Source organism: Oratosquilla oratoria, chromosome 39, assembly GCF_046742065.1.
Source record: "Oratosquilla oratoria isolate Oo_2021 chromosome 39, ASM4674206v1, whole genome shotgun sequence".
Classification (NCBI taxonomy): domain Eukaryota; kingdom Metazoa; phylum Arthropoda; class Malacostraca; order Stomatopoda; family Squillidae; genus Oratosquilla; species Oratosquilla oratoria.
This window is the reverse complement of record NC_134815.1, coordinates 9,095,498-9,167,586: the sequence shown is the minus strand read 5'-3', so window position 1 is coordinate 9,167,586 and position 72,089 is coordinate 9,095,498. Positions and strand designations below refer to the sequence as shown.

The following is a 72,089-nucleotide window of genomic DNA, read 5'->3' as shown; positions in this document are numbered from 1 at the left end:
TTCGGTCCCTGGGGACTTTCAGAGGCGCCGATGTCGACGCTGATGGGTATGCATCGCCGGCGAATGCAACTGCCTCACACCTCCCCACCACCCCTTGAAATATCATACCCTTTTTCTTTTCAGAATTGATTCAGTCATTAAGCTGAGCTTTTCATCTTGGCAGCTGGCGAATAAATGTTGTCCCGTGCGGGAATTATTGTAAACGGTGTGATTGAACCAGTACTCACCACACATATGCATTTACATGGAGTGTAGTTTTGTTTTACTGATGTGCTGTTCTATGTTTTGCGTAGTGCATTAACAAACTCCACATAAATCTTAAACTGCAAAATTAGTGTGAGCTGTATAATCAAATAATAAACGAACGGTGAGACACGATGTGGCCACGAGCTACCTGATGATGGTCTGGTATTGTAGTGAATTGTATATATGTACATGTCTCCCAGGTTCGTGAAAGTAATGGCCAGCGAATTAGCTGAGGTAATGTATCCCCTCCGATGATGTTATTCGCACTTATCCATTGTCACGGACTACCGTACTGTATTTTATTTTATGTGTCAAACGTGGCCACGGTTTGATCACTTCCATCAATCCAATTACTAGCGTGCTTAATGCCTTCAATTTGGATTTTCTGTCTTATACTGGAATTGAAATTAAAGGTGAGGGGCAAAATTATATATATTTTAATTACATAATATAACAAATATATAAAACGACCTACACAAATACAGAAGGGTATGAACAAGGGTACGAATGGGCGAGAGAGGGTCCCACGGTCTGCGTCCCTCCTTTTATATGGGGAATACATACAAGTACCAACGGCAGGCACCATTTAGTTACGTCTTTAGACCTAGTCTATATTCTTATTCACCTGGCTCCACACAATCCTTCCACTTCTTTATTTTTGTGTGAAGAAGGTTTACAATTTATCAATCACTATCTATCAAAATTATTTTAAGTATTAATCCATAAATGTGGGTAAAAGATAAATGTGGGTAAAAGTAAGGTGATGAGATGTACAAGGGGTGAAAGTGGCAGTAATCTAGAAGTGAGCATTAAGGGAGAGCAACTGGAGGAAGTGGATAGTTTTAGATATTTGGGTGCAAATGTGGCAGGAAAGGGTGGAGTGAAAGTGGAGGTAGAATGTAGATTGAGAGAAGCGAATGTCACGATATTACCACTAGCCAGGTGACACGGTACCCCATCCGGGTTTCAAAGTACCCATTTACCTAAATGACACCCTTCCTACTACACTGCCATCCTACTCCGAAGAAACAAGCAGTCGGCCTCCTCCTCCACCCCCCACTTCGGTTGTCTGGATAACTATCCTAAGCCAATCACAGGCCCAGACGTCAGCCTGGTTCCCCTATATAAAGCTAGGCCTTCCCCACACTGGACACAGACGTCGGCAGCTCTTAGCAGCAGACAGTCCGTATTTGCACGAGCATAGTTATACTCGCTAGGGCTACTCTCTAGAGTTAACTTGTTCACGCAATCCAACTTTACGTTGGATAGCCTTGTTGGTAGTTAACACTGCCACCCACTGGGCACACAGTGGTCCTACTACGCGGCTGTCACCAGTCGCCAAAGGAAGCTGTGTGACCCCCGTTATATTATATTTTGCTCTGCAGAGCACATTTTTCTGTGTACCAGGGGGCTCGTCCCCCCACCCCAACGCGCAGGATGGAGTCCTCAACTCCATCCCTGCAAACTAGGAAGACTTCCCCTGACGACCCTAATATCGACCCGGACAAGGCTAGACATGTGTTTCTACATTCCGACCAAACCCGATTAGCTGACCTCAATCCATTTATGCTTAAAAAATGTCTGTCTCAATTTACCAATGATATTAGCCAAGTTAAAAAACTTAGAAGCTGAGACCTCCAAGTTACCACCAACTCTGGGAAAGCTACACGCGATCTCCTCAAGGCCAGGAAGTTTCATTCCTTCGATGTTGTTATATCCCTCCCTAGGTCACTCAACTCCTGCAGAGGAGTAATCCACTGCAGAGATTTCATGACCATGGACGAGTGTGACATCCTTGAAGAGATGAAATCTGAAGGCATTCTAGATGTTAAGTTTATCACGCGACTGGACCGGGAAAAGAACATGCGAGTGAACACGCCTCTCATAATCCTCACGTTCAATTCCACAACCCTCCCTGATCATGTCAAAATTGGATATATCCATGTCCCAACACGACCATATGTCCCCAACCCTTTGCGCTGCAACAAATGCTTTAAATATGGTCACTTAGCCAAATTCTGCAGCAAGCAAACAGTCGTATGCGGTAAATGTGCAGGCGAACATCCTATGGATGCTTGCTCTGCCAAGGTGTTTCAATGTGTTAACTGTCCCTCCAATAACAACCATGCATCCACCTCCCGAGACTGTCCCACTTTCAATATAGAGAAACAAATTTGTACCGAGAAAGCAACTTGTGGCATATCCTTTTACGAAGCAAGGAAGCGTGTGATGGAAAGACTAGTTACCCCAACTAGTACCTCCGGAGCAACTTCCTATGCTTCAGCAGTAAAAAAAACCTACAGAACCATTGAAACGCAAACTGAGAGCAAGCACTCCAAGGACAAAGAACACCGCCAAAGTAACAGGCAAACTCACTCGCACCTTCCTTCCCCGGCCATCCCAGAGCCTTCCAAACGTGTGCCCACACGTACTGAAGAGGATGTCAATATGGAGATCTCCGTTTCCCAAAAACGACTTTTAAGTCCTATTACCAGCCCAGACCGTTCATCCGGGGCTAAACACACCTCTCCCACTAAGGCCAAGATAGGAAGAAACCGAAGCAGATAAAATAAAAATAAAAAATAAAAAATAAATAATAAATAAATAAATAAATAAATAAAACAAATAAATAAATAAATAAAACTAAAAAAATGAAAATAATCCAGTGGAATTGCCGAGGTGTTAGAAGTAAATTAAATGACTTAATAATTTTTAACTCACTCAACAACCCCTCAGTTATTTGTCTACAAGAGACTCAGCTTAACCCCAGTGTTGAGTTCAAACTGAAGAACTACACCACCTATGGGAAGGACAGGTTGGAGCCTGGAGGGGGGGTCGCAGTTGCAGTCAGCGACTGCCTTCCCCAAGTGGAACTACCACTGGCCACCACCTTGGAAGCAGTCGCTATAAAAACTAAACTGCACAACAAACTCGTAACCATCTGCTCCCTGTACCTACCTCCCGACCCTCGTTTTCCACTAGAGGAACTAAACGGGTTGATAGAACAACTACCCCACCACAAACTGATAGTGGGAGATTTCAACTCCCACCATCGCATGTGGGGTAGCAACAAAACCTCTCCACGAGGGGAGCAGATGGAAGAAGTGCTCAACACTAACAACCTGGTCCTCCTAAACACTGGCAGTCCCACTCGAGTAGACAATACTAGGGGTTCATTTTCATGTATAGATTTATCCATATCATCTCCTGCGTTGTCAGACATCACACAATGGCACACGCATGACGACACCATGCTCAGCGATCATTTCCCAGTAATATTAAAAATAGGGGGTGACCACGCTACGGCTCCTCCAGCCTACGGAGACAACCCACCCCCTCCCTGTCCCAAATTCAACATCAAAAAAGCCAACTGGGAAATGTATCGCACAACCACCAACGTCAACATCACAGGGGATAATATGGATGACAAAATATTCAATTTATCCAACTCTATTTTGAATTCAGCTATTAAGCATATACCAAAAACCTCGGTATTTCACAAGCATAGAGTTCCTTGGTGGACATCAGACTGCAGAAAAGCACTTTGCAAGCGGAATAGGGCATATCGAACTTTTAAAAATAACCCGATTGCACCAAATTTTATTACTTTTAAAAAGGCGCAAGCAGAGGCCCGTAGAACAATAAAACATGCCAAACGAAAGTCCTGGCATGATTACATCTCCACAATAAACACAAACACTCCTCTATCACAAATCTGGTCAGCCGTCCGAAAAATAGACAGCAAATATACACCAAACATTAAGACCCTAACTATTGGAAACACGTTTGTAGATGCTCCCATGGACATCGCAAACACAATCGCAGACACATTTACGCAAACAAGCAACACAAATAACTATTCACCAACCTTTTTACAACACAAAGACGGGAAGCAGAACCTCTGACCTTCCATACACAGACACACCACGATTATAACACCCCCTTCCAACTACACGAGCTTCAACAAGCCTTAAACTCGTGTAGAGGAACCTCTGCTGGCCCAGATGAGATTAGGTATGAGATGCTGCAACATTTGAATTCAATTTCACTGAAAAAATTATTAGAAATATACAACGCAATTTGGATTAGTCAAGAATTCCCAAAAACATGGAGACATGCCCACGTCATACCTATTCTCAAAAAGGGGAAGGACCCAAAGAGTCCCTCCTCTTATCGCCCTATAGCGCTTACCAACTGCTTATGCAAAGTATTAGAACGTATGGCCAATAACAGATTAAAATTCATCCTAGAGTCTCAAAATTTAATAGTTCCTGCCCAATGTGGTTTCAGGAAAAATAGAAGTAGTCTTGACCATTTGGTCAACTTAGAACAAGATATCCTCTCCTCTTTCGAGAGGAAAGAATATCTTGTTGCTTGCTTTTTAGATTTGGAAAGAGCCTACGACATGTCATGGCGACGTGGTATCCTCGAAAAACTCTATGCACTTGGCCTTAGAGGGAATCTCCCTATTTTCATTCAGAATTTCTTAAAAGAACGAACTTTTTCCGTTAAAAATCAAAATTAATATTCAACAGTACTCATACAAGAAAATGGCGTACCACAGGGAAGTGTGATAAGTCCCACATTATTTATGTTGCTGATAAACGATATTCTACCCGCTCCACCTCGGAACCTTAAATACTCATTATACGCTGACGACGTCGGAATCTGGCATTCCTCACCGAACGCCAAGTTTTCCGGCTCTCGCGTACAACTGGCCCTGGACTCGCTCCAGGACTGGTCTGACAAATGGGGATTTAAGTTTTCGGAATTAAAGTCAACAGTAATTGTATTTTCACGCAGAGCCCAGGCAGAAATAAATCTGCAATTACATGGTAACCCCATTCCAGTACAAAATTCAACCTTTTTCCTTGGCCTGAAACTGGACTCCAGGCTAAACTGGAAGGCCCATGTAAAATATCTAGTTGATGCGTGCAACAAGAGAATTAATTTGCTACGTAAACTAACGGGCACAAATTGGGGAGCAGATAGGAAATCCCTGCTAATTATTTATAAGTCCCTAATTAGATCTAAATTAGACTATGGGTGTCAGATTTACGGTTCGGCAACACCAACCACGTTACAACCCCTGAACATCATCCAAAACAAAGGCCTAAGAATAGCACTTGGAGCATTACGCTGCACAAGAATCGAGAGGCTGGAGGTTGAATCAAACGTACCCCCCCCCCACTACAGGCGCGAGCACCTCACACTACGATACGCCGCCAAAGTGCTTCGCATCCAACAACATCCCTGCCAAGGTCTTAATATACAGGTCAGACCGTTAGCATTCTTCTGCGCAGCTTCTGACGTCATTTGGCTGAGTCCATTTTCTCTTTGTGATACACGGAAGAAAACTGTGAAACGCCAAGGAAGACAGGAACTATAATATTTTATATATATTATATATATATATATATTATATATCATATATATTATATATTCATATATATAGACAGGAACTATAATATTTTATATATATTTATATATATATTTTATATAATATTTGTCAGAATATAACTAATTGCTTGGAGCGGTGCGAGCGAAGGCAACGTCATTTTCCAACGACGGACCAGCTTCAACTGACAGCTATAGGACCCGCTAACCCCACTTTGAACAGCCAGGTGACGTTCACGGGCCCGCTGCGCCAACTCCCTCGAAATTCAGTCGGAAGTGGTTAGACCTTATATTCTTAGATCTTGATCCCTGCAACCAAACGATAAAACAGCACGAACACTTCACCAACTCCAGCCTAAATCCCCTTCCCATCAGGATCCGATTCTTGTGCGAACAGTATTCAGTGCCACTGTGGTCAATAGAAAAGATAGAATATACGTACCCACCGCCGTGGAAAAACATCGCCCTGAATGTCAACACCAACCAGGACCTCAGGAAGAAATCATCTTCAATAGAAGAAACACGACAGAAGACCCTACAAATGATCAACAAGTACAATGACCACAGGGCACTGTACACGGATGGCTCCAAGTGCGGCCACAAAACTGGGACAGGGTTATACAGCAACAAAACCCGGATGATGTTCAGATTGCCGGACCATACGAGCATATATATCGCAGAGCTCTTCGGCATATACAAGCCATAGAAAACGCTCAATCTGACACACATAGTAAGTTCGTCATATTCACAGACTCTCTGAGCGCACTTCAAACAATTAAGATAGGTAACCATATGGAAAATTTCCTCCTGGGCAAAATCATTAGCACATTGTCGACGACTAACAAGTCCATTATTCTCTCTTGGGTTCCCAGCCACATTGGGATCTTCGGGAATGAGAAAGCGGACACCTTAGCCAAATCTGCCTTAGAAAAAGACACTATTACAGACATACCCCTGGACAAAGGTACCTTCAATTCCATACTAAGAAAACAATTACACACCCACTGGCAACTCCAGTGGGACAACCTTCACATCTTGCACAAACAAAAGAAAAACATAACAGATTGGTCGACATCATACAGAAACAACAGACTCGAGGAAATCGCCATAGCAAGACTGAGGATGAACTCGACCCGCCTCACCCACCTAAACCCACACCTAAACGGCGTATTTCCTCCCCAATGCAACACCTGCAACACCATACTATCCATAAGACACATACTCATACACTGCTCAAAGTACAACACACAGCGCAAAGCGCTTATACAATATTGTAAACTTAAAAAAATCCAACTAAGCACTACAAATCTTTTGACCGATGACCGTTTACTTATTGACAAAGTAGTATTTTATTTGCGCACAACAGGACTATTGTGGAAATTATAATGGTAGATTAAAAAGGATCGCAGGTTCACACCAGGCTTAATGACCTCATTATAGGTCGATAGCCTTAAAGATAAAAAAAAAAAAAAAAAAAAAAACACTGGACACAACTGGCCCTGGACTCGCTCCAGGACTGGTCTGACAAATGGGGATTTAAGTTTTCGGAATTAAAGTCAACAGTAATTGTATTTTCACGCAGAGCCCAGGCAGAAATAAATCTGCAATTACATGGTAACCCCATTCCAGTACAAAATTCAACCTTTTTCCTTGGCCTGAAACTGGACTCCAGGCTAAACTGGAAGGCCCATGTAAAATACCTAGTTGATGTGTGCAACAAGAGAATTAATTTGCTACGTAAACTAACGGGCACAAATTGGGGAGCAGATAGGAAATCCCTGCTAATGATTTATAAGTCCCTGATTAGATCTAAACTAGACTATGGGTGTCAGATATATGGTTCGGCAACACCAACCACGTTACAACCCCTGAACATCATCCAAAACAAAGGCCTAAGAATAGCACTTGGAGCATTACGCTGCACAAGGATCGAGAGGCTGGAGGTTGAATCAAACGTACCCCCCCCTCCACTACAGGCGCGAACACCTTGCACTCCGATACGTCGCCAAAGTGCTCCGTATCCCTCGACATCCCTGCAAGGAGACCATCAAACAACACGAGCACTTCACCAACTCCAGCCTAAATCCCCTTTCCATCAGGATCCGATCCTTGTGTGAGCAGTATTCAGTGCCACTGTGGTCAATAGAACAGATGGAAGCCACCCACTTACCACCGTGGAAAAACATCGCCCCGAAGGTCAACATCAATCAAGACCTCAAGAAAAAGACGTCTTCCACAGAAGAACTGAAACAGAAGACCCTGGAGACCATCCATAAGTACAATGACCACAGGGCACTGTACACTGATGGCTCCAAGTGCGGCCCCAAAACTGGGACAGGGTTATACTGCAACAAAACCCGGATGATGTTCAGATTGCCGGACCGTACGAGCATATATATCGCCGAACTCTACGGTATATATCAAGCCTTAGAATATGCTCAATCTGACACACATAGTAATTTCGTCATATTCACAGATTCACTAAGTGCACTTCAGTCAATTAAGTCAGGTAACCATATGGAGAACTTCCTCTTGGGCAAAATCATTAGGACATTGTCGATAACTAACAAGTCCATTACTCTCTCTTGGGTTCCCAGTCACATTGGGATCTTCGGGAATGAGAAACCGGACACCTTAGCCAAAACTGCCTTAGAAAAAGACTCTATTACAGACATACCCCTGGACATAGGAACATTCAATTCTATATTAAGAAAACAATTACACACCCACTGGCAACTCCAGTGGAACAACCTTGACATCTCTCACAAACAAAAGGAACACATAACAGATTGGTCGACATCATACAGAAATAACAGACAGGAGGAAATCGCCATAGCAAGACTGAGGATGAACTCGACCCGCCTCACCCACCTTAACCCATACATTAACGGCGTATTTCCTCCCCAATGCAACACCTGCAACACTATACTATCAATAAGACATACTCATACACTGCTCAAGATACAACACACAGCGCCAAGCGCTTATACAACACTGCAAACTTAAGAAAATTCAGCTAAGCACCACAAATCTTTTGACCGACGACCGTTTACTTATTGACAAAGTAGTATTTTATTTGCGCACTACAGGACTATTGTGGAAATTATAATGGTAGAATAAAAAGGATCGCAGGTTCACACCAGGCTTAATGACCTCATTATAGGTCGATAGCCTTAAAGATAAAAAAGAAAAAAAAAAAGAAAAAAAAAAAATCGGAACCCCATCAGACGTCGGCAGCTCTTAGCAGCAGACAGTCCGTATTTGCACGAGCATAGTTATACTCGCTAGGGCTACTCCCTAGAGTTAACTTGTTCACGCAATCCAACTTTACGTTGGATAGCCTTGTTGGTAGTTAACACTGCCACCCACTTCTGGGCATTTCCCAGCACTTTGACCTTATACCATTTTCTCGTCATTTCGTAGCTCTCCGGGATCCGCACGAGCCCTTGTTGGCTCGTGAGACTTCTTCGTCGTCCGGCCCGGCGAAATCTAGTAAATTCTGTCGTAGTTTAGAAGTAGTGTAGACCCCGTACCCACTGGGCACACAGTGGTCCTACTACGCGGCTGTCACCAGTCGCCAAAGGAAGCTGTGTGACCCCCGTTATATTATATTTTGCTCTGCTGAGCACATTTTTCTGTGTACCAGGGGGCTCGTCCCCCCATCCCAACGCGCAGGATGGAGTCCTCAACTCCATCCCTGCAAACTAGGAAGACTTCCCCTGACGACCCTAATATCGACCCGGACAAGGCTAGACATGTGTTTCTACATTCCGACCAAACCCGATTAGCTGACCTCAATCCTTTTATGCTTAAGAAATGTCTATCTCAATTCACTGACGATATAAATCAAGTTAAAAAAAACTTAGAAGCGGAGACCTCCAAATCACCACCAACTCTGGAAAAGCTACTCGCCAGGAAATTTCATTCCTTCGATGTTGTTGCATCCCTCCCTAGGTCACTCAACTCCTGCAGAGGAGTAATCCACTGCAGAGATTTCATGACCATGGACGAGTGTGACATCCTTGAAGAGATGAAATCTGAAGGCATTCTAGATGTTAAGTTTATCACGCGACTGGACCGGGAAAAGAACATGCGAGTGAACACGCCTCTCATAATCCTCACGTTCAATTCCACAACCCTCCCTGATCATGTCAAAATTGGATATATCCATGTCCCAACACGACCATATGTCCCCAACCCTTTGCGCTGCAATAAATGCTTCAAATATGGTCACTTAGCCAAATTCTGCAGCAAACAAACAGTCGTATGCGGTAAATGTGCAGGCGAACATCCCACGGATGCTTGCTCTGCCAAGGTGTTTCAATGTGTTAACTGCCCCTCCAATAATAACCATGCATCCACCTCCCGAGACTGTCCAACCTTCAATATAGAAAAACAAATTTGTACCGAAAAAGCAACTTGTGGCATATCCTTTTACGAAGCAAGGAAGCGTGTGATGGAAAGACTAGTCACCCCAACTAGTACCTCCGGAGCAACTTCCTATGCTTCGGCAGTAAAGAAAACCTATAGAACCATTGAAACGCAAACAGAGAGCAAGCACTCCAATGACAAAGAACACCGCCAAAGTAACAGGCAAACTCACTCGCACCTTCCTTCCCCGGCCATCCCAGAGAATTCCAAACATGTGCCCACACGTACTGAAGAGGATGTCAATATGGAGATCTCCGTTTCCCAAAAACGACTTTTAAGTCCAATTACTAGCCCAGACCGTTCATCCGGGGCTAAACACACCTCTCCCACTAAGGCCAAGAAAGGAAGAAACCGAAGCAGATAAAAAAAAAAAATAATAAAAAAAAAAAAAAAAAAAAAAAAATGAAAATAATCCAGTGGAATTGCCGAGGTGTTAGAAGTAAATTAAATGACTTAACAATTTTTAACTCGCTCAACAACCCCTCAGTTATATGTCTACAAGAGACTCACCTTGACCCCAGTGTTCAGTTCAGACTTAAGAACTATACCACCTACAGGAAGGACAGGTTGGCGCCTGGAGGGGGGGGGTCGCAGTTGCAGTCAGCGACTGCCTTCCCCAAGTGGAATTACCACTGGCCACCACCTTAGAAGCAGTCGCTATAAAAACAAAGCTACACAACAAACTCGTGACCATCTGCTCCCTTTATCTACCTCCCGACCCTCGTTTCCCACTAGAGGAATTAAACGAGCTAATAAAACAACTACCCCACCACAAACTGATAGTGGGAGATTTCAACTCCCACCATCGCATGTGGGGTAGCAACAAAACCTCTCCACGAGGGGAGCAGATGGAAGAAGTGCTCAACACTAACAACCTGGTCCTCCTAAACACTGGCAGTCCCACTCGAGTAGACAATACTAGGGGTTCATTTTCATGTATAGATTTATCCATATCATCTCCTGCGTTGTCTGACAACACGCAATGGAATACGCATGATGACACCATGCTCAGCGATCATTTCCCAGTAATATTAAAAATAGGGGGTGACCACGCTACGGCTCCTCCAGCCTACGGAGACAACCCACCCCCTCCCTGTCCCAAATTTAACATCAAAAAAGCCAACTGGGAAATGTATCGCACAACCACCAACGTCAACATCACAGGGGATAATATGGATGACAAAATATTCAATTTATCAAACTCAATTTTGAATTCAGCTATTAAGCATATACCAAAAACCTCGGTATTTCACAAGCATAGAGTTCCTTGGTGGACATCAGACTGCAGAAAAGCACTTTGCAAGCGGAATAGGGCTTACCGAACTTTTACAAATAACCCCATTGCACCAAATTTTATTACTTTTAAAAAGACGCAAGCAGAGGCCCGTAGAACAATAAAACAAGCCAAACGAAATCTTGGCATGATTACATCTCCACAATAAACATAAACACTCCTCTATCACAAATCTGGTCAGCCGTCCGTAAAATCGACGGCAAATACACACCAAACATTAAGACCCTGACCATTGGAAACACGTTTGTAGATGCTCCTATGGACATCGCAAACACAATCGCAGACACATTTACGCAAACAAGCAACACAAATAACTATTCACCAACCTTTTTACAACACAAACAAAGACGGGAAGCAGAACCTCTGATCTTCCATACACAGGCACACCACGATTATAACACCCCCTTCCAACTACACGAGCTTCAACAAGCCTTAAGCTCGTGTAGAGGAACCTCTGCTGGCCCAGATGAGATTAGGTATGAGATGCTGCAACATTTGAATTCAATTTCACTGAAAAAATTATTAGAAATATACAACGCAATTTGGATTAGTCAAGAATTCCCAAAAACATGGAGACATGCCCACGTCATACCTATTCTCAAAAAGGGGAAGGACCCAAAGAGTCCTTCCTCTTATCGCCCTATAGCGCATACCAACTGCTTATGCAAAGTATTAGAACGTATGGCCAATAACAGATTAAAATTCATCCTAGAGTCTCAAAATTTAATAGTTCCTGCCCAATGTGGTTTCAGGAAAAATAGAAGTAGTCTTGACCATTTGGTCAACTTAGAACAAGATATCCTCTCCTCTTTCGAGAGGAAAGAATATCTTGTTGCTTGCTTTTTAGAGTTGGAAAGAGCCTACGACATGGCATGGCGACGTGGTATCCTCGAAAAACTCTATGCACTTGGCCTTAGAGGGAATCTCCCTATTTTCATTCAAAATTTCTTAAAAGAACGAACTTTTTCCGTTAAAAATCAAAATTATTATTCAACAGTACGCATACAAGAAAATGGCGTACCACAGGGAAGTGTGATAAGTCCCACATTATTTATGTTGCTCATAAACGATATTCTACCCGCTCCACCTCGGTACCTTAAATACTCATTATACGCTGACGACGTCGGAATCTGGCATTCCTCACCGAACGCCAAGTTTTCCGGCTCTCGCGTACAACTGGCCCTGGACACGCTCCAGGACTGGTCTGACAAATGGGGATTTAAGTTTTCGGAATTAAAGTCAACAGTAATTGTATTTTCACGCAGAGCCCAGGCAGAAATAAATCTGCAATTACATGGTAACCCCATTCCAGTACAAAATTCAACCTTTTTCCTTGGCCTGAAACTGGACTCCAGGATAAACTGGAAGGCCCATGTAAAATATCTAGTTGATGCGTGCAACAAGAGAATTAATTTGCTACGTAAACTAACGGGCACAAATTGGGGAGCAGATAGGAAATCCCTGCTAATGGTTTATAAGTCCCTGATTAGATCTACAAACATGGGCAGAAAAACACCAAATTGTACTCCCTCGCTCACTCAGAAATAGTGTATTGAAATTAGCTCATGATGGTTTCGCAGGACACTTAGGAGTGAGGAAAACATACTTCAAAATACTTGATCATTTTTTCTGGCTAGGAATGCGAAAAGACATCTCTAACTTCATCAGGACCTGTCACGTCTGCCAGGCTGCGGGTAAGCCAAATCAAAAAATTCCTAAAGCCCCACTTAAGCCCATTCCTATCAGTGAGGAACCTTTTGATAAAGTAATTATAGATTGTGTGGGGCCATTACCCAAATCAAAAAAAGGGAATGAATACATGTTAACTGTTGTCGATGTGGCTTCCCGTTACCCGGAGGCATTTCCTCTTAAATCAATCTCAGCTCAATCAATCATTAAACCCTTATTGTCAATGTTTACCTCTAAAGGAACCCCTAGACAAATTCAATCTGATCAAGGAACCAATTTTACTAGCTCTCTTTTCAACCAGGTCCTTACGGAGTTAGGGATAGAGCATGTTACATCCTCCGCTTACCACCCGCAATCTCAGGGTTGTGTGGAAAGGTACCATCAATCGCTGAAAGCCATGCTGCGCAAATATTGTCTAGATACAGGATCCAGTTGGGACTCTAATCTCGATTGGATTCTCTTCTCCATCAGAGAAGCTAACCATGAGGCCATGGGGTTCTCACCCTTTGAATTGTTATACGGGCGATCCTTAAGAGGACCCTTAACCTTGTTCAAAGAACAATGGTTTAAGTCAAATCAAGAGAAAACTAATGTTAATTCATATATCCAGAATTTGATAAATAAATTGCAGGAGGTGAGAGCTGTGTCCAAAGCCCATTTTTCTCAGTTCCAGAAAAAGAGTAAGTTGGAGTATGATAGAACCTCCAAAGTAAGAACTTTCAAGGTAGGAGATATGGTGTTAGCCTTTCTCCCTCCATCAACTAACCCTTTTCATAAAAAGTTCTTTGGTCCATATAAGATCCTAGAACAACAAGGACCTTTAAATTATATCATTGAAACTCCTGACAGAAGGAAAAAACAGCAGCTGGTACACATAAATCTTATCAAACGTTACCTTTCCAGACCACCAGAGGAGGATACCAAGACCATGCCCATATCTATTGTGAATCCTGTAACACTACCGAAGGACGAAGGCACCCCAACTAAAGACTTCCCCCTGCCCAACAGTGCCTTCTCCAATAGGGAAACATTGCACCACCTGGATAAGTATCTCTCTGGGCTTCACCCAAGTCAAAAAACTCAATTAATCAGTGTCATTAAAAGGTTTCCAGAAATTACCCTAGACCACCCAGGCTTATGCAATGTTTTCCAACATAATATCCAGTTAAAAGACACAAATCAAGTTCCCATTAGACAGCGTCCATATCCCCTAAACCCCGACAAGACTGAAATCCTTAAAAAAGAAGTCCAGTATCTCCTAGATCATGGTTTGGCAGAACCTAGCCATTCCCCTTGGGCTTCACCCTGCCTTTTGGTACCAAAGGCAGATAACACATTTCGTATGTGTACAGACTATCGTTAAATAAACAATGTCACCGTCCGGGATGCATACCCGTTGCCCCTTATTGAACAGTTACTAGATATGATAGGTGATGCCCCTTTCATATCTACCATAGACTTGCTCAAAGGCTATTATCAAGTAGCCTTAACTCAAGAAGCGAAAGCCATCTCTGCCTTCGTAACCCCTTTTGGTCTGTACCAATACAGAGTGATGGCGTTTGGACTTACTAATGCCCCTGCTACCTTCCAGAGGTTAATCAAAGTTGTCATCCAAGGTCTACCTGGAGTAGGAGCATATCTCGACGATGTGGTAGTGGCAGCTGACAACTGGGAAGACCACTTGACCCGACTAGAGGGTCTATTCCATCGTCTGAAGGAGGCGGGCTTGGTGATCAACTTGCAGAAGTCCGTGTTTGCTCGAGGGACCGTGACTTACCTAGGCCACACCGTAGGTGGTGGTTCGGTGCGGCCCAAGAAAGCCAACGTAGAAGCGATCCTAGCCTTCCCTACACCAAGGACAAGGAAGGAGGTGATGAGGTTCCTTGGGATGGCCGGGTATTATCGCCGCTTCTGCAAGAACTTCTCCACCGTCGCGGCTCCCCTTACCGACCTGACCAGCTCGGCCAAATCCTTCCAGTGGTCCCCATCCTGCCAGACGTCTTTCGAGAACATCAAATCGTTCCTGACTTCCGAACCGGTGCTAAAGACGCCTAACTACCACCTACCATTCCACCTGCAAATAGATGCCAGTGGAGTTGGAGTGGGCGCAGTGTTGCTACAACCTGATCCTACCTCCACCATTCTCCATCCTGTGGCCTTCTTCTCAGCAAAGCTCAACAAACATCAAGAGAACTACTCCACCATAGAGAAGGAAGCCCTATCCCTCGTCCTGGCAATCAAGAGGTTTCGGTGTTATCTCCAATCATCAACAACATCCATCAAGATATTCACCGACCATAACCCTCTCGCTTTCATTCAGAAAGCAAAGCTGCAGAATCAGAAAATTCTTCGTTGGGCCTTAACCTTACAAGAGTACCATCTAGATATCCACCACATAAAAGGGTCTGACAACATCATAGCAGATACTCTCTCCCGGGCTCCAGTCAGCTAACCTCCTTCGTGTTCCCCTTCGGAGGTCTTCGGTGGGGGGGGGGGTCACGATATTACCCCTAGCCATCCTACTACACTGCCATCCTACTCCGAAGAAACAAGCAGTCGGCCTCCTCCTCCACCCCCCACTTCGGTTGTCTGGATAACTATCCTCAGCCAATCACAGGCCCAGACGTCAGCCTGGTTCCCCTATATAAAGCTAGGCCTTCCCCACACTGGACAGACTCGCTTCTAGCTAGCTGCCAGCTTCGCCCCTCTGGATTCAAGAAATCATTGCTTGGACAACCGACGACTCGACGTGCCAGGTTTCAGTCTTACCCATTCTCAACCCTTCTACATATCTCATTCCCCTTTTATTCCTATTGTGTGTTAGGATTAATGTTATTATTGTTTTGTTAATTCATGTTGTATGTTTGATTATATTTCATACTGAAATATTAAATGGTTAATACTGTCCTGTCTTTTGGCGTACCAAATGTCTGATGCGTTCTATATCCCCCTTCTAACTTTGTTGTGGCTTGGGCACTCGGTATGCCATTGTGGTTAACAGATATCTTTCCAGCCTGAGCCATAACACGAGTAAAGCCTTGGTGGTTTAAAAAGTGTAATGAGGAATAGGAATCTGGGAATGGATGCTAAGAGGAGACTGTATGAAGGAGTGATTGTGCCAACAGCACTGTATGGAGCAGAAACATGGAACATAAGAGAGGAAGAGAGAAGGAACTTGAATGTGTTTGAGATGAAGTGTCTGAGAAGTATGATGGGGGTTACTAGGCTAGATAGAGTGAGAAATGAGGAAGTGAGGAGGAGAACAGGGGTGGAAAGGGAGCTGGGAGATAGGGTGGATGAAAGAGTATTGGGATGGTTTGGACACATGGAAAGAATGAGTGAAGAAAGACTAGTAAAGGAGGTATGGAAGGCAGATGTGGAGGGAGTGAACATGAGGGGACGTCCTAGGATGAGATGGATGGATGGGGTGAAGGGGGCTTTGGGGAAGAGGGGAATGTCGGTTGAGGAAGGACGGGAGAGGACAGAAGACAGGGGTGAATGGAGAATGGTTGTATATGGAAAATGTTGTGATGCATGAGGTGGATTAGACGGGGGAATGGGGGTGAGGTAGTGTGTGTGAGCAAAAATTTTGACGCAGCCCGAAGGGATTTCTCCCCGTCCTCTCCTTTATATGGGGGGACGGAGAGGGGGGGTCGCCGATTTAATGAAGTGGCCTTGCTGTGGATGTGCTGTGTCCTGCGACACTGCTTCTGACCCAGGGCAGTGGACAGGGTGCAGGGATGACCCGTCATCTAGGAGGTGCTAAGATGGGAGGGAGGGTGGAGTGGTGTGGAGTGTTTTTCGGGGATGAAATGGGTGGGAATGTTTTTTGTGCCTTGTCCTTTTTGGCTACCCCCCTGGTAAGGAGGAAAAAAGCCTTGGTATATGTATGTATATGTATGTATTAATCCATATGTACGATTATACTATTTTTATGTCCCATCGCTGTTTTATGCCCTTTTACCTCTGCAGCAAAATACCCTAGTTGTGTACTCCTCCTCCGTACTGCGCAGCAAAAACTCCTGTAACTGGTCATTTATCATAAGTTATTTATTATCATAATCCTATATCTCATTATCTAGCTTAAGATAACCTAATAGTGGTCGAATTTAACATCAACACCCATTTTCATTAAGGATGGCGAGCAATATGGCTCTTGCTAGGATGCGTGGTTTATGACGCCACACCCGTGTTTCTTTGTGTCATATCGTGACACGTCTTCACACATGAAACATAACACGTCATGAAACATGACAGACATGCTACACATTAAGTTTGAGCATTGATAAATTATACGGAGAAAGTAAAGCATAATTTCTTTTGTAGTTTCAGTATTATTGGAAGGTAATTTATGCTCATCAAAAGAATCAAATGGCCCAATGTCATTATTTCTTTCGTGAAAACCCTTGGGCGCCACATGTAGCGACAACGAAATAGATACTAAACAACGGGTAACCTACTTAGGAATGACCTAAGATAAACTTTGTCTGAGGAGGTACTCAATAAATTAATACCTTTGATAGAGTACTCAATAAATATGCCACCCCACTTTTTTTTACAGACTGAAAAAAAAACAGCTGGTGTATGTACTCATAGTACAATGAAATATCCAAAAGATATCAGTCTAGACTGCAGGTGGCTCATAATAATATAATAAGATTTATGTTAGACTTGCCTTGCAGGAGCCATTAAGGAGCTGATGAATTTGTAAAAGTGGGAAGGTTGCCTTTTGGTTAGCACGTTAAACAACTAACACTAAATCATGTATACAACACCTACAACAATAATGTTCCCAAGTACCTATGATAAAATTTCCAGTTAGTAGTAATCGCACCAGAAACAGCTCAGGCTCCCACCAAATCAAACACTCTGGCTCTTGCAAAAACAGCTTTTATCACATTAGTACTGTACTATGGAATTACCTCCCTTCAAACGTAAGTCTTACAAAAAAAATGCCTTTCAGGAAGTGGTGGGATTAAAAAAATTAATAATAGGTTCTCTCACTAGGCCAGTAGTATGCAAATATCGCTTAGGCTCTATTATAACCTGTATACGCCAGTTTTTAATAACCGGTTAGGGGAGTTCATAAAATCACAAGAACAGATTCATACGAACCGGAGTGTCACAACATCCTGCCTGCAACCAAGCTTGCTGAACTCAGCATTTGCAGACCTCACCAGAACACAGGATGCCTCCGCAAATCCCTGACTCGACATCAGGCAATACCACCAACATTACGACACCTTTCCCCAGCCACACCCATATGCCAAATCAGACAACACCACACCACCCACTCACCCCCCTTTCTCAACACACAAATTCTCACCAAAGGCAAACTTACAATCCCCCCAGGGGAAAGTATGATTATCTCAACAATCATACCTGGTGCATTTCCAGGCCAAGATATAATTGTGTCTCCTAATACCTTTAGGAGAAAAAAAATCTCCATATATATGCCTGCTGTTTGGGATACAATTAGAGAGAACAAAGAAGCAACAATCTTAATAGAGAACATCTCACGTACCCCAGTTAAGCTAAACAAGCACACACAATTAGGAACAGCCAAATTATATATAGACCCCATTCAAGAAACACACACCACTCCAATCAACACCATCACCACCAAACCAAACCCCACTCCAATCAACACCATCACCACCAAACCAAACCCCACTCCAATCCCCCCGAAGATATCCCAATCATAGATTTCCAGTAAGTCAGAACCAATCTTAGGAACATCCTTCAATTTCATCGTGAGGCAATCGCCTTAAACGATAAACCATTGGGGAAGACTTCTTTGATTAAACACCACATACACATACCACACCACACCCCTCCCATCTACATACCAGCCTACAGAATTCCTCAAAGCAAAAAAGAACTGGTAACACAAAACATAGACGAGATGCTGGAACAAGGTGTCATCAGACACTCTCAATCCCCTTGGAACTCCCCACTTTTCCTAGTTCCTAAAAAGGATGGATCCTTTAGACCAGTCATAGATTTCCGTAAAGTAAACACTAACACCACCCCAGACCGTATGCCTATGCCTGTCATGGCAGATGTCCTCCAATCACTGGGCCAAGGAAACAAGGTTTTCTCAACCCTAGACCTCAAATCCGCCTTCTGGCAGATTGAGCTAGAAGAAGACTCAAAAGAAGTCACAGCCTTCAGCACAGACAAAGGTCATTTCGATTTTAATTGAATGCCCTTCAGACTAAAAAATGCCCCTAGTACATTACAAAGACTTATGAATAGCCTTTTCAAAGACAAACTAGGCAAATCCCTTTTCGTCTATCTAGACGACCTAATAATTTTTTCCCATACTGTAGAAGACCACCTTGACACCCTTGGGTACGTCTTACGAACCATCAAAGAAGCTGGCCTCAAAATCCAACTTAACAAGTGCTCATTCCTAAAAAAAGAAATTCATCTTTCTTGGCCATACAGTAAACAAAGATGGAATCCACACAAACCCAGACAAAATCAGAGCCATTGCTGAATTCCCCACCCCGAAGAACGAGAATCAACTCCGTTCTTTCGTTGGCATGGCTGCCTATTATAGACATTTTATCAGAAATTTTGCTGACCTAGCTACCCCACTTACCAAATTTACACGTAAGAACGTACCTTTCAAATGGGACTCTGAAGAACAAGAATGCTTCCAGAAAATAAAACAGCACTATACAAAGCGCCCATATTTGCCTTCCCGAACTTTACAAAGGAATTCTTTCTGTTTACGGATGCATCTACCCTAGGGATAGGTGCAGTCCTACAATAAATAGACTCAAACGGGAAACATAGAGCGATAGCGTATGCAAGCCTCGTACTGAACCCATTTGGAAGCTCTAGTCTGGGCTCTAAAACATTTCCGAGAACTCATTCTGGATCACAAAATCAGTCATGACAGACCACCAAGCTTTAACAGAAATTTTCAAAGGAAAAACCTTACATGGTAAGATAGAAAGATGGCATATAACCATTTTAGAATTCAACCCAAGAATAACCTACATAAAAGGAAAGGCAAACGTCGTAGCAGACTCACTTGGCCGAAACCCCTTAATTGCAACAGTCCCAACCACCAATTGTGTTTCCACCCAGGAACTCCGAGAATAGAGAAAATACCCAACTTGGTCACAGGTAATCCTCCACCTAGAAATGGGAACCACTCTACAAACCCACCCCCCTGTACCCCTCCGAGAATTACATCTAAAGGATGGAATTCTTAAAAGAGGCATCACTACCCCAACCCAAACTCATTGATTCCAAGAATCCTCCTAATGGTACACATAGCCCCATTGCAGGCCATCCAGGCAAAGAAAAATGCCTTGCAAACACCAGACGGGCGTACTACTGGCCCAAGATGGCCACCGACATCAACCGTCACATCGAAGACTGCATCACATGTAACCAGCTTCGTGGACCAGACCCGAAACCACTCCAAATTGGAGAAGTACCCATTCCATCAGAACCATGGGATACTATGAGCATTGATCTTTTAAAACTACCCCCAAGCCGCCAAGGTTCCCAATACATCCTTACCGCAGTAGATTACTCCTCAAAATGTACGATACTAGTCCCCCTACCAGACGAATCGGCAGAAACAGCAGCCCAAACCTTAGTCGACCATGTGTTCTGTAAGTATAACATTCCTCGTCAAATACTTTCGGATAAGGCATCTGAGTTCAAGAACGAAGTCCTCCAAAACATAGCCAAATTATACCACATCAACAGGCTATACGCGACAGCGTACCACCCACAAGGAAACGGACTAGTAGAGAGAACAAACAGAAAAATCTTCGAAGTCCTCCGCCCCCAGGAAGAATGCCTTTGCGACACATGGGAAGATTGGCTCCCACAAGTACAAGCCAGTTTAAATGGCTCTATAAACTCAGCAACGAAGAACTCCCCCCACTTCGTACTCTTCGGCCAACCTCTCTGTATGCCTTATGTATGCCTTATGACATACTGGAACCCCCCCCCCTTTACACAATAGAAGATTTCGCAAAACGCGTAGAACTTGCCATGCACTTGATCCACAAAGAAGTCAAAAAGAACCTAAAAAAAAAAAAAAAAAAAAAAAAAGCCAAACAACATAAATATTCTCGATCCTTGTCTCTCACCCCAGGTGATGTTGTCATGCTTAAACACCACAACAGATCTATCAAACTTAAACCAAAGTTCTTCGGCCCCTAGTAGTAGCAGAAACGCTGAGCAATAACAACTACCACCTTATTGACCCGTCAGACGACACCCTCATCACAGCACATGGAGAAAAACTAAAACAAATCAAATCAAAACTCGACGTAAACTCCATTCTAAACAGACATGGATTCCTACCAAACCAACCTCCACCCACAACCACGAATCCTCAACCCCCCACCTTTCATATGACACTACGCTCCTAGTGCTAACTCACTACACCAACCCAGATTCTTCTCCCTTAGAGGGCAGGACGTCATGCTCACCTGAGTGGGAAGTGATCACGATCCCTATCCATCAAACCTTTCCCCAACTATATAATCTCTCTTCACTTCCTTCAGGATCGTGTTCACCTGGCAGAATCATACCCAAATCATACTCATAACAAGAAATATTAAAAAAAAGAACATCCAGAGATAAGATACCTAACCCCACTCCCCAACTTCCAGGACACTCCTACCTCTCATCCTCGTATGCCTTGTCGCAGCGCTCTCCGGCACTAACCAACCGAAGATGATTCCGGGAGCAATAGTCGCTCCTACAGATTTTACACTACACTCGCCTACCACGGGTATATTCGTGGCCTACCACACCTTGAGTCATTTACACGCTCAACGGAGGTACTGCACCTCGACTTCGGTAAAGCTAATGAATAGCTATCTCAACTCTCAAGTACATGACGCCCTGGGTGGCCTAACGCCCCACCTACTAACCACGACAATTTTCAAGTATATATGTATATATAAATAAAACTATATAAATATATATATATATATATATATATATATATATATATATATACATGTCGCAGCCACGCTACCAATGCCATCGCACGACGTGATCCCAGGACGCGTTCCAGGAACAAGATCTCCTGAGTAGCCTCCCGAGATGCACCAACCTCTTCGACGTCATCCGCAACGTACAGAACAACTCCGGTCCCACGGGAGTAGCCGAACGCCCCGAGGCATACTACCCTGTGGCAAAGGGACCGCCGCCTGCTGGTGCCCCTGCAGTCTAGTGGCCAGCTCTACCTCCACCTTCAAGCTCCGGCCCCTTCGATTTCTTCTCGAGGCTCCACACAATTTCACTTCCAGCCTCGACTTCCGTGGGGACGTGTTAGGGAGTTGCCCTTACTTCTGCTCCTCATTCCTGGGTCCTCATCTCCCCCCTTCTTCACCTCTTCTATTGGCCCGTCCCACGAACCTTGCCGACCCGCAAAGAGGTCCCATGGGGACACGCTTGCGCCACCCGGCTGCATCGGATCAACCAAAATTTCCTTGAGGCTCACGGGTGGGACAAAGCCTCCTTGAGGAACTCACGTGCAGTTCACCAGCCTAGTAGTTCGGGCCCAGCGATGACTAACCTGCACCGGGACCAAGCATATGAAGATAAACATTGAATTATTTGAGGAACTCACGTGCGGTACCAGCTCCCATACTCTCTGTCTTCGTGAGTCAGTGGCATGAGAACGTTTGGCGTCCAATTTCCCAGGCATCGAATTTGCCCTTGCGTCATAACGTGCCTGTGTATGTAAAGACCGGACTGAACGCCGAAGATTCAGACCGCCTCGGAGCATCACAATGTGAGCCTAACTCACTGCCTCCTTGTTTTCTCTCCTCCTCCTCCTCCCCCTCCCCCACAGGCAGACCAAGTTGGGATACGACTTAGAACGCATAATCGTCACTTCCCTTACCATCTCTTCCCCTCTTCCCTTTTCTTGCACTTAGAGCGAGCCCTATCATATTATTGGCGCCCAACATTCATATATAAATAAACAAAAATCTTTCCATCTGAGTTTGCCCTGAATCAGCCTAACACTCATGTATCAGTATTACTCTTGTATCACATTACCATTATTATTTTTATTATAACTATTATTACTGTTTAATACTTCAGGTGCCATTATTTTCTTTTTGGGTGGGTCAATTATTGAATCCCCCATCACACACTGATCAACTGTAGAATCTTCACCCAAACTACACTCAATTGTAAAATCACACACACACACTGATCAAATGTATCTTTTCCACCCTAGATAACATGGTTAGGTTAGGTCATGTATCACGAGCCATAATCAACTGTAGAATGTTAGGTTAGATTATCACGACCCATAATCAACTGTAGTGTCCACCCCAGCAACGCTTATTTGTACAAATTCCAACCCAATCGCGTGTGTAGGGCGAAATTCTATAACTGACACGTTTTCCTTTCTTTATCTAATGAGTCATGTCAAAGATTATTATTTGCAAGAACTTGTTATGATTAACTGGGGTGTGAATGTAGTGAATGTGGCACGGACGGGGACGAGCGGTTGGCACCCCCCCCCCGGGGGGGTCAAAGGGTGCACGGGGTTGGTGACCCCAGAAGGGGGGAATACCGGCGCGCCGGTATGGGTGGCAGTACATAGCAAGAGCCACGGGCGTGTGGATGTGTGGATGTGTGTGTGTGTGTGTGTGTGTGTGTGTGTGTGTGTGTGTGTGTGTGTGTGTGTGTGTGTGTGTGTGTGTGTGTGTGTGTGTGTGTGTGTGTGTGTGTGTGTGTGTGTGTGTGTGTGTGTGTGTGTGTGTGTGTGTGTGGATGAAGGTGGGATACCCACAAAGGGGGTCGTGTTAGAAATTAGACGGTAGGGATATTAGCATAGGGACCGTGCCGTGTGTATCCAAGGAGGGTTAAGGACTGACCCAGAAGCAACCACAGGAGCGGGATTTCGACGGAAAACAAGTAATCAAATCACCTTTCCCAACTACAAGCTATCTAGGCGCCAAAATGACCGTGCCTACGAGCTCCAGGGAGCAATTCAAGATAAACAATATCACCCTGAGGCCGTTTGACGGCAATGGAGACGTCGCCGGGTGGCTTACAAAGGCGGAGTTGGTCGCGAAACTAATGGGAGTGACGGACGCGGCGAGTTATATTGTCCTTAATTTAGAGAACGACGCGTTAGCCACTTATCTGGAAATGACGACCGATGATCAAGTGGATGCGGGGAAATTGAAGAAAAGGTTAAAGGAGGCTTTCGGTGAGAGCCCGTTTAATGCGTTTTGTAAGCTGCAAACAATGCGATGGGCAGGTGAACAGGTTGATGTGTTCACCAACGAAATCAGAAGATTAGCAGGCCTGGCGACGTTCGAGGAGAGCGAAGGCTTGAATAAACTAGTGAGGATAGTATTTGTGAATGGTTTTCCAGATCGCATATCTTTTGGACTGCAGGAAATAAGTGATACAGCGACGGCGAGTATGAACGAATTGATAACCCGCGCTAGGCTCCTGACGAGGACAAAGGACGGAGGGCCGGAAGGGGCCGCGACGAGAGAAGGACCGCGGACAAGGACAAAGGACGGAGGGCTGTTGGAGGTCGCGGCGAGAGAAGGGCCGCACACAAGGACAAAGGACGAATGGCCGTTGGAGGCCGTGGCGAGAGAAAGGAAAACGGGGGACCCCAGGGGTGACTACAGCGGATGGCGCGGGCCGTCTCGGGTCCGCTGTTACGAGTGTCGGCGACTAGGTCACCTCGCGGGGTGCTGTAAAGAGGTGGAGCTCGTCTTTTACGCATGAAATCAGCCAGGACATATGGCTCGACACTGCAATCAGGGAAACGGAAAACGGGTGGCCACTACGCAAGGGGCCGCCGAGGAAATGTAAGTATGCCGTTCAACCTTATGCCGATCGTGGATATCTGGCTAAGAGGAAGACCTGCGAAGGCGCTGATAGATTCCGGCTGTTCAACCACGATCGTAAAGACCGACGTGGTTCAAGAGCTCAGACAGGGAGATGTGGCCCTGATGGCAATCGACGGGAGGGAGACAAAGTGTGAAAGTGACCAAGAAATTGAAATGATGGTAGAGGGCCTTCCGATACGACTAAGAATGCTCGTCATTAGAACGGTTATAGAGGGAATTGACATGGTGCTGGGAATGGATGCAATTGCCCAGCTTGGAGGAGTCGCGTTTATCGCCGGACAAGTGAGGATAGGAGCGATACGCGACTCGAGTACGGAAGGGAGGACGAGGACCCGGCTGAGGCCGGGGAGTGGACGTAGGAATGGCAATGAGGGTCGTGGAAGGCAGTGCCACCACGAAGCTCGACCCTGTCGAGAGGGCGGCGCCTTGCACGATTGAGGACGAAGACTTCCTGGCGGAATTTGATGACTAGAGGTGGGAAGTAGAGTGGTACCCGAAAGAAGGCTCACCTCTTTTGAAGAACAAAGTCGATTGCTACACACAGACCCTCGGAGAGGGGGTGAGGGATAACTTTGACCTTGAAGTGGAGCGGTGGATTGATGAGGGAATTTTGAGTCCTTGGGACGAACCGGTGGAGGATGGAATTTTGTCCTTGATGGCAGTGGTACAGCCTACAAAGAACAAAGTACGACCGGAGTTGGATTTCCTAGAACTGAACCAGTTTGTGAAGTGTCATACTGGCGATGATTTTGTATATGTATGTAGCGAGACAATAGGCAGATGGCGCCGAATGAAGGGGGCGTCCACGATTGTAGACCTGTGGAAGGCTTACCTACAAATTCACGTGGCGAAGAAACTATGGAAATACCAACTAGTGAAATACAAAGGTAGAACTTATTGCTTAACCAGACTTGGGTTTGGGTTCTACTCTTCCCCGAGGATCATGACGAGAATCCTGAGGACAGTACTGGAAAAGACTGAAACGATGAAGAAGGACATTGACTCGTACCTCGATGACATACTGGTGGATGATAGCGTCGTATCAGCGTCGGACATAGTGGGACATTTGGCTCGGTACGGATTAATAGCGAAGGAGCCGGAACGGGTGGAAGGAGGAGCAGTGTTGGGACTGCAACTGGAAAGAGACGGGACCGTAAACCTGGTGCTCAGGAAAGACAACGAGATCCCGAAGGTTACAGACGAAATGAACAAATGAGAGCTCTTCTCCCTGTGTGGCAAATTGGTGGGATACTACCCGATCACCTGTTGGCCCCGTGTAGCGTGCAGCTACATTAAGAGGTTGTCGCCAATCGGGGACGAAGGACTGGGGAGAGAAGATTGATGAGGGCACACTAACGATGATACGTGACGTCGTACACCGGACGAGACATGATGATCCAGTAAGGGGACAGTGGAACGCACCACAACAGGGCCGAGGCGTAGTGTAGTGCGACGCGAGCAGCATAGTAACCGGCGCCGTCTTGGAGATAGGGTGGCGTGGTAGTTGAAGATGGGGCGTGGCAGCGAAAAAAGGATGACTACCCTCACATCATCGCATCGGAGTTGAACGCGGCCATAAAAGGAGGCAATTTGGCACTGAAATGGAGGCAGCCTGAGATCAAAATCAGGACTGACTCAGCCACAGTAGCGGGGTGGATGAACTCAGTGCTGACGACTGAGAAGATAGTACGCACGAAGGGGGCTGCAGAGGTCCTTGTGAAGCGCCGTCTTGGAATAAACAAAGTAGATGCGCTAACAAGAGTGAAGAAAAGCTGGTTGAAAGTGAAGGGAAAACATGACGAGAAGTTTGAAGTATGCGCTGCAGGGCTCCTCTGCGCGAAAGAGCTGCACGGAACTCACCACCTAGGTGTCAATAGATCATTGTTCCTGGCAAGGAAGGTTGACCCGAATATATCGATGGAAGAAGTTCGGCGGGCAGTGAAAGCGTGCATCCGATGTCAGTCAATAGACCCCGCCTCCAGTCCGCACTCGGCGGGGGAACTTAGTGTGAGAGAAAACTTGAGGAGGCTGGCGGTTGATGTAACCCACCATCGGCGAGGCAGGCACTTATCAATGGTCGAATGCGGCCCGGGACGCTTCGCCATCTGGCGGGAGCTGAAGGCGGAGATTGTAGAGGAGATTGCGCGGGTGATGAATGAGATATTTCTGGAACGGGGCTCAGTGAATGAAGTCCTGTTAGATAATAGCACAGCATTTTGGTCGGAGGTGCTAAAAGACATGTTGGACAAGTGGAACACGAGACTTCTTCTGGGCTGTTTACCGAGCAAGCAGAAATGGAATAGTAGAATGACACCATCATACAATTAAGTCCATCACTGAGAGGGCACTAATACCACCCAGGGAGGCAGTTTCCTGGTATAACATGTCCCCCAGGTCAGGCCAAGACGAAGGCTCGGTTCCACAAAGAGCCATGTTTAAATACAATTGGTAACATCTCCAGAGGGGGCTGAGGCTACCGGCCAATGCTGAAGAAAGCCCCCGCCTCAGTGTAGGTGGGAGAGGAGGTGTGGGTGAGGCCAAAGGATAGGAAGTGCACGTCACAATGGACGAGAGGGATCGTAACGGAGGTGAATTCACGGAACAACGTCTCTGTCGAGGGAGTGTCTGGTGAATGAAGGAGAAGACGAGGAAGAGAGTCACGGAGTGACAATGAGTGAGGGGGCGGTGTGGCGGAGACCCCGCTGCGACACGCGTCCTCCAAGATGGCTACAGGACTATGAAGTAAGAGATGGACGAAGAATAGGTTGATCTCGAGATCAAGGGGTGTGTGTGAATGCAGTGAATGTGGCACGAACGAGGACGAGCGGTTGGCACCCCCGGGGGGTCAAAGGGCGCACGGGGTTGGTGACCCCAGAAGGGGGGAATGACCGCGCGCCGGTATAGATGGCAGTACATAGCAAGAGCCACGGGCGTGTGTGTGTGTGTGTGTGTGTGTGTGTGTGTGTGTGTGTGTGTGTGTGTGTGTGTGTGTGTGTGTGTGTGTGTGTGTGTGTGTGTGTGTGTGTGTGTGTGTGTGTGTGTGTGTGTGTGTGTGTGTGTGCGTGGATGAAGGTGGGAGACCCACAAAAGGGGGTTGTGTTAGAAGTTAGATGGTAGGGAAATTAGCACGGGGACTGTGCTGTGTATCTAAGGAGGGTTAAGGACTGACTCAGAAGCAATCACAGGAATGGGATTTCAACATAAAACAAGTAAATCACCTTTCCCAAATACAAGCTATCCAGGCGCCGAGATGACCGCGCCTACGAACTCCAGGGAACCATTCAAGATGAACAATATCACCCTGAGGCCGTTTGACGGCAATGGAGACGTCGCCGGGTGGCTTACAAAGGCGGAGTTGGTCGCGAAACTAATGGGAGTGACGGACGCGGCGAGTTATATTGTCCTTAATTTAGAGAACGACGCGTTAGCCACTTATCTGGAAATGACGACCGATGATCAAGTGGATGCGGGGAAATTGAAGAAAAGGTTAAAGGAGGCTTTCGGTGAGACCCCGTTTAATGCGTTTTGTAAGCTGCAAACAATGCGATGGGCAGGTGAACAGGTTGATGTGTTCACCAACGAAATCAGAAGATTAGCAGGCCTGGCGACGTTCGAGGAGAGCGAAGGCTTGAATAAACTAGTGAGGATAGTATTTGTGAATGGTTTTCCAGATCGCATATCTGCTGGACTGCAGGAAATAAGTGATACAGCGACGGCGAGTATGAACGAATTGATAACCCGCGCTAGGCTCCTGACGAGGACAAAGGACGGAGGGCCGGAAGGGGCCGCGACGAGAGAAGGACCGCGGACAAGGACAAAGGACGGAGGGCTGTTGGAGGTCGCGGCGAGAGAAGGGCCGCACACAAGGACAAAGGACGAAGGGCCGTTGGAGGCCGCGGCGAGAGAAAGGAAAACGGGGGACCCCAGGGGTGACTACAGCGGATGGCGCGGGCCGTCTCGGGTCCGCTGTTACGAGTGTCGGCGACTAGGTCACCTCGCGGGGGGCTGTAAAGAGGTGGAGCTCGTCTTTTACGCATGAAATCAGCCAGGACATATGGCTCGACACTGCAATCAGGGAAACGGAAAACGGGTGGCCACTACGCAAGGGGCCGCCGAGGAAATGTAAGTATGCCGTTCAACCTTATGCCGATCGTGGATATCTGGCTAAGAGGAAGACCTGCGAAGGCGCTGATAGATTCCGGCTGTTCAACCACGATCGTAAAGACCGACGTGGTTCAAGAGCTCAGACAGGGAGATGTGGCCCTGATGGCAATCGACGGGAGGGAGACAAAGTGTGAAAGTGACCAAGAAATTGAAATGATGGTAGAAGGCATACTGAACTAAGAGTGCTTGTCATTAGAACGGTTATAGAGGGAATCGACGTGGTGCTGGGAATGGATGCAATTGCCCAGCTTGGAGAAGTCGCGTTTATCGCCGGACAAGTGAGGATAGGAGTGATACGCGACTTGAATACGGAAGGGAGGACAAGGACCCGGCTGAGGCCGGAAGTGGACGTAGGAATGGCAATGAGGGCCGTGGAGGGCAGTAACACCAAGAAGCTCGACCCTGTCGAGAGGGCGGCGCCTTGCACGATTGAGGACGAAGACTTCCTGGCGGAATTTGATGACTAGAGGTGGGAAGTAGAGTGGTACCCGAAAGAAGGCTCACCTCTTTTGAAGAACAAAGTCGATTGCTACACACAGACCCTCGGAGAGGGGGTGAGGGATAACTTTGACCTTGAAGTGGAGCGGTGGATTGATGAGGGAATTTTGAGTCCTTGGGACGAACCGGTGGAGGATGGAATTTTGTCCTTGATGGCAGTGGTACAGCCTACAAAGAACAAAGTACGACCGGAGTTGGATTTCCTAGAACTGAACCAGTTTGTGAAGTGTCATACTGGCGATGATTTTGTATATGTATGTAGCGAGACAATAGGCAGATGGCGCCGAATGAAGGGGGCGTCCACGATTGTAGACCTGTGGAAGGCTTACCTACAAATTCACGTGGCGAAGAAACTATGGAAATACCAACTAGTGAAATACAAAGGTAGAACTTATTGCTTAACCAGACTTGGGTTTGGGTTCTACTCTTCCCCGAGGATCATGACGAGAATCCTGAGGACAGTACTGGAAAAGACTGAAACGATGAAGAAGGACATTGACTCGTACCTCGATGACATACTGGTGGATGATAGCGTCGTATCAGCGTCGGACATAGTGGGACATTTGGCTCGGTACGGATTAATAGCGAAGGAGCCGGAACGGGTGGAAGGAGGAGCAGTGTTGGGACTGCAACTGGAAAGAGACGGGACCGTAAACCTGGTGCTCAGGAAAGACAACGAGATCCCGAAGGTTACAGACGAAATGAACAAATGAGAGCTCTTCTCCCTGTGTGGCAAATTGGTGGGATACTACCCGATCACCTGTTGGCCCCGTGTAGCGTGCAGCTACATTAAGAGGTTGTCGCCAATCGGGGACGAAGGACTGGGGAGAGAAGATTGATGAGGGCACACTAACGATGATACGTGACGTCGTACACCGGACGAGACATGATGATCCAGTAAGGGGACAGTGGAACGCACCACAACAGGGCCGAGGCGTAGTGTAGTGCGACGCGAGCAGCATAGTAACCGGCGCCGTCTTGGAGATAGGGTGGCGTGGTAGTTGAAGATGGGGCGTGGCAGCGAAAAAAGGATGACTACCCTCACATCATCGCATCGGAGTTGAACGCGGCCATAAAAGGAGGCAATTTGGCACTGAAATGGAGGCAGCCTGAGATCAAAATCAGGACTGACTCAGCCACAGTAGCGGGGTGGATGAACTCAGTGCTGACGACTGAGAAGATAGTACGCACGAAGGGGGCTGCAGAGGTCCTTGTGAAGCGCCGTCTTGGAATAAACAAAGTAGATGCGCTAACAAGAGTGAAGAAAAGCTGGTTGAAAGTGAAGGGAAAACATGACGAGAAGTTTGAAGTATGCGCTGCAGGGCTCCTCTGCGCGAAAGAGCTGCACGGAACTCACCACCTAGGTGTCGATAGATCATTGTTCCTGGCAAGGAAGGTTGACCCGAATATATCGATGGAAGAAGTTCGGCGGGCAGTGAAAGCGTGCATCCGATGTCAGTCAATAGACCCCGCCTCCAGTCCGCACTCGGCGGGGGAACTTAGTGTGAGAGAAAACTTGAGGAGGCTGGCGGTTGATGTAACCCACCATCGGCGAGGCAGGCACTTATCAATGGTCGAATGCGGCCCGGGACGCTTCGCCATCTGGCGGGAGCTGAAGGCGGAGATTGTAGAGGAGATTGCGCGGGTGATGAATGAGATATTTCTGGAACGGGGCTCAGTGAATGAAGTCCTGTTAGATAATAGCACAGCATTTTGGTCGGAGGCGCTGAAAGACATGTTGGACAAGTGGAATCACGAGACGCTTCTTCCGGGCTACTTATCGACCAAGCGGAAATGGAATAGTAGAACGAGACCATCGTACGATTAAGTCCATCGCCGAGAGAGAACTAATACCACCCACGGAGGCAGTTTTCTGGTATAACATGTCCCCCAGGTCAGGCCAAGACGAAGGCTCGGTTCCGCAAAGAGCCGTGTTTAAATACGATTGGCGACATCCCCAAATGGGGCCGAGGCTACTGCCCAATGCTGAAGAAGGCCCCGCCTCTGTGTAGGTGGGAGAGGAGGTATGGGTGTGGCCAAAAAATGGGAAGTGCACGTCACAGTGGACAAGAGGGATCGTAACGGAGGTGAATTCACGGAACAACGTCTCTGTCGAGGGAGTCCCGCGGCATATCTTGGATCTTTGGCGTGTGGTGAATGAAGGAGTAGACGAGGAAGAGAGTCACGGAGTGGCAGTGAATGAGGAGGTGGTGTCGCGGAGACCCCACCGCGACACGCGTCCTCCAAAATGGCTACAGGACTATGAAGTAAGACATAAAGGAGACGAAGAATAGGTTGATCTCGAGATCAAGGGGTGTGTGTGAATGCAGTGAATGTGGCACGAACGAGGACGAGCGGTTGGCACCCCCGGGGGGTCAAAGGGCGCACGGGGTTGGTGACCCCAGAAGGGGGGAATGACCGCGCGCCGGTATAGATGGCAGTACATAGCAAGAGCCACGGGCGTGTGTGTGTGTGTGTGTGTGTGTGTGTGTGTGTGTGTGTGTGTGTGTGTGTGTGTGTGTGTGTGTGTGTGTGTGTGTGTGTGTGTGTGTGTGTGTGTGTGTGTGTGTGTGTGTGTGTGTGTGTGTGTGTGTGTGTGTGTGTGTGTGTGGATGAAGGTGGGAGACCCACAAAGGGGTCGTGCTAGAAGTTAGACGATAAGGAAACGAGCATAGGGACTGTGCCGGGTGTATCCAAGGAGGGTTAAGGACTGACCCAGAAGAAACCACATGAACGAGATTTCGACGGAAAACAAGTCATTAAATCACCTTTCCCAACTAAATTAACATATTCAGATCTTAGCTATATACATTTTTTTTTCCTTTCTTTGCATAACGTAGGTGGAGGTAGGTCGGTAGAGCTCACTCAAAATAGTGGATATAAACAATGTCTCCAACTCGCTCCAGACAAACACTTGCGCTACTTGTAGCAAGGACGATGGCATGACATACTCTATTCAGTATGGCTAATACAAAGAATGGATTCATTACTACTGTTCAAAACTACCGTTGTACAACCTTATATTATGTGTCTACTGAAAAACACCAGGAAATATACCTGTGAAAAATGCTATATATCCAAATACCTGGATGAAAACTGGAGAAAATGTAGCAAAGGAAGCACAAAATGCAATTGAAGAACAGGCAATATCAATACGGAGTCCATCACAAAGCAACCAGGCACCAGAACATCAGGTATTCCAGCAGTGCCATGAAGATCCCACAACTACATCAGACACAAACTCAGTGGAAACAAACATCGGGAAACAACATAGAAACTGATACTGCCAATAACTCAACATCGGATCAAAAAATTTACCAGTCCCAGGATCACACTGCCCCCCCCCCCCCCCCGAGTCCAGGTCTGCACACAATAAACAAGCCAATGCTAGTCTCGACCAGGGTTGCCAGATTACTGAAGCAGAAAAAAGCCAAAAGCAACAACAAAAATGAGCCAAAAAGGCCAAATGCACTACAGAAAGAGGCCAAAAATATGCAGTAAAAAGGCCAAACATTTAATTATTCCACTTCTCAATTCACCAAATACTATACAATATGTACTGAGCACTGAGCTATAGTGGTCTACTGGAGTGGCGATCTGTGTATACAAGCGCTACGTAGTTCGTCAGTCCTCCGCCTGGGCAACGGGTGATGCAGTGGCCGCCTATGATTATATTGCGTACGAACTTAGATGTTCTATATAGCTCAGTGGTACCAAGTAAAAGATCATATGCATACAATGAATTAATGGTTCTTAATTTTTCATAAACAGTATAAAAGGTAACTCAAAAGTATGATGATTTGTTTCATAATCCTTTTTAATGAGAAACAAAAATCAAACTAAAATTGTATTTTTTTGCAGCATGCAAGTTTCATGGTCATTTTTTCCACAAACAATATAAAAAAGTATAATCCTTTTCATGAGCAACAAAAAATAAGTCAAAATTATATTCTGCATTATAGCACCAGACTTTGGTAACCAAGGAAACATAACCAGTTTTCAAACATAGTCAATCACATCATCACATACATCATATTCATCTCCATACATATTTGCAGATGAAAATAAGCGGTACATATCAGGTGTGACCACAAAATTCCTGCAACACAAACCTCTGAAATGCAGATGGGTTCTGATGCGAATAATGGCATCTAGGGTTCTTGTACTCAGTCTGTTTCTTAATTTTGTTTTAACTATTGTAGCATGAGAAAATATACGTTCAGCAACAGCATTGCTAACTGGTGTGACAAGACAGGACAATGCATATGTTGCTAGGTATATAAAAGATTTGTTACCAAGTGTATCATAGCGATTACCTACTCCTATCCAGAACTGAACGGTCATCTGGTATTTTGTTGTCAAATACTGTCTCTTCAACCCAGTTTACATGTAATACATTCCTATAATGCTGTTCAATGGCATTATATTTATGTGCTCGTAAGGTAGGGAATGGTAGATCCTTATATGGCACCCTTGCTGTTTGACTCAAAAAGATTATGGGTGAAGACTACTGAAACCCTTGTATATGTTCCTCGTAGGAGGCAGACGTTTCTCAACTTGCTTGATGGCCTCCACGAGAAAGCTGTAACATCGAGCCTTGACGTCCTGAACTTTTGTTTCACCACTAACTTGATGTATCTCGATATACCTCTCCACTTCCATGGCAAAGCGAGCTCCAAATTCTACTTCGGATATAACTAATTCACTTCCATCTGGGCTGAAAACTCTTGCCTGTAGACTATGATGATGTTGAGCAAGCTCACTTTCCATGCTCTGAGGATCGGCATCCGTGGCTTGAAAATATGAGTTGACGCGTTCAAACTCCATAACAATGGGTGTGACACAGTGAAAATACCAATAGTTGATTGGATCATTTAGGATGTCAGAAATCATACGTGCCTTATACCTGACATCAGCTCCACTAGCCTGCTCAGCACACATGAAGTATGCCTTCAGTTCTTCCCTGTTCATCAAGATGCTGTACATTACTTTCCCGCGTACTAGTCATCTGGTCTGAGAAGCTTGCTGAAATGGCAGCGAGGTTCCTTTCCTTTCTTCAGTTAGGTCCATTATGCTAAACAATTGTTTGTAAGCTGCCCTCCTTACTGTACTCTTGGAAAACCATTTTGGTATTTCTGAAATGAAAAATCCCAAGCATGAAGCCAGCTTCTCAAATGCATGCTTCACGCACAGTGCTAGAGAGTGACAAATACATTTTACTTGCACACAATCTGGAGACTCCTGCTGTATTCGGGTCCAAACAGAGTTATCAACTCCAGTCATAACTGAGGCACCATCACTTGCAAAACCAATGCAGTTACCAAGTTCTAAACCTAGATTTCTAACAGCAGCTTTAATGACAGTGAATAATGCTTTCCCTGTTGTGTCATTGACAGGAATAAGACCAACAAACTCTGTTACTATTCTCTTTTCCTTTTTGCTGCAGTAACGTATCGCAATGCATAAATATTTCACTGTCCCAACATCGGTTGACTCATCTACTAAAAGGGCAAATTTTTCTCCTTCTAGATCCTTCTTCAGTTCTTGTTTAAGGGTTGGGGACACAACTTCCGTAATCAGTTTGCTACATTTAGTTCTATGAAGTAAGATGCTACCTTTCCCATACTTTTTTTTTTATTATTTCACCAATGTGGTCCACAGAGGAAGTTGGGCAATGGCAGCAGACTGCAACAGCAAGTTCCAATTCTGCCTGTTTGACATCGTTGGGTGCTGTTGACTGAAAATTTATTGGTGGTGCAAGTGCTGGTGATACTGTCTTCTTCTTGTGTTTCTCCGATTTTTCATGGTTTTGTAATGAGCACATTTTGAGGTTCAGATTACAGTGACATAACTTACAATATGCCTCACCAGAGCCATCAGGTGCATATTTCACCCACAGAATTTTTTTCTCCCACTCACCTCTGTACCTCCTAGCAAACACTCTGAGTACATATAGGTGGTGATGTTGTTCCGGGAATCGTAGCGATGCTCCCGGAAAAAGGCACTCAAAATAATGGAAGGGCGGGAACCAACGAAAGATCCAGCTAGGAGGCTTATCCTTCCAGCCAGCAGCGTCACCACCACCCTCACCCGGACACTTGGGCGTTGCAACATTCAGGTAGTGGGCCAGTCCAGCAGGACTATCAAAGAGCTCTCTAGAAGGAGTGACAGCCAGGACGAGATGTGGGGAAAAAACGCTGGTGTCTACCGCATACCCTGTGCTGGATGTGATAAAGTATATATCGGCGAGACCTCCCGTGACCTGAAGACCCGGATCCGGGAGCATCGCTATGATTCCCGGAACAACATCACCACCAACGCCTGTGTTATCCACCGGAACACCAACGACCACCTGATGGATTGAGATAACGCAGAGCTTCTTTTTAGTGAACCAGACAGGGTGAGGGGGAAATGCCTCGAAGCGGCCGCCATTCAAAGCTTCAAAACCATTGAGCAGAACAGAGGCATGTTCAACATCGCCCCTCCTATCACCCATCTGTTACCCGCATTATACAAATGTATGAAATGTCCCCCTTAGTCCACTTCAACAAACTGTCCGAAATGTCCTCCTTTATCTCCTCCAAGTCCCACCCGTCCCCTTCTCACACACACCCTCCGCCCCTCCACCTACCACCCACCCCTCCCTGATAACCTCTCCCAGTTCCTTCCCCGTCGGCCTATATGTACTCAAAGTGTTTGCTATATGCCTGTGCTTGAAAAAGCTGTAACAAGCGAAACGTCGTACCAATAAAGGTTTCGATCTCACACGGTGTTGATTCTCACTCTTACTTGGATTAGTTTTGTCTTAGGAGGTGGTGAATGAACTCAGTATTCAACTCACTATTATCAGATGAGCTTACTGAAACCAAATGGAATATATTTAAGCCACATTCTAAAAATAAAAGCCAGATTTAGTAATTTAGGCCAAACTAAATATCCTTAGGCCAAATGCTTGAAAAAGAAGCCAAAATTGATATTTTTTGCCTAAAAAATGCCAATCTGGCAACCCTGGTCTCGACCCTGCAGGGTCAAAAACAGCTGTCGGGGGAGGTCAGTAGAAAAAAACTTGGTGAGCAATATCCAGGGGCTGTACCCTAAAACAAACCAAAACAAGGTTCCTTTTCTTGAAATCAACCAAGGTCGAAGATTTTAAGGTTATTGCCCTCACAGATGTAAAAGATTCAGAAATAAAACTGGAAAACTATACACCATATCGGTGACAATGATGTGAGGTGCGCCGAATCTGGATACCCAACCGGAGAGGAAAGCACGGGCGGTCGTCTCTGCGGATATATCCGGAAGATGGGTCGCTTCTGGCCACCTGGTGTACCTGTCGATACACGTAAGGAGGTAACGCATGCCACGAGAAGGCGGAAGGGGGCCCACAATGTCCACATGGACTGACTGGAAACGTGCCGTGGGTGTAGGAAAACGCTGGAGTGGTGCGTGGACGTGGCGCGTAACCTTGGCCGTCTGGCAGGGGAGGCAGGTCCGGGTCCATTGTCTGACATCCTTGTTGATGCCTGGCCAGACGACTCGATCCGTGATGAGGCGTTGTGTCGCGCGGATGCCCGGATGACTGTGGTCATGGAAGGAGGAGAAGACGTCCTTACGGTGGCAGGCGGGGATGTACGGGCGGGGTTTGCCTGTGGAGACGTCACACCACAATGGTACGGGGTTGTTAGGAAGCTGTCTTAGCTGTAAGGATGAGGTGTCGTGCATACGTAGGAGGCGGAGTTCACTGTCGTTATTCTGAGATGCGGCGATGCGTGAGTAGTCTATGTTGTGGTCAGGGAGGATGCTGGAGGTGATTCTAGACAAGGCGTCGGCCACCTGGTTATCCTTTCCCTTGATATACTCAATTCGAGTATCAAATTGGGAGAGAAATGACAGCTGCCAGGAGACTCTTGGGGAGTGATGGTCGGAGACCCTGTCTAGGGCATGGGCGAGTGGCTTGTGGTCTGTAAGGATGACGAAAGGCCAGCCTTCAAGGAAGTAAAGGAAGTGCTTGACGGCCGAGACTATGGCTAGCAGTTCCCTGTCAAAGGCGCTGTAGCGAATTTGAGGAGGGTCCAGACGTTTGGAGAAAAAGGCGATAGGCTGGAGCTGGCCGTTGATCTTCTGTTGGAGGACGGCGCCAATTGCTGAGGAGGAGGTATCGGTGGTAAGGAATGTGGGGGCGTGAGCTACCGGGTAGGACAAGCGGGCGGCCTCAGCGATTGCCGCCTTGACTTGCCCGAATGACTGGGTCGTTTCGGAAGACCACTTCACAGGTTTGACCGACCGCTTGGAATGGTTCTTGGTGAGGTCGTTCAAGGGAGCGAGTTTTGCAGCTGCGTCGGGGACAAATCTATGGTAATAATTGACGATTCCTAGGAATCGTCGGAGCATTTTGATGGATGTTGGCTGTGGGAAGTCTTTTATGGTGTCGATTTTTTTTAGGGAGAGGATACAGGCCTGCCGTTGAGATACGGTGTCCGAGGAAGTCGAGAGATGAAACTCCGAGGAGACACTTGGACGGGTGTACCCGGAGGCCATAATCTTGGAGGCGGCGGAAGAGGAGGCGGAGGTGTTGGCGGTGCTGGTCGTGAGTATCGGAGTCTACGAGGATGTCGTCGATGTAAACGGTGATGAAGTCGAAGTCTCTCAGGGCATGGTCTATGAACCTCTGGAACGTCTGGGCGGCATTCCGGAGGCCAAAGGCCATCATCTTCCATTCGAAGAGGCCGAACGGAGTGGCTATGGCTGTCTTCTGGACGTCTTCCGGCGCTACAGGGATTTGATGAAACGCCCTGACCAGGTCGATCTTAGAAAAGACCTGTTTCCCGTGAAGCTTGAAGTGGAGGTCCTGAGTGTGAGGGATGGGGTAGCGGTCGGGCTTTGTGATGCGGTTAAGTTGACGGTAGTCACCGCAAGCCCGCCATTGGTTGGGCGGTGGGGGTGGCTTGGGAACCATGTGGAGTGGTGATGCCCAAGCTATGACGAATATCCAAGAGAACTTGACATCGTGGAGTTCCAGGACGCTGTGGTGGCTGCCGTACGTTGCGATGGGCGTACCGTTGGCTGCAAGCAGGTCGTAGGATGGCCAACGTGTACCGTGGTTGGGTTCTTCCGTCGGGGGTATGATGCTGACGGCTGAACCTGTGTCTACCAGGAAGGATAGGCCAGAATGGCGATCATGCACTGAGAGGAGGGTGTGGGTATGGTTAGCGGGGGTAGGGGTGGTTACCGACCCCCGCGTTTGGCGTTTCCCTGCGACCAGCTGCATGGTTGCGTGCATCTGAGCGCCTTGGCTCCGAAGCGGGTATGGTACCAGCAGGAGGTAGTATCCTGTCGTGGAGCGGGGCTACGTGGTGGTTGATGGCTTCCCTTCTCGGCTAAAAACTGGTTGAGCAAGGTCTTCATGTCGGCCACTTCCTGTCGTAGCTGCTGCACACTTTGGTCACTGGCACTATATGACACGGGAATGTTTTCACTCACAGCACTATTGTCACTAACACCTGGGTCGTCACTACACTGAACACTTTGCACTGGTTTGTCACTAGGGTGGAAGCTGCTGGGTGACCGGACTTGTACCGAGATATGACGTTGGAACAATCTATCTGCTATTTCGCAGTATTGTTCGTCGTCCTTATCGCCGGCTAGAGCTTCCAGGTGTAAGTGGAGGGCGCCCGGCATCTTGGAGAGGTGAATGGAGCGGAGGAGTTCCTTGGGCAATGACACCTTTGCCCGGGTGTTGAGGGCGGCCATACGGGTGTATAATTGTGACGGGGTGATGTCGCCGAGTTCACTATGCTGGATATCTCGGTAGAGCTGGTCGTCGGGCTTGGTGTAAAGCTTCCGTAAGGTAGTCTTGAGGGTGGAACACTTGCCCTCTTGCGGAGGAGAGGAGACGACTTTACGGACAAGGGCGATGACGTCCGTTGGTAGAGCGGCGATGTACGCGCCGAAGGCTTAGAGGTCCGGCACGTTACCTTGAGTGGCTAAATAGGCCTCTGTGTGAACTAGCCAGCTCTCCAAGTCACGGGAGAAACTGGGAAGTTTCACTTGTGTGTTTTCCATAATCCTGGTTGTCCTTCACCGGGGTCACCACTTTGTAGTAGTTTTAGTTCGGAACAACGGCAGGACAAATGAAAATCAACACAAAATATCTAATCTCTTTCTTTTGGTAATTAGCCACAAGGTGCGACACTAGAAGTGTCACATGAGAAATATAGGTGAAGCTCGGACTAAGGCCACAGCTTAGTGGAGCTTATGGTTGTAGCTGGACGTGGAGCCTAACGTCAGCGAGGCGGTAGCAGATGATGACGGCGAGGCTCGATGGGACAGCTAGAAGACTGGACGAGGAGATGTAGTTGTGTACGCTGGTTGATACTGTTCTGCCCATCTACTACTACTAAAGACAGGATAGATAAGATGGAGGAGAGGGGGTGGGGGTGTGGGGGGTGTGAGTGTAAGAGGTAAGGAGGAAATGGAAGGAAGTCGTAGTTATGATAGATGTGGGGCAGACCCACTTGCTACTTTGATACTATTTTAGATTATTATTGCGTTTGAGAAGCTGATGCCTGTTTGTTGGAAGGCTGGTCTATCTTCAGGATCGTAGAATGTTGTTCTTCCTCTTGAGTTGTTCTGCTTGAGTTGGCTGTTAGTTGTTAGTTAGTTTTTTTTTTTTTTTTAATAAAAAGTATACTACTATTCTTACCGATGTGTAGGGTTGAATTTCTTAGGGGTATCTTTTGTCATCCATTATTGTGAAGGTGGGGGGGGGAGATCTTGAATTCAATACTTCGTATGTTTTTTTTTCTATTCAATGACCATGATTTTTTTTTTTTTTTTTTTTTTTTTTTTTCCCTTAAGGGGTTCTGCCCATCTCGGCGAAACGCCGACCTTTTAAGGGAGGTTGGCGGGAACGTGAGGAGCTTTCCAAGTTCCTGATTGGCTGACCGCTGGCTGGCAGGGACACCCTTGCGAACTACGCTTGCCAACTACAGGAACTTAAAGATTTCTTAGATCAGTGTGTGACGGGTCGTAGGATACATCACGTCACTACAACCCGAATGTTATGTTTGACAGTTTCCACAAGGTTATTCTTAGGGTATGCGAAAACAAAATACCAGAAAGAAGACTACTAACATTATACTGTAGATTTTTAACAGAATAAAAGAACATTATACTGTAGATTTTTAACAGAATATAAGAAATGGAGAATAAGTAGGAGACTAAGAGGACAAGCGGCCATCACGAGGCCGCTCCCCCCAACAAAAATAGTTCAGTGATGCTCTTGTTATTTAGATTACAGGGAATGACGTATACAGTGAATGATCTCAAATGACACAATTTAGATGACATCACTTCGATAAGAGATTAGAATGAGAACAATTCTTCACCTAAAAAGGACTTCAATCTGGACTTGAACACAGGGAGGCTAGGGACATCAACAATATTTGGGGGCAATGAATTCCACTTCTGGATAATTCGACAAGAAAAGAATCGCCTACGAACCTCCAAATGAGAATGTTGCATTTGTATCTTAAACCTATGGCCTCTAGTGCCAACATCAGGAGACAAGGTGAAGATGTCATTAGGAGAGATGATGGAAAGATCATGAAAGATGCGGTAACAGTATATGAGATCTTGTCGCAACAACCTGCCTTTCACAGAGAACAAACCCAGTGAAGACAGCCTATCAATATAGGGAAGATCAGTTAATCATGTGGGCCTATTCTGTTTTGTCCACCTGCGTTGTACGGACTCCAATAGATTGCTTTGGCCCAAGTACCCTAGATCCCATATGGGAGAAGCAACCATACAACCAATACTCGACTACTGTAGTCAACTCTGGTCACCACATAAAAAAGGAGACTTACAAGAACTGGAGTCTGTCCAAAGACACTTCGCCAGGCAAATCACAGGTATGCAAGGCCCGAATTATTGGGATCGCTTGAAAAAAAAAAACTAAGCCTGTATTCACAGTAAAGGAGACGGAGAGATATCGGGCCATGTATGTGTGGAAGGTACTGGAGAAACAGGTGTCTGACCCGACTACATTGTCTCTGCAAGAGACACAGGACAGTAGAAATGGTCGCGTGTGTGAGAAGAAACATCTACCTACATCTACTCCAGAAAAAAATAAGATCCTTTTGGCCTCCAGTTTTACTAACAACGGCCCCAGAATTTTTAACACGCTCCCAAAACTTGTTAGAGATATCAATAACTGCCCTGTCATCAAGTTCAAGATACATGTGGACAAATTTTCGAAGACACTGCCAGACAAGCCTCCTGTATTTGGGTACTCAGCTCACTGCAGGGCAACCTCAAACTCCATACCAGACCAGATTGACTTACAAAAGGAAAACTCCGGCTGGAGGTAACGGTGGACCACCACAGCTATGAAGTAGACCCGGTAAATTCTAAGTAAACTATGTCAATGATTATTATTTTAATTACTTATTATAATTTAGCATGTCCTGTTCTTAGCTATATTACTTCATATTTAAATATATCTAGGTCCTTTGTTTTTAAGAGGACCACAATGGAAGTAAGTTTCAAATGCTTTTTGTGTCATCCCCGTAATTTTATGCATTGTATTTTTATACCTATGTATCCAATTACAACATAACTAAAATAAACTATCAAAGAATCAATTATTCAGAACAATGAGGTCACTCCTGTAAAAACTGACTGTACAATATAACGAGCTGAATTTGACAGTATTTGTTCGTGTAATAAACGTCTTGATCCCTTTCTTAACTTGTTTACTCTCCATGTTTATTATTAAGACGAAATTTATTTATATTCCCCAAATTTATTTCTACTCATACGTATTGGCTGATATATTCATGATAGGTCATAAAAGATTTGGGATCTTATGTAGTGGAAACGGTACGAACACGATAAACGATGCAATCCTTTCTGCGATGCGCTTTTGTTCTTTGAAATAAGAATCCTATAATCTACACAATTGTTGCCCTCACTCTAGTGTTTGGGTGCTGATTGTTAGTCACAGGTTGACAGTCTGTAGGGAACAGTATCTCAACTCCGACAAGAATAATCATAACATTACAAAGATGCTTGCGTTAATCAATAGGATATTAGACTGGTTCAAGAGTTTGTTCTGGAAGGAAGAGATGGAATTAACTCTCGTAGGCCTTCAGTACTCAGGGAAAACCACCTTCGTAAATGTGATAGCGGTAAGTGTCTGCTGTCAGTTTTTACCCCAATTTAAGTATACTGCTGGTAAAGGTTTGGAGTTTTACTTACATTTGTAGAATAAACGCAAAATAATTTGCACCCATAATGTTCTTTACAAGATTCTCCCCTCCATAAAGTGCGCATTATGGATGGGCGTGTTGGTCATCTTGTATTAATCATGGAATGATGAATAGATTGTTTGTACATACATACATATATCTATATATATGTAGTAATTGATTTTTCATTTAATGCTGTGAAGCCTTGTGCATTATTTAAGGTAGAATGGTAGTTTACTTTTTTGGTATTGTAAACCATTTCAGAGGTTGCAGTCATTGATTGCAGTTTCAATACATGTGTTACACATTTTATATTCTATATTGTGTTTTATTTGTATAAACATTAATAGGAACCTGTCTTTCAAACCGTGATCTAAAGCTGAAAGCAGCAAGAGCTCATGTTAATATAAAAAAGCTTTGATTATGGTTCAGACAGAATTGTTAAGGACAGGATTATCATCACCATAAGTTTTGTCAATTATTTAAGAATAAAATGAATTAAAGGCCTTGTTTGAGATAAAATATGGATGACCAGGGAAAGAAGTCGAGAATTTATTAGATTGTAAAGTTGAAACATTCTGGGAAGATTTACCTGTCTTTGAAACAAAGAGGGTTGGGCACTTGTTTATCTCTTTCCATGAAAGTCAATTTAATAAGTTTAAGCTAGGGAATTGATTCCCATTAATCTATTACAAGAGAACAGATGAACAAATGCCAAAATTTTTATGCTGTGTAGTAGATTATCACTTGTGGTTATTCTACTTCAGATAACTTGTAACCTGTGGATTAGGCTTATCAATAGCTGCACATACCCAGTATCTGTATAGGTAACCCCTTTTATATATAATGGCTTTTATCCCTCTGTATTAGCTATGGGTATTAGCACCACCTGCAAGTGATAATCTTATGAGGTGGATGTCAAAGAGGATCATCTCCTTGACACTTGTCGTCATAACCTTTTCAACACCCTCTTCTTTCTGGAGGCGCTACCCAAGAGGCACTTTGTTTAGGAACAGAGCCTAAATTTGCTAAGTTTCTAGAAGTGCACGCCTATGCAATATAGCAATAGCAAATTAGATATTAATTTTGTAACTTATAATATATCTGTGTAATGTATGCTTTTCTTGGTGGAGATCTATAACAGAATAAGTCGCTAAAAGTGATACTCAAACAAATGTAGCCACTCTGACTGCTTGAGATGCCATCTTTGTTTTGGTAGATGCAGTGGTCAAAGAAATGTCAGTTATAATCTAACCTAACCTACCTACCTAACCTGCATTTAGTAATGTGGTACCTGTAATTCTAGAGGTCATCAGGTTCATTGTTATCTTTGACCACCAAATCTATCGAAAGAAAGATGGCGTCTCAAGGAGTTGCCATGACTCGGTTTGTTAGTGAATTACCTTTAGCAACGTTTTCTGTCATTGATTTCTGCCAAGAAAAATATATATTATATTGATGTATTATAATTTATCAAATTTATATTTAATTTTCTACTGCTATATTGCAGTAAAAAAAAAAAAAGGTACTCGAAATTCTCTTAGTAATTTGACTTTTTTTTAATGTAAAAATCATAAGTAACAGTAATAGGAGATGAAAGGTATGCCAATAGAACTCTTAGATGGAACAAGTTGACCAGTTATACTAAGAGCTGTCAGTAATAGGAAAGGTGCCTTTATGGGGACTTGCTCAGGGAAACCATGGGGGAATGGCAATGGCAGCACGTGAGTGAAGTGACATGCCTCCAGATGAATGCTCTCCATTGATGATAGAGCTGATAATTAACTCCCTCTATACTTGGTGGCATTTCTTTGTATTCTGGCTACTGCCAAGATATTTTATTCAGCTGCATGTGACCTCTTCAGCAGTGAAGGGTTCAACTATATTGATGAACCCATTGCAAACTGATTGTGGTCACTTATTTCAGGTGCTAGAATGCCAAGTTGCATGTGATCTCTGCTTTCAAAAGGGTTAACAATTGATGTAAATATGGGGAACTTGAGTACAGTATTATTCTATCATGTTGTGACATAATGAAACTGTGAACTTTACCACTTCAGTAAGAGTCAAATTCTCACGTGCAACATCGGCTGCCATATGTACTATTCATCACACTACTTGCATTATAAAGTCACTGCTATATTACTCGTTCTTTTACTCTGAGTAATAAAAAACACAGAAAACAGGATCAAACTAATAACTCGTATACAACTACAAAAATATATATAATCAAGATGCCAACGCTGGCATCCTCGTGACACCTACATAGGAGTCATTGTACTGAAGTGATTAAATACACCTAGGTATCTTATATACTCTCCAACTACCACTTATGCCCAGGACATAAAACACCACCAATTCCCAAAGTAGTTTTGTTATAGGCCCAAACGCCCACACAAGTGGTGGTTGGTGAGAGTTTGGTTAAGAGACATGTGAGAGTTCGGTTAAGAGACATGGGTGTACTCTGAAAACCTAGTTAAGAGGTGTATGGTCAAGTGATGACCAGTGCTGATACTTATCCATAATCAAAGTGCCGTCTTTACAATACAGTTAGAATGACTACTTCTATTTCATAATGTTTATATCAGGGTGCATTATATATATGCTGGTAATCTCTGGGATAGGCTAGATGAAGGTTCAAAGGCTACTTCTACTGAAGATAGTTTGGGTTGTTAGGATAGACATGATTTAGATGTAATGATCATACATATTAATTGTGAAGCAGTGTATATCAGAAAAAGCTTTATTGAATACCCTTCAACAAAATAAAAGATATGTAATTATGAATCAATGGGTTCATTACTTCAGTGTTGGAGAAAATGTAAACTAGATTACCAACTTAGCATAGGCCTATAAATATTCAATCCCCCTGTGATAACAAAAAATAGATTATATGGTTGCATAGCAATATGAATGGATAGATTTCATTGTGAGGAAGCATCCTTAACAAATATATTTTATTATTATGGTGCTGGCTATGAAATCTCCATATAGGACTTTGGTATAGTGTTTTGAATTTTAATTAAATATTTGTGGGTTCATTCTGTCGTGTAGAGCTTGGGATGTGAAGGCAAGTATGCTTTTTGTATCCTAATTGACCAGGGCATAGAGGTACATACAATTGATATGAAATAATTAATTGATTAGATAAACAAATTTTAAACTACATAGTAGGTGCCCATCTTCAAATAAAACATGAATGAATTCCAAATATGATAAAATAGTGCTAGGAGTCAGAATCTCTTTTCTGTAAAACAGTGAGGTAAGCACACACTTAAATGTGAAATCTTAATTTGAAGGTATTGATCTTGTACTATTAATGACAAAAAATTGTGTGTATGACTTAATTTGGTCTGTTAAGCATATACCAAATCTATCGAAATAAACACCTCAAGTAAGGGTGGAGCCTTTATTAGTACGACATTTCACTTGTTCCAGCTTTTTCAAATACTTAGTTGTAATACACATGACTGAGATTGAATAAGAAGAACTGAGAGAATGGGGAGGGAGATGAAGGAACGGTGGGGGGTAGAGGGTCATTGACTCCACTCCCCCCAACCTCCCTTCCTCTCTCACTCCCTCCCCCCATTCCCACAGTTTTTATTTCATTTCAATCATACGTATTACGACTAAGTACTTGAAAAGGCTGTAACAAGTGAAACGTGGGACTAATAAAGGCTCCATCCTCACTTGAGGTGTTTATTTCAATAGACTTGTCTGCGCCTTGCTTTGACCATCACTTCCATTAAAGAACTTCGATTATTGTTATTATTTAATGATGTGTGTATTAACACTTTTGTGAAAAATTGCCAGATACTAGTTTATATCCTAGGAGCCAGTAGAATGCCTCCACTCGGCCCCATATTTGTTTTTCAATTTAGTAAGCCTTCTTATGGACCAAAGGGTCTTGTACTTCTGTTTGGTCTCCCTATGTTGTACAATGGTGGTAAGGGTTACTAAAAGCTTTACTATTAGGTAGCCCTAAGCATTAGTAAATTATGATGGATAAATGCAACATATTTGGTGTAGAGCATTTTTGGCAGGAGCACACAAAGCCTTCAGTTTCTTCCATGTCTATATTGCCAGTGCTGTGCAGTTTGTAAAAATGTATAGTTGCATGTGAGAACCTGGGTCAGTAGGCATATATCGTCTGTATGGTAAGTCCTAAGTGTTAGGTGCAGTGGTCACTTTCACTGTACTAGGTAATATATCCACAAATGAACTGCTTATCCTTGGAGATGGATAGTGGGGCTGCCCATTCTCCAAACCTAACCCCCTCAGATCCATCAGGAAGTGCAGCCCTGGAGGGCTACCACTCAGTCACAGTAGCTACTAGGACCAAAATATTTACCAACTTCACCTGTTTCTCACTCCTGTCACACATGGAGAGCTGACAACTATTAACTGCTCCACCCCCTTCCCATAAGTCCCATAACAATACAAAATGTAAAACGGTCCAAAATTACTTCCCAGAGATGTCATGGTAGAACCCAAAACCATTGCTAGGCTCTGTAGGACTGTAGATAGTTTTTGTGAAACTTGAGGGAAGTTATTACATATCCACTAAGAATGGTTACTACTTTCTGTGACAGACTGATCACCACATGATAGTATTTTATTTTATCCACAGTCTGGACAGTTCAGTGAAGATATGATCCCAACAGTTGGCTTCAACATGCGTAAAATAACTAAAGGCAACGTGACCATTAAGGTTTGGGACATTGGAGGACAGCCACGCTTCAGGTCAATGTGGGAACGCTACTGTCGAGGAGTCAATGCTATTGTGTAAGTAGACAACAAATGTGTCTTTTTTTTTTTTTTCAAGCAATACTTTGTACATTGATTAATTTCTTCAACATGGCATTTTATATGTACTTGTAAAGCTTTATTTCCTTATACTTCCTGTTGTATGCACTATTTCCTCCCAATCTGTTTCTTCAAAGCCTCCCTTCCCAAAATTGAGTCTGCCTTGCCAACATTATTCATTCCTTGGTTTCATTCAGATTTGTATTTTCCACTATTTGTTATTTCTCAAAACAGCTTGCCACACACTTGGTAAATTTTTTGTTGTGCACACCTACACAATAAAACAATAGAAAATTAATTATTGATTTTGTAAATTATAATAGATCAATGTAATATGTGATGTTTTTTGGCAGAAATCAATAACAAAAAAGTTGCTAAAACCTATTTCCTAACGAACAAAGTCGGGGCGGCTGGATGATACACTATATTGTCTCGATATATGCCGAGGTCGAAGAAATGAAGGGATGATAAATTAGTCTATTCTAACCTAACCTATATTCAATAATTTGGTACCTCAAATTCTAAAGATCATCCTGGTCATTGTTGTCATTACGGATGTTGACAGCCTGATTATTATTGTACCTTGGGCAATTAACAGATGACAGCAGAACCCTGTGTTCTCTCATAAGGTCCAAGGAAGCCCTATTATCTTTGTAACAGTGCTTATTAATGTCACCTGGAGTTTGAGAACACCCGGTCCACAACGTTAAAGCTATCGTCTGATAGTGATGGACTGGCATGGCGTCTGGACTGTATCCTAGTGGCTTCGTTCATTAGTAAATTTGCTTGTAGCAAGGTTTTTTTGTTTTTTATTTCCACCAATAAAATCTCATATGTTCATGCATTATAATTTACAAAATTAATATTTATTTTTCTAATGCTATATCGTGTGGGTGTGCACAACTAAAATAATACCACACATTTTATCTTGTCTCTTCTCTAGGTGGTATAGCTTATTATTCCCCACTTATAGATCAACATATATTGGGGAATTTGGTCTACCAAGCACAAAAATATCAGGCGTTTTACCATGAAGCAATCATTTACTGTGTATGTGTAACTTATATACCTAGTAGCTTACACTTTCTTCGTCTAATTTGTTCCAGGTATCTATCACTCTGTGTGGGAAGCTATTCTTTTTCAGATCTCTTCTGTAATTTTTTTTTTTTTTTTTTTTTTTTTTTTTTCATCGACCCATTTCAATAAATCATTCTTATCTAAGATTTCCATCCCTTTCATAATTATATAGATAGTAGGTCTCCTATTTCCCTTCTTTGTTCCAGAGTTGGTAATTCTAATTTGGACAGTCCTTGTTCATACGTCATTTTGTAAAGAGTTGGTGCCAGTTTTGTTGTTGCTCTTTGTATTCTTTCTAATTTATTTATATTCTTTTTGGTACTGGGTGTCCATAGTGTTGCTGTGTACTCAAGTTTTGGTCTTATTAGTGTACCGTATTTTCCGGCTTAAAATGCGCATCGGGTTATAATGCGCACCCATGCACTTCGTTATCTCAGTACACAGATAGCGCACACCGACGTATAACGCGCATGCCAGGAAAAGTCACTGGTGGCTAAAGCTCGTGAACTGCATGTATGCGACTCCTGCTTGCGTTGGTCCATTGTTTTGTGGGAAATTTGAGCCATGAAAAGTTTATTGAATACAAAATGTACATGAAAAATTTCGGATTTTTACAGAAAAATTGTAATTTACTATCCTGAGGGAATAATTCATCTTACAAGTTTTTATCACCGTGTTCAAGTTTTTATCACTGTGTACAAGTTTTTATCGCCATGCAGCAACTATGTTTCGGTTCATAAGTGTCTTTACTGAAGTGGTTTAGTTTAACAAACTCTCGCAAGAGGGTGTTTAGTGTAGGCTAGGTTGGCAATAGAACTGTCAATCTCGGCCCTGATCTCGCATATTCCGGGTGAGCTAAAACGGCCAACGTTCATGATGTTGGTACCAATGCTGTTTTACGGATCCCAAATATTTGCATAGACTACGATAATTAATGTAAGTAAAAATAAACCAATGAAATAACGGCGATTACTTAGTATCATGTGAACGAGGTTACATGGAGAAGTATTTTTCATTGGCTAGAGCCACCGCTGGGAAATCTGTTGATTTGTCACTAAATTAAGTGTCAGTTTAGGCATCAATCAGCACACAACTAAGAAAAAGTCGGAACTACATGTACCGGTATATGACTCATGTTGTGCGTTGGTCCCTTATTACTTTGTAGCTTAAATAGTTTGTAGGAAATATGATCTAAAAAAGTTTATTGGAAGTAAAATACTGTATACAGAAAAATTTAATGTTATATCTTGAGGAAATAATTCGTCTTTACCATTTTTTATTTAATACTGAAACAAACTACAGACTGTTTCGTTTTAGCTTTGAACCTACAATGACAGTGGTGAAATAGGACAGTCTCTCATCAAGGTGACGTTTAGTTAATATAACTCCCGAAAGAGGGTGTTGTAGTCAGGTGTTTGACACGAGTTTATGAACGGCCGCAACGGAATTTGTACCGTACCTAAAGTGAAGCAACAAAGCCAACATAAAAATTCAAACTAGGATGCTGTGAACATGGGCAAATATCATGAATATTGATCATGTTTCATGGTGTTTAGGCCTATTTAAACATGAAAAATAAGATTCGATAGATACCTACCTATACCAAATATTTATATAGCCCATGCTGACGTATTCTTTCATGTCACCATGGCTGTTCTTCTTGTTCTCACGGAACATCACGGAGAAGTGTGCCGTCCCGACTTTGTGACAGCCAACATCGTCATGTTGTTGTGAAAAAAATTACACACACAGCTGCAGAATTTTTATCATAGGCCATAGATAATGCTCACCACCGGATAACGCGCACCCCCCATTTTTAGGCCCTTCCAACATATAAAAGTCGCGCACTATACGCCGGAAAATACGGTAGTTAATTTTTTTTATCATTTCCTCATCCAAATAGACAAATGCCACTTTTATTGACCTCAATAAATTGTAGATTTCTCGGACTATTTTATTAATATGTTTGTAATGTCTTTGCTGATCATCACTCCAAGGTCTTTTTCAAAGTTTACTTTTTTTACCTCTTCATCAATTTTATAATCTTGATATTCTGTTTTTACTTTTTCCAAATTCCATTATACTACATTTCTTGATATTGAATTTCACTTCCCACTTTTGAGTCCATTTCCAGATCTTGTCCAAGTCTTGTTGTAATGAGTTGCAATATTCCTCCGTTCTTACTTTAGTATTTTTGCGTTGTCTGCAAAGAAATTTATATAACACTCTTCTTCATCCATGTCATTTATGTATATGGCAAATATGATCGGAGCCAGTACTGATCCCTGCGGTACTCCACTTTTCATTTCTTCCCAATTTGAGAAATTGTCTCTAATTACTACTCTCATGTTCCTCCCAGTCAGGAAGTCTTTCATCCATTCCAATATAATGTGTGTATTTACCTAGTTGTATTATATGGGAAGGGAGCTATGCTCGTGGTGACCCATCTTTGTATCTCAGCATCAAGTTTTTTCTTAAAATCTTGAATAGTGTTTGCACACTGTTTCTTTGTCCAATTTGTTCCAAGTATCTCACTTCGTGTGGGAAGCTTTTCTTTTTCTAGATCTCTTCTGTGATTATCCTTTTTTAGTTTCTTTTCGTGTCCTCTTGTTTTTCCATTGTCCCATTTCAATAAGTCATTCGTCATTCATGTCTAAGATTTCCATTCCCTTCATAATTCTGTAGATAGTAAGCCTCCTCTTTCCCTTCTTTGTTCTAGAGTTGGTAATTCTATGTATTTACCTAGTTTTCCTAGTTGTATTATACGGGAAGGGGAGCTATGCTCGTGGTGACCCGTTTTTGTATCTCGCAAGATCAAGTTTGCTCTTAAATTGTTGTATTGTGTTTGCAGGAGGTGCTCAGATGAGAGGGAGGGTGGAGGGGTGTGGAGTGTATTCAGGGATGGAAGGGGTGGAAATTATTTTATGCCTTTCCCTTTTTGGCTACCTCCCTTGTAAGGGGGAAAAAAGCCTTGGTATGTGTGTTTGCACACACTATTTCTTCATCCAATTTGTTCCATACATCTATCACTATGTGGGAAGCTGTTCTTTTTCAGGTCTCTTCTGTAGTTATCCTTTTTGAGTTTCATTGCATGTCCTCTTGTTTTTCCTCTGTCCTGTTTTAATAGGTCCTCTCTATCAAGGCATTCTTTTCCTTTCATAATTCTGTAGATGGTTATTAGGTCCCCTCGTTCTCTTCTTTGTTCCAGGGTTGGTAATTCCAGTTCGGCCTGTCTTTGTTCATATGTTAGGTTTGCAAATGTTGGGACCAACTTTGTCATTGCTCTTTGTATTCTTTCTAATTTTCTTGTATTCTTTTTTGTACTGGGTGACCATATCAGTGCTGCATATTCCAATTTTGGCCTTATCAGTGTTTGTAATATTTTCTTGATCATTTCCTTATCCAGGTATTTAAAGGCCACCTCTATTGATCTCAACAAATTGTATATTTCTCCGACTATTTTATTTATATGTTTATCCGGTGACATGTCTTTGGTGATGATTACTCCAAGGTCCCTTTCAGAATTCACTTTCTTTACTTCTTTTCCATCAATTTTATATTGTCCTGTTATTCTCTTCTTGCCTTTCCCAAATTCAATTATACTGCACTTCTTGATGTTGAATTCTACTCATCTCTTGCTCCACTCTGAGACTTTGTTCAGATCCTTCTGCAATGAGTCACAGTCTATTTCAGAGTTTATTCTCTTTAATAATTTTGCATCATCTCCAAAGCAGTTCATGTAACTATCAATGCCCTCATCCATGTCATTTACATATACAGCAAACATTATCGGAGCTAGTACTGACCCCTGTGGGATGCCACTACTCATTTCTTCCCATTTTTAATATTTGTCTCTGAGCACCACTCATTTTTCTTCAATGTAGGAAGTCCTCCATCCAACTCAATGGTTTTCCATGTATGCCTCCTATTGTTTCCAGTTTATATAGTAATTTTCTGTGTGGTACCTTATCAAATGCCTTTTGTAGGTGTGTGTGTGTGTACATGTATTAAGAATGGTAGTGTTAGAAATAAGAACTGATTATTGTGTAACACATCAAGTTGGGTCAGACAGACTTTCTTTGATTGCAGTTATATGGTGGATGCAGCAGACCCTGAGAAGATAGAGGCCTCACGAAACGAGTTGCATAACCTTTTGGACAAGCCTCAGCTTATGGGGATTCCTGTTTTGGTCTTAGGGAACAAAAGAGACTTGCCCAATGCACTAGATGAGAAAGGACTTATCGAACGAATGTAAGTCATTCTTTACGGACTTTACAGTAGGATTTAATATGGGGTGGCCTTTGTTTTAAATAAATGTATTGTTTTGTATACTTTTGTATTTATTTATTTTAAGTTAAATACTCTTGAATGTGAATATTTTAATTTTCCTGAAGTAACATCATTACTGATATATCTGCAAGTTATAGAAGGTCAAAATTCTTAATGCTTATTGTGGTGTATTTAGAATTAATTTCCACATTGTTCATTCTAGTCAGCCTGTAGAATTTAACTTTTATGATGTAAAATGAAAGCATGGAATTGTATGGGGTATGTATAAGAAAATTTTAGTTATTGCAGGAGTTCCAGCTGCCAGACTCATGCATTTTTCTATTTGACCCAGTTCTGCTGGTAACAGATCTGGTTTTGCTGTGAGTTGTGCATAATCTGTGAAGGCTTGATATTATAAATATATACCAAGGGATCTTTCCCCCTTACAAGGGAGGTAGCCAAGTTAAAATGCTCCTACTCATTCCACTCCCATCCACCACTCATTCCCTCTCATCTTAGCTCCTCATGGATAATGGGTCATCCCTGTATCCAGCCCACTGCCATGGGTCAGAAGCAATGTTGCAAGACATAGTACATCCACAGTAAGGCCACCTTATTTGATTGGCAACCCCCCCCCCCCCATCCTCTCATGCAGAAAGAGAAGACAGGAAGGAATCCTTTCAGGCTGCATCAAAATATCATTTACACATACTCCCCATCCCCCACCCACTCCCTTTCATGTATCACAGCATCATCCATACACAACCTATCTTCTGTCTCAACAGACATTCCCCTCTTTCCTAATGCCCCTTTTACCCTATCCATCAATCTCATCCTTGGTCGCTCTCTTATGTTCACTCCTGCCACCTCTGCCTTCCACACCTCTTTTACTAATCTTTCTTCGTTCATTCTTTCCACATGTCCAAACCATCTCAATACTTTCATCAACCCTATCTCTCAACTCCCTTTCCATGTTGGGAAAAAGGATTGTGGTACTCCCCAAGGTAGGCGTAGCTCCTCTCGGGGATCAGTACCACCTGCGTAGAGCCGGTGGCCAGGGGTGGTTGCTGCCGTTTGGCCCCCAACTCTTGGGGTTGGGGGGTGGTCCCACGACGTAGACGCTGCAGCTCCAGGACCTAATCTCTGTGAGACACACCACAACACTCTTCAAATCATACAAAACAAAGCCCTAAAAACAATTACAGGCTGCACAAATACAACACCTACAGACCATTTACACCATGAAACAAAAGTCCTCAAAGTCAAGGACCACCTCGACATGAGAGGCACACAAACACTTGCCGCAGCCACCACAAACACATTACACCCGCTACACTACATAGCAGAACACCCACACACACCAAGAAACATTAAAACAACACCCAAAGACCTTTATCACGCACAGATACTCTCTTCTCTTCCTCCACAAATACCAGCCTCCAGAAACATATTCATAATCATATCACCCACCGCTCCATTAACACACTGAAAGACAACACACTGCTGCATGCCAGACCCCCTGATATCCACCCTTCTGAATCCTCTCTCCCACGAAAGGACAGAGTCCACTTGGCCAGACTGTGGTGCGGTCACCACCCAGCACTTCTAAGCTACCAGAAGAGGCTGGATGACCGCATTGTGAACAGCTGCCCAGGATGTAACACTTCACCCCATACCATACAACACATAATGGAAGACTGCATTATACACAATCATGCACGCAAACAACACAACATACGCTCTATAAAGGATTTGTGGGAAAACCCAGTTTCGGCTATGGCATTCCTTGGGGAGACGGGACTGCTCGGACAGACAGTCTAGGGAATGACAACAACAACAACTCCCTTTCCATCTCCACTCTCCTCCTCACCTCGTTTCACACTCTCCCCAGCTTAGTAACCCCTATCACACTTCTCAGGCACCTCATCTCAAACACATTTAAACATTTTCTCTTATGTTCCATGTTTCTGCCTCATACAGTGCTGTCAGCACAATCCTTCATATAATCTCCTCTTAGCATCCATTTCCAAATGTCTATTTCTCATTACACTTTTTAATCCCCTAAGGCATTTACTCGTTTCTTTCAATCTACTTCTACCTCCAACTCCACTCCTCCCTTTCCTGCCACATTCACACCCAAGTATCTAAAAATATCCACTTCCCCCAGTCTCTCTCCCTTAATACTTGCTCCCAATTTGCTGCCACATTCTCCCCTTGTATATATCATCACCCTACTTTGACCTACATTTATCTTCAATTTCCTTTTGCATATATTTCCAAACTGTCATTAACTTCCTTAGTCCCTCCACTGATCCTGCCACAAGCATAGTGCCATCAGCAAAAAACAACTGGCTTGTCTCCCACTTTTCTCCATTTTTTTTAACAATCTCCAATCCCCAGCCAAATACCCATGCATTTACCTCTCGCACCACCCTATCCATGTATAAATTGAACAGCCATGGCAACATAACACATCCCTGGCAAAGTTCCACCTTTACCTCAAACCACTTGATCCCTGCTCTTAACACCTTTCCTCCTATCCCATATATCTGCAATACCTCCTTCAGTCCCTTCCTGTCTACCCAGTCATAACCTTTTCCAAATCTATAAAGGCCCAAAAGCATCCTTACTTTTTCCTAAACCTTTCTCACATATCTGCCTTACCACAAAAATCTGATCCATGCAACCCCTACCTGTCCTAAACTCGCACTGTTCTTCAGCAATTACTCCCCCTGTTCCTTTCCTAATCCTCTCAATCAAAACACTCCCATAGCCTTCCCAACTACACTCAACAAACTGATCCCTCTGAAATTACTACTAACACTTGGCCCCTTTCCCCTTGTAAAACAGAACTATACAGGCATTCCTCCAGTCCTCTGGCACTCTCCCCTCTTTTAAAGAAATAAAACAACCTCTCCAGCCAGTTCATCACTGTACCCTCATTTAGACACTCCACATGACACCTATCCAACCCAGGTGCCTCACCTGTTCTCAATTTAACAACTGCTTTCACCTCATCTTTCCTTATTTCCCCTCCAATTTCCTCGCTCAACACTCATTTTCTTAGCACTTCCCACTGCAACTACCTATCCCTCCTTATCCTTCACAGTTAACGACTCCTTAAAATACTCTGCCCTTCTTACTACCTTCTCTTCCATTATCATCTCTTCATCTGCATCATTTACCTTTTCTTCTCTGATTTGCCTCCTCTTCCTCTCTTGATTTCTTTCCAAAACCTTTTTATTACTTTAATAGATTTCTGTCGTACTCATACCCTGCTTTGCATCTGCTCTCCTCTTTCCCTCCTTTATCTTATGCTTTAATTCTCTTTTCTTTGTAACTCTCATATGATTATCTTGTCCTATTTTGTAACCAATCTGTGAATGTTTGCTTCTTCTCTTGTGCAACCTTCTTTGCTTCCTCATCCCACCACTCACTATCCTTCCTTCTATTTCCTCCCATCCTCCCGTACACCAACTTTGTACGCCTACTCCTTCCTTCAACTCTCCATATTCCTCCTCCACTCCTATTTCTACTCTATCCTTCACTCCCTCTCACTCCTCTCTCAGCTTCTTGTACTCCTTCTTTTCTTTCTCGTTTAAGCAGTTTACTCTAAGCACCTCCCTATCTTCTGTTCATCTATCCTCCAGTCTTAACATACCTTCCACCAAAAAAGATCTGATATTCCCCCCCACTCTCACCCCTTAGAACATGTACATACATACATGTACCAATGGCTTTTTTCCCCTTACAAGGGAGGTAGCCAAAAAACAAAGGCATAAAAACCATTCCCACCCATTCCATCCCTAATACACTCCACCCTCTTCTCTCCCTCTTATCTTGGCACCTCCTGGATGATGGGTCATCCCTGCATCTTGTCCACTGCCCTGGATCAGAAGCAGTGTCACAAGACGCAGCACATCCACAGCAATGTTGCTTCATTAAATTGGCGACCCCCCCCCCTCTCTGTCACCCCATGCAGAAAAGGAGATGGGGAGAAATCCCTTCAGGCTGCATCAAATTTTTCTCAAACATGTTACCTCACCTCCACCCATCCCCCACCCATTCCACCTCATGCATCACATCATCCATATACAACCATTCTCCATTCACCCGTCTTCTGTCCTCTCCCATCCTTCCTCAACAGACATTCCCCTCTTCCCCAAAGCCCCTTTTACCCATCCATCCATCTCATCCTAGGTCACCCCCTCCACATCTGCCTTTCACACGTCTTTTACTAGTCTTTCTTCACTCATTCTTTCCATGTGTCCAAACCATCCCAATACTCTTTCTTCCACCCCATCTCCCAATTCCCTCACCACCCCTGTACTCCTCCTCACCTCCTCATTTCTCACCCTATCCAGCCTAGTAACCCCTGTCATACTTCTCAGACACCTCATCTCAAACACATTCAAACTCCCTTTCTCTTCCTCCCTCATGTTCCATGTTTCTGCCCCGTACAATGCTGTCGGCACAATCACTCCTTCATACAATCTCCTCTTAGCATCCATTCTCAACTGTCTATTACTCATTACACTTTTTAATCCACCAAGGCATTTACTGACCTCTCTCAATCTACATTCTACCTCCACTCCTCCCTTTCATGCCACATTCGCACCCAAGTATCTAGAATTATCCACTTCCTCCAGTTGCTCTCCCTTAATGCTCACTTCCAGTCTGCTGCCACTTTCACCCCTTGTACATCTCATCACCTTACTTTTACACACATTTATCTTCAACTTCCTTCTTTCACACACTCTCCCAAACTCTGTCACTAACTTCCTCAATCCCTCCTGATCCTGCTACAAGCGCAGTGTCATCCGCAAACAACAGCTGGCTCAAATCCCACTTTTCTCCATTTTCTTTAAACATCTCCAATCCCCGACCCACTACCCTTGCATTTACCTCTCACACCACCCCATCCATGTATAAGTTGAACAGCCAGGGCAACATAACACATCCCTGATGAAGTCCCACCTTACCTTGAACCACTCACTCTCTCCATTTCTAATCCTGACACATGCTCTACTACTCTCGTAAAAACACTTGACAGCTCCTAAAAGCTTTCCTCCTATCCCGTATATCCAGAAATCTTCCTATTATTCTCCTGGTTACCATTATGTAGTCCATTAACACCCTATTTACCACCCATCCACCACCCTCTCCCTTGTGTAGTTATGCTTGACTTTCTTCCTAAACATTGTATTTGATATCAGCTCTTTCTAGACACATCTCCACTACTATTTTTTCCTGGAACTCCACACTTCCCAACCACTCCATCTATTGGTTAATTTCCTACCCTAACATTAAAATCACCCTATGTTGCTACATTTACATTTCTCCCTAAACCCTCTATGCACTCATTTAAATCTATCCAAAAAGCCTCCCTTTCTTCTACACACTTCTCACTACCAGGCCCGTATGCACTTAAGAAACCTACATCTCCCTTCCCAGTTTCACCTTCATCCACATTAATCTTCCACTCCACCACACATTTACCTATCTCTTCACTTACTAGTATAGCCACCCCTTCTCTCCCAGACCCTCTTATGCCTTTGGTACAGGACAGTGTTAAGGGTAGGGGGACAGCATAATGGAGGGACAGTCACAAATAGCATAATTTCTTTATGAATTGAGATTTCCTCTCGCAGACAAAATGTGTGGATCTGGTCTCTAGGGGTGCCCCATATAGAACCTAAAGTATCAGCTGCATGCTCCTGAGCCACATTTAACCCCACAATAACATGCAGCCAATACCCCAGACTGGGAACACTTAATTGTAGTATATAAGAAAGGAGCCATGCTCATTGGGTCCTCTCTCCTACTCTCCAATTTATTTTACTTAGCCTCAGATTCATATACAGTTCCAACTTAATCAAGATCCTTGATTTCCAATTGTTTAAATTTAGATTCATCTATTGTTCGAGCTTGGGCTATATCACCCTCTAAGCTATATTTGTGTGTGTGTGTTTATACATTTGTGTACTGATTTCTAGAAATGTTCATACTTGTTTTCTTTTCTTTTTCTTTTTTTCTTTTCTTCCCTTCCTAGGAACTTATCAGCCATTCAGGACCGTGAAATTTGCTGTTACTCTATATCTTGCAAAGAAAAGGACAACATTGATATAACGCTGCAGTGGCTCATCTCACACTCAAAGTCTGGTGGTGCTCGCTAGTCCAAGTGCTTATTGCGCTTCCAGCCTGAGGGGTGGCAGGTCTTGGAGAGAAGGAGAAGGAGTAAGCAGGAATGCAGTGTGCTGGACTGGCACTTTAGGCTTGTGAATCAAGTTGTGCTCTTTCTAGGCATTTGTACACTTGTTTTTCTGCCACTCAATTTGATGTGGGCATGACTGATGAGTGTTTCATTTTTGTTCAAGGTGAGCTTCTCTACAGAATTTAAGCATATTAAGTGTATTAAAAGAAAGTGCAAATAACACTGTAATATATATTGACCTTTCATATTACTGAAAAGATAGCATTTATAAACAACTCCATACCCACAGAAGAACCCTATATTTCTCCTTAAACACTTTCTTTGCTGGATTTTGTGATGCCTCAAACCTACTTTTACACTCGGGATCAGTCAGAAAACAATGTGTATATTTTGTGCACTGATGGATGGAATGTTTATACACTTTGATATTTAGGACAATATGTGGGTTGGGTGGAAACTGCCTATGGAAGCCAAGGACCCAGGCCAAGTGGCCGATGTCATTATACGAGGGGGAAGGGGTCCTGTGGTAGAATTCAAGCAACTATTAGCTCCGTCTTTGTCGTCGGACTTGACATGGAAAACCTAAGATTCGTCGTTTCTTTGAAGATAGTGAAGCCAGTCAGGACAAGAAAAGGTGGGGTGGAGTGTTGAAACAAAGCAGCCATATTGGGGGCACACAATGCCTTATGCATTACCACTGGAAGATGTTGAGGCATAAGAGTTAGAGCAGCATTTACATAGTTTGTGCATACCAACACTCCATATCAAATGTGTACAAGACACTACATGATGAACATTTATTGAAGTGAGATCTGTATAATCCATGTTTAGAAACTTAATCCAGTATACTGTTTGAATAATCTTCCAACCTAGGCAAGTGGTTATGAACATTGTGATTTTCTTAGTTTTAGATTTTTTCTCTCTCTTTTTTTTTTTTTTTTTTTTTTTTTTTTTTTTTTTTTTTTTTTCTCCTCTCTCTCCCCCCCAAAGGGAGCTGAGGAACTCTTACTGTTTAGAATTCTTTGGTGGCTTAAGTCCTTCACTTTGTAGCTCCTACTACAGGAAAGCTTGGAATAAACAGTATAAATTGGAAGGTATATCCACCATACAGGGGAGGGGGAGGGGGGCAAGTTGCACAGGGGTGTCTATTTGTCTGCTGTCTTGTACATTTTTGTAGAGTATTTGTTTATAATTTATCTAGAAATGTTTATATCCTTGTAGAGCTTTTCCTTATGTTTTGTTGGTAGTCATCTTGCTGCAGTATTTGCAATCAGTGCAGTAGCTTATGAAAAGCCTAGAAATTCTTCATATATATATATATCCTACGAATAAGCTTTTATTATATATTTTTAGGCTTACTGCACATCCTATTAGGATTATTCAGTACATTTTTTATATATATATAATTTCTTTTTCAGTTTCGGGTTAGTGAATTGTCTTGGTACATATGGGATGTAAGAAATGTATGTACTAGTTCTTGTAGTCAATAGAGTACTTGATTTGGTGCACAAGATTTGAAGATTTTAAGAAAGGTATGTTTGAGTGTGTGGTAATGTAGGGTGTTAGATTTATAATGAGAGCTTAGTTATATAATTGTGTGCAATATAAAAGTTGAATGAGTTTGTAAAAAGAATATAGAGAGATCTAAATTGCTTGTCTTCCATAAGAGACAAGTGAAGCAAGCCTAAGGTTTTGTTGCCCTGCATCAGTGGATAACCTATCAGAGGAGCAAGATGACTCATTCTAGATGAGGAAGACAAGTGATAAGCTTGACAAGATCTTTTTCAAAGTCTGCATGTGTGCATCCATATCCCACCTTGTTTGCTGGAATTTAATCTGTTGCATTCCTGGCTAGTTTGTTCCATTTCTTTGTACAGCAAACTTACTCCTTACACCTTTTATATTCTCTGTATTATAAATATATATATTTGATGCATTATTATAATTGCATTATAAGAAATTATGTAAAATGAACTGTGTTAATCTTTCAGTCTCTGTAGTTGGACATACTGCACAAAATCCACCAGAATCCATATCTTTGTAGTTATGGTAGGGCTTGTCTGTGGTTGGTCGGTCAGTCATCTCTGCTGATAATTAATTGTATGAAGTGACGATCCTGTTTTACATTTTCCCAGGTGCCATTTGAAACTGAGGTTTGTCTGTCTGATTGTTAGTACTGGGTTAAATTTTCATTGGGCCCAATTGTGTAATTGTGTCATATACTAAGAATTATATTCTCCACTGAGGGTTTTTTTTCCGAGGTGATGACAGGCAGTGAAGAGTATGATTGTCACACTGGATGTTGTTCCCACAAAGCTTACCTTTGCATCACCCAAACTCCATGGGGAAGTCCTAAACACATTGTTCTGAAACCCCTCCCCCTCTTGTGTTTATTCCTGTGTCACCTTTGTATTATTAATTATGCTGTATGTCATTTTCTCTATACCAGACTCACCATCAGCTGTAAGGAATTATAGATCAATAAAATATCTATGGAGTTTACTATTTTCTTACACCTTTACTATTAATTATTGGAATTGCTAACTACCAAGATGCTCTGGGGGGAAAATCAGTCAATCATTGTTCCCCAAGTGTCTTACGGTAGACCCCCCTTTTACAGGATGAATTCTTGTTTTCTAGATACTGGTCCACCCCCATGGAAATCATGGAAATCACCTTGTGTGTGGGGGCTTGGTATGTGTGTCCCTGTGAATTGATGGGTAAGGCTATAGGGGGCTTTGGCCTTTCTGTCCTGTTTAGGGGGAAAGGGCTACCCATTCATAGCTAGATTGCCAGCAAAGGGCCATACAAGATGGTTCCCACAATTAGTACCAGCAATGCTGCCCACCACGTGAAGCCATCCTGTCTTGATGGTTGGATGTTTGGGATAGGATAAGTAGTGGAGGGAGGTCTTCACTTTGTTGTGGTCACTTTCTAATCCCAAGGAGCAATTTTTTTTTTTTTTAAACAAATGGTCCTTGAGGTGCAGTCCATCAAACCCTCAAGACATCACTCTGTGGTCATGATGGTGATACTATGCATATGCAGGCTGGACCTTGTACTTCCCCTACCACTATTTCCTATGCTGGAAGACCCCACAGGTCACCTGCAAATCATGCCTCAACACTACATTAGTCAATGTCTACACTTCTTGTCATACTGTGCCATCCACTCTGCTTTCAAGCCTTTGAGAATAGTTCTCAGTGTCCTTCTCAAACATGATAGTGACTAATCAGGGCTCTGTGCCATTTACATCTGATAATGCTGCTAAAACTGCTTTTGAGGCAATAAATTGGTTACATATTGGAGACAACTGCTGAGGTCACTTGATCAAGCAATGTAACCATGAGAATGATTGTCCCAAACTCTATGATGCAGAAGAATGTGCTCCGAAAGTTTGTCATGCTGCTAAGTATCTGGAGAAAGATTGGAGTGCTTCCTACAAATAATCTTAAGAAGTATGGTAGAGGTGTGTTGATCCTATATGAAGTTGGGTTAATTTTGCTGAGGTTAGGTTATGTTGTCTAAGGGTAGGCTAAGTTAGGATTGGTTACACAAGGTTAGCTGAGGCTTGGTATATCCATCATGTACATATGCTATTATTGCGAGTTACACCAAACATAAATAAAGACTTAAAGCAAACCATGACAACTGCTGGAAAATTGATCTTTGAGTTATGCAGCAAGTTAGGTTAAACTAAGTTTAGGTTAGTTAATGTTACCTGAGGTTAGATTAGGTAAGCTGATGTTAGGATAGATTTGGTTAGGTGAAATTGATTGAGGTTAGGTCAGGTTGAAATGGATGAGTTTAGGTTAACTTGGGTTTGCTGAAGTTTAGGTATGATTACATAACATAGGAATGAAGGAAATTGTAAGAGAACATTAGACCTACAATAGGCAATTCTATATCCATTACCATCTATCATCCCCATCCTCAAAGTTGTCTAACTTTCTTAAAACCAATAGTTTCACTGTTCACTACATGGTTACTAAGTCTGTTCCAGAGTGTATGTGTATTTACATATACATATACACAGCAATGAGGACCACTCTAAGGAAATTAAAGTCTGTAACACATTGACGGAAATGCATCCACAGATTTTTCAGTAACACACTATCTGTCTGGTGGTAATGTGCCCTGCTCTGGTCTATTCTATTCGTTGACCATTCTGTTGGTAAACCAGTTCTTGCTTATTACCCTCTAGGACACCCACCCACAAAGGATTAAATCTAAAACTGTCCAATTTAAATCCATTACTACCCTGTTGTCTTAATATGATGACCTTGTAAACATCAGTGTTAAAGCTTTTGATCCACTTGAACAACTCTGTTAGATCACCCTGCACTCTGCATCTTTCCAGAGTGTAGATTAAGGTGCCTAAGCCTGTCTTCATAAGATAAATTTCAGAGCCCATGTATCATTTTGCTCATTCACCTCTGTACTGATTCTAGTGAATATTGCCTAGTCAGGGATGGGTCTAATGCCAGATGGAGTTTGATAACTACCTCTGCACTTTTATTTGTAAGTCCTAGCAATGAAACCTAATGCTCTGTTAGCTCTATTCCTGGCACTAATGAACTGATTCCTGGATTTAAGGACAGGACTCGCTATCATTCCAAAGTGTGTGTCTCGTTTTCTGTAAAAAGATAGTTTCAGCGCTGAAACAACCAGTTCTTGTTGTTGTTGTTGTCATTCCCTAGACTGTCTGTCCGAGCAGTCCCGTCTCCCCAAGGAATGCCATAGCCGAAACTGGGTTTTCCCACAAATCCTTTATAGAGCGTATGTTGTGTTTGCGTGCATGATTGTGTATAATGCAGTCTTCCATTATGTGTTGTATGGTATGGGGTGAAGTGTTACATCCTGGGCAGCTGTTCACAATGCGGTCATCCAGCCTCTTCTGGTAGCTTAGAAGTGCTGGGTGGTGACCGCACCGCAGTCTGGCCAAGTGGACTCTGTCCTTTCATGGGAGAGAGGATTCAGAAGGGTGGATATCAGGGGGTCTGGCATGCAGCAGTGTGTTAATGGAGCGGTGAGTGATATGATTATGAATATGTTTCCGGAGGCTGGTATTTGGTGGTTGTGGAGGAAGAGAAGAGAGTATCTGTGCGTGATAAAGGTCTTTGGGTGTTGTTTTAATGTTTCTTGGTGTGTGTGGGTGTTCTGCTATGTAGTGTAGCGGGTGTAATGTGTTTGTGGTGGCTGCGGCAAGTGTTTGTGTGCCTCTCATGTCAAGGTGGTCCTTGACTTTGAGGACTTTTGTTTCATGGTGTAAATGGTCTGTAGGTGTTGTATTTGTGCAGCCTGTAATTGTTTTTAGGGCTTTGTTTTGTATGATTTGAAGGGTGTTGTGGTGTGTCTCACTGAGATTAGGAGCCCATGCAGGACTCGCATAATTCAACACTGAGTGTATGCATTGTTTGTATATTGTTATATTAGTTTCTTTGTTTTGTCCAAATGTTGTTCCAGTGATTGACTTAAGTGCGTTAAGTCTGGGTGTGCATTTGTTTTTTATGTTTGTGATGTGTTGTTTGAAAGACATGGATGTATCGTATGTTACACCAAGAATTTTCGGTGTGTTTGTGTGTGGTATTAAAGTGTTGTTGATGTAGAGATGAGGTATGTATTTGTGTTCTTTTGTCCAGTTGGTGAGAAGTGTTGCTGTAGATTTGGTTGGAGCTATTTTGAGTCTGTTTGTGATGAACCATGTGTTGAGTGTGTCAAGGTATGGCTGGATTATTTCTGCAGCTTTGTCTGTGTTACTATGTGTGCATGTGATTATGTCATCTGCGTAGGAAGAGATTTGTATTTCTGAGGTGTCTGGCGTGGGTAAGTCATGCATGTATAGATTAAATAGTGTGGGGGAGAACCGAGCCCTGTGGTACTCCGTTCTTAATGTTTCTGATGTGCGATGATTGGCCATTATATGACACGTAAGCATTCCTACCTGCCAGATAATTGGCCAGCCATCTTTTGGTGTTATTGTGCATGTCTGTGTTATATATTTTATTTGGTCCTGGAGCTGCAGCGTCTACGTCGTGGGACCACCCCCCAACCCCAAGAGTTGGGGGCCAAACGGCAGCAACTACCCCTGGCCACCGGCTCTACGCAGGTGGCACCGATCCCCAAGAGGAGCTATGCCTACCTTGGGGAGTACCACAACCAGTTGTTTTAAGAAACGGTTAGACAACTTTATGGATGGGGATGACAGGTGGTGATGGATATGGAGCTGCCTAGTGCAGGCCTTATGGCCTCTTGCAGTCTCCTTCATTCTTATGTATACCTGCTCACTGAGTTATGTAAATCTACATTTAACATGCTGCACTTTGAAATATTGAAAGTCCATTTACCATTTCACTGACCATCTGAACAACTTAAGATTTTTGCAGTGTCTTGGTGTCTTCTCATGACCTAATTTGGTGTCCTATTTTAGCATTGTCCACAAACTTACTAACATCACTACTGATCCCATTGCCTAAGTTGTTTATACATATAATGAACAATAAGGAACCCAAAATCAAGCCCTGGGGAACTCCACTAGTAACACTATCCCATTTGGATTTTATGTTGTTTATGGTGATCTGTTGTTTTCTGTCACTGATCCATGCTCTAGTTCATTCAAACACTTATCCTCCTATTTCATGGGCTTTGACTTTAGTTGTCTTTGGTGTGGCACCTTGTTGAATGTTTTGCTTAAGTTAAGGTAAATAACATTGTAACTATCATTGTTATCTGATGCCTTGTAGATTAGTTTAAGCTAGGTTGATTTAGGTTAGCAGAGGTTAGTTTACGTTAGGTTACCTGAGGTTAAGTTAGGTTATATTAGGTTACATATGGTTATGTTCGGTTTCATTAGGATAAGTTAGCTGAAGTTGTGTTGAAATTAGGTAGGTTAGGCTACCTTGGATGAAGTTAGGTTAGCTGAGCTTAGGTTGGGTTAGATTTAGTCACATTAGGTTGGCTTGGCTGAGGTTAGGTTAGATTAGCTAAGGGTGGATAAGGTTAGGTTAACTAAGGCTGAGTTGTGTTAGGTTAGCTGAGGTTAAGTTATCCAAGGTTAGATTACATTAGGTTGAGTTAGCTTAGGTTTAAGTTTGGTTAGCTGATGCTAGGTTAGGTTATGTTAATTTTGGTTAGGTTAGCAGAGCCTAGGCTAGGTTTGCTAAGGGTAAGTTTGAATAGGCATGATGTTAGATTGGCTTGGCTGAGGTTAAGTTAGGTTGGCTTGGCTGAGGTTAAGTTAGGTTGGCATGGATGAGGTTAGTTTATGTAAGGTTGCATTAGGTTTGGGTTATCTGAGGTTAGATTAGCTGAGCTCGGGTTAGATTAGGATTGTCTAGGTTAGGTTAGATGTGATTTGTTAGGTTAAGTTGACTAAGGTTAGATTAGGTTAAGTTAGGTTAGCTGATGTTAGGTCAAATTAAGTTCAGGTTAAGTTAGATTAGATTAGTTTGTTAATTTAAGTTAGGATAGCAAACGTTGACTGAAGTTAGGTTAGCTGGTGTTTGATCAAACATTTTGGTGTTTTATGATTTTTTGTTTTATTTGACCAAATGACAAGAATCTTGTCACCAGAGTTGAATGGGTTAGTTAAGTTTGGATTATGTTATGTTAGCTGAGGTTAGATTAAGTTGTTCCCTAGACTGGCTGGTGTTAAGTTAGGTCAGTTTATGTTGGGTTAGGATAGGTTGGGTTAGTTAGGTGGGGGTTAGGGAGTGATGTATGAATGATATTTTGACACAGCTTGAAGGGATTTCTCCCAGTCCTCTTTTTCTGCATAAAGGGATGGTGGAGGGGTCATTGATAATGTGAAGCTGCCTTGCTGTGGAAGTGCTGTGTCTTGCTGCATTACTTCTCAGTCCAGTGGGCAGGATACAATGATGACCCATCATACATGAGGAACTAAGATGAGAGGGAAGAAAGTGTGGCAGATGGAGTGAAATGGGTGGGGGTGGGTACTTGTTCTTTGACCTGGCTACTTCCCTTGTAGGGGGTGGAGGGACCCTTGGTAGAGAAGATAGGTTAGATTAAGTTATATTTGGTTAGCCAAAGTTAGGTTAGTTAAAATTAGGTAACTCATATTAGTTTAGGTAAGTTAGGTTAGGTGAGGTTACTCTAAGTTAGATTAGGTTAGCTAAGGTTAGGTTATATTGATTATGTTAGGTTAGCAAGAGTTAAGTTGGGTAATGTTAGCTCAGGGTAGGTTAGGTTAGTTAGCTGAGGTTATGATAGGTTGTCACACTCCCGTCTTTACATTCTAAGTTGGCGTGGTAGCTGGCCAGAGGGAAGTCACGAACATGTATATACGACAGTCTCTTTAGCTTATCAAGAATTGTGGTGTTGAATGAGACCATCCTTTTATATGATTTTTATGTTTTTCCTCTGATTGGTACTTTAATAAATTTGAGCAGCATTAGTGTACGTAGTGTGGGAGGCTGGACTTAGATTTTCAGATACAGACCTTATGTGTAGTTATCCCTGGGATGCAGTCTTAACTTAGACTGATAGGCACAACTTGCCCACTGGACTCAGACTGACTTAGACAAACCCTACATTCAGACTCTGACTGACTTCTCTTTGCTTGTTAGCTTAAAACAAAACCTATGAAAAGTAGTAAAGCTCCTCCTCTAGGGTGGACTTAGTTGTCCTCAGCATCTATGATTGGCTAAGTTCATTTCTGTATATAATATGTTGACCAATAACATAGGCCCTAAAATGTCCTCTGACATGCCCCTTTGGGACACCTGGCCCTGACCGAATAGAGCCTTGTTCATTTGAGGGTCAGTGGGGTTATGCCATACATTAGTTTCCAGATAAGAAAAGCCTTACCCCAACAAGATTCATTTATATTATGGTTTTGCTCCTCTTGAGTAGAGCCCATGCACACAATGCTATGTACAATGTTACCATGCAATGCTAGTATCATTGCCAGTATGAGTACAATGTGCTGATGTTTCATCATCAACCCAATCACCACATGGTTAGGTTAACTGAAGTTAGGTTAGCTGAGGTTAAGTTAGATTACATTACATTAGTTAGGTTAGTTGAGGTCGGGTTAGATAGATTGTTACCTCATCCACATTTTCATCACATTTGTTTCTCACTGACAACTTAGTCACAGTGATGACATTCTCCATTTTTAAATTTATGTACATGTTCAACAAGTTGTACATACATATATCAAAGGCTTTTTCCCCCTTACAAGGGAGGTAGCCAAAAAACAAAGGCATAAAAAGCACTCCCACCCATTCCATCCTTAACCTACGCCACTCCCCTCTACACCTGGATGACAGGTCATCCCTGCATCTTGTCCACTGCCCTGGGTCAGAAGCAGTGTTGCAAGACACAGCACATCCACAGCAAGGCCACTTCATTAAATCAGTGACCCCCCTCTCTGTCCCCTCATGTAGAAAAGAAGATGGGGAGAAATCCCTTCGGGCTGCATCAATTTATTTCTCATACATACTCCCTCAGCCCACATCCCCCACCCACTCCATCTCATGCATCACAACATCATCCATACACAACCGTTCTCCATTTACCCCTATCTTCTGTCCTGTCTGCCCTTTTACCCCATCCATCCATCTCATCCTAGGTTGACCCCTCATGTTCACTCCTTCCACCTCTGTCTTCCACACCTCTTTTACTAGTCTTTCTTCACTCATTCTTTCCATGTCAAAACTATCCCAATACTCTTTCATCAACCCTATCTCCCAACTCTCTTTCCACCCCTGTTTTCCTCCTCACCTCCTCATTTCTCACTCTATCCAACCTAGTAACCCCTATCATACTTCTCAGGCACCTCATTCAAATTCCTCCTCTCTTCCTCCCTTATGTTCTACAAGTATGTTTCTGCCCTGTACAGTGCTGTCGGTACAATCACTCCTTCATACAATCTCCTCTTAGCATCCGTTCCCAAATGTCTAATTTCTCATTACACTTTTTTAATTCCCCAAGGCATTTACTCGCTTCTCTCAATCTACATTTTACCTCCACATCCACTCCTCCCTTTCCTGCCACATTCGCACCCAAGTATCTATAACTACCCATTTCTTCCAGTCTCCCTTAATACTGACTTCCAGACTGCTGCCACTTTCTACCGTTGTATATCTCATCATCTTACTTTTACCCACACTTATCTTCAAGTTCCTTCTATCCCACACCTTCTCAAACCCTGTCACCAACTTCCTCATTCCCTCCTCTGATCCTGCTACAAGCGCAGTGTCATCAGCAAACAACTAGCTCATCTCCCACTTTTCTCCATTTTCTTTTAACCCTCCAATCCCTTGCATTTACCTCTCACACCACCCCATCCATGTATAAATTGAACAGCCAGGGCAACATAACACATCCCTGACAAAGTTCCACCTTTACCTCTCTTAATTTCTTTCCAAAACATTTTTTTATTACCTCGAAATTTTCTGTTATACTCTTACCCCATATCACATCTGCTCTCCTCTTTGCCTCCTTTATCTTATGCTTTACTTTTCTTCTCTTTACTTTGTACCTCTCATATGATTCCCTTGTCCTAATTTGTAACCAATCTATGTAAGCTCGCTTTTTCTCTTCTACACCCTTCTTTGCTTCCTCATCCCACCACTCACTACCCTTCCTTCTATTTCTTCCTGTTGTTCTTGTTCCACACACCATCTTCGTACACCTTATGACTCCCTCCTTGAACCATCCCCATTCCTCCTCCACTCCTAGTTTTATTCTATCCTTCACTCCCTCCCATTCCTCTCTCAGCTTCTTCTTGTACTCCTCCTTTTCTTTCTCATTTAAGCAGTTCACTCTAAGTACCTCCCTACCTTCTGTCCTTTTCCTCTTTCTCCACCTATCCTCCACTCTTATCTTCCACCAAAAAATTATCTGATATTCCCCAACTCTCTCCCCTTAGAACATGTACATCCTTAACTCTTCCTACTATACTCCCATTCACCACTATATAGTCCATTAACGCTCTACCACCTTTCCATCCACCACCTTCTCCCATGTGTACTTATGTTTGACATTCTTCCTAAACACTGTATTTGCTATCATCAACTCTCTTTCTAGACACATGTCCACCATCAACTCTCCACTACAATTTTTTACTGGAACTTTTTACTCTCATCTGTACCACATCCACACACATTAAAAGACCCAAACCTTAGGGTACTGGTTGGAAAACTCCTAGACCCTCTTATGCCTTTACTTTTTTTTAGGAATGTTCCCTTTGGGGCTACAGGTAGCAGGATTCCTAGTCCTATCCCCGTCCTGTTTTTGTCGCCTCGTACGACTCAAGTGGGAAGACTTGGTGGCAGCATTCTTTTCCCCCACCACAAGGTTAGGCAGGAAAAGGAAATGAATATTCAGAGAAATGGTACTCGACAGTAACATGGGGTGGGGGGATAGCATAACGGAGGGACAGTCGCAGTATAATAAAAGTATCATCATTTCTCTATGAACAGAGATTTCCTCCATCACAGACAAAATTGTGTGGCTCTGGTCCATAGGGGCACCCCATATAAACCCTAAAGTATCAGCTGCATGCTACTTAGCCACAATAACATGCAGCCAATACCCCAGACTGGGTATACAAGTTGTTGTTGTTGTTGGGGAGACAGACAGTCTAGGGAATGACAACAACAACAATTTGTATATCCCATATAAGTTGTATATCCCGTATAAGTTGTATACAACAGACAGAGTATACAACAAGTTGTATTATATATATATATATATATATATATATATAAATAAGATATATGGTTTAATGTCAAAGTCCCCTCTTTTGGGAGGCTAGGACTTTGTAGTGTGGAATTTAATGAACCATGCCCTTGATTCAACTTTGCCAGTGGCAGAGTTCAAACCACCATCCCCTCAGCTTTTGCTGCAAGTAATGACACTCAAACTAGTGTAAAATAAATCTGTGTTCAGGCGTTTCAAGTGTACTTGAATAAAAAAGTGACACTTAAAGTCTTACACAAGAAGGTATTTTCTGCAGCAGTAAAACAAAGTAAATGGATTAAAACCTTTTACTTTGACTAGAAATACAATTACAAGAGGACTCAAGTTGGAAAGTTTTGTAAATTGGCACAGACTGCACCCCTATTATGCCAAATTATGGAACATTTACTGTATACCCATCCCTGATCTTTACTTATTCCTAAAAATATAACTTCTCTTTAGTGGTGTGTGATGAATATCAAATATAAATTTCAAGCATATTTTGTGGCCATGCATTTAGGCTTTATGAAATAACATATGGTTAATGGTGAGTTATATTCAAAACAAGATTCTTTGTGTAAGACATTCTTATATCTTCTATAATAGATAAATTAATATATGACTAGACTTAGTGACTATGAGAAATCAAAATAGTCATGGGAGCTAATTTCCTCCAGGACTATGATGCAATGAGCACCTCTGAGACAGGCATGTTGATCACAGCTGTAAGAAGGGGTCGCAAGGCCTTTCCTTTCACTACAAACACACGCACAATGTCAGCAATTCCCAGCTCTGACACACAGTTGACTAAAGTCTCAACCACATGAATGACACCTGGAACCAGCATTGGAATCTGTGGAAAAGAACAAATGTAGGTCAGTTCATGAATTGTGACATATTATATGATGTTATGATGAAAGACAAGGCAAGTTACAGCAAGAGTGGGATTAACTGGTCCAATCCCCTTATACTATTTTCATTTGGTGAGAAGAATGCCACATGATGGACTAAGTAATGAGCATATACAATTCTTTATCTACCTTTAGTTTTTTCCTATTATATATGGGAGGTAGCCAAGTCAAAAGACATACACCCACTCCCAACTATTCCACTCTCATCCACCACACTTTCCTCCTCATTTTAGTTCCTCGTGGTATAAGGGTCAT

The 72,089-nt window shown here is 43.4% G+C and overlaps 3 protein-coding genes across 6 annotated transcripts in view; 2 read left to right on the top strand and 1 right to left on the bottom strand.

The window, feature by feature from the left end:
• The first annotated feature begins 29,753 nt into the window (after positions 1–29,753).
• LOC143020143 (uncharacterized) lies at positions 29,754–31,429 on the top strand. The gene is made up of 3 exons (XM_076176301.1): positions 29,754–29,818; positions 30,008–30,290; positions 30,590–31,429. The coding sequence occupies exons 1-3, from the start codon at positions 29,754–29,756 to the stop codon at positions 31,427–31,429; spliced, it is 1,188 nt and encodes a 395-aa protein (XP_076032416.1).
• An 11,121-nt stretch (positions 31,430–42,550) lies between these two features.
• Arl8 (ADP-ribosylation factor-like protein 8) lies at positions 42,551–61,715 on the top strand. The gene is made up of 4 exons (XM_076176529.1): positions 42,551–42,791; positions 47,482–47,636; positions 52,824–52,985; positions 59,056–61,715. Exons 1-4 carry the CDS (start codon positions 42,669–42,671, stop codon positions 59,177–59,179), a joined length of 564 nt encoding a protein of 187 aa, XP_076032644.1. The 5' UTR covers positions 42,551–42,668; the 3' UTR covers positions 59,180–61,715.
• Positions 61,716–71,218: 9,503 nt separating this feature from the next.
• BBS1 (Bardet-Biedl syndrome 1) overlaps positions 71,219–72,089 on the bottom strand; it is a 49,714-nt gene continuing 48,843 nt past the window's right edge. For all 4 annotated transcript variants that reach the window (XM_076176523.1, XM_076176524.1, XM_076176525.1 and 1 more), the window contains exon 12: positions 71,219–71,776. In XM_076176523.1, coding sequence (XP_076032638.1) covers positions 71,603–71,776 — 174 coding nt within the window. In that variant the 3' untranslated portion in view covers positions 71,219–71,602. The remainder of the gene's footprint in view (positions 71,777–72,089) is intronic.

What these genes read in the sequence shown, in the direction of transcription:
- LOC143020143 (XM_076176301.1), top strand. Translation starts at nt 29,754, where the DNA reads ATGGCAGTGGTACAGCCTACAAAGAACAAAGTACGACCGGAGTTGGAT. An exon ending in GATTTCCTAGAACTGAACCA is followed by an intron (nt 29,819 to 30,007) that starts GTTTGTGAAGTG and finishes TTGCTTAACCAG; the next exon opens with ACTTGGGTTTGGGTTCTACT. An exon ending in AAGACAACGAGATCCCGAAG is followed by an intron (nt 30,291 to 30,589) that starts GTTACAGACGAA and finishes TCTTGGAGATAG; the next exon opens with GGTGGCGTGGTAGTTGAAGA.
- Arl8 (XM_076176529.1), top strand. Translation starts at nt 42,669, where the DNA reads ATGCTTGCGTTAATCAATAGGATATTAGACTGGTTCAAGAGTTTGTTC. An exon ending in CGAGGAGTCAATGCTATTGT is followed by an intron (nt 47,637 to 52,823) that starts GTAAGTAGACAA and finishes CTTTGATTGCAG; the next exon opens with TTATATGGTGGATGCAGCAG. An exon ending in AAAGGACTTATCGAACGAAT is followed by an intron (nt 52,986 to 59,055) that starts GTAAGTCATTCT and finishes TTCCCTTCCTAG; the next exon opens with GAACTTATCAGCCATTCAGG.